At 38.1% G+C, this 72,089-nt stretch overlaps 4 protein-coding genes across 8 annotated transcripts in view; 3 read left to right on the plus strand and 1 right to left on the minus strand.

The window, feature by feature from the left end:
- Positions 1-8,139, minus strand: part of LOC115418642 (uncharacterized) — a 16,835-nt gene extending 8,696 nt beyond the window's left edge. The window contains exons 1-4 of the mRNA XM_030133212.1: positions 7,396-8,139; positions 4,530-4,642; positions 4,210-4,309; positions 1,396-2,558 (exon numbers count right to left, since the gene is read on the minus strand). Coding sequence (XP_029989072.1) covers positions 1,396-2,558; positions 4,210-4,309; positions 4,530-4,642; positions 7,396-7,666 — 1,647 coding nt within the window. The 5' untranslated portion in view covers positions 7,667-8,139. The remainder of the gene's footprint in view (positions 1-1,395; positions 2,559-4,209; positions 4,310-4,529; positions 4,643-7,395) is intronic.
- A 10,100-nt stretch (positions 8,140-18,239) lies between these two features.
- On the plus strand, positions 18,240-28,290 carry LOC115424805 (flocculation protein FLO11-like). 5 transcript variants are annotated; one of them, XM_030142441.1, is made up of 6 exons: positions 18,241-18,664; positions 21,318-21,475; positions 21,938-22,031; positions 22,174-24,629; positions 24,738-24,869; positions 25,365-28,290. In XM_030142441.1, the coding sequence occupies exons 1-6, from the start codon at positions 18,394-18,396 to the stop codon at positions 27,081-27,083; spliced, it is 4,830 nt and encodes a 1,609-aa protein (XP_029998301.1). In that variant the 5' UTR covers positions 18,241-18,393; the 3' UTR covers positions 27,084-28,290. The 5 variants fall into 5 exon arrangements, with proteins under 5 accessions (XP_029998321.1, XP_029998301.1, XP_029998099.1 ...); XM_030142461.1 differs by lacking the exon at positions 24,738-24,869 and having other exon boundaries at positions 18,240-18,664; positions 25,475-25,614; XM_030142239.1 differs by having other exon boundaries at positions 22,174-24,869.
- Positions 28,291-35,235: 6,945 nt separating this feature from the next.
- LOC115425291 (prostaglandin D2 receptor 2-like) lies at positions 35,236-46,135 on the plus strand. Its single transcript, XM_030142769.1, has 2 exons — positions 35,236-35,369; positions 43,352-46,135. The coding sequence occupies exons 1-2, from the start codon at positions 35,362-35,364 to the stop codon at positions 44,718-44,720; spliced, it is 1,377 nt and encodes a 458-aa protein (XP_029998629.1). The 5' UTR covers positions 35,236-35,361; the 3' UTR covers positions 44,721-46,135.
- A 17,033-nt stretch (positions 46,136-63,168) lies between these two features.
- The window catches only part of cabp2a (calcium binding protein 2a), a 36,870-nt gene continuing 27,949 nt past the window's right edge, over positions 63,169-72,089 (plus strand). The window contains exons 1-2 of the mRNA XM_030136090.1: positions 63,169-63,320; positions 63,732-63,914. Of these exons, the coding sequence (XP_029991950.1) occupies positions 63,261-63,320; positions 63,732-63,914 (243 nt within the window). The 5' untranslated portion in view covers positions 63,169-63,260. The remainder of the gene's footprint in view (positions 63,321-63,731; positions 63,915-72,089) is intronic.

Raw genomic sequence — 72,089 nt, forward strand, 5'->3', positions numbered from 1 at the left:
CAAAAAAGGATTTTTGCCAGTAGATTGAGTTGAATGACACATACAGTTTGGACATACAGCCCATAACAGGCATGACACAGTGGCTAACTGCAACAAATGAGAACAAAGATGCAGGCATATTATTTGTTTTATTTTGAAACTGTAATATAAGCAAAACCCAAATGCAGCTCAGCTTTTCAACAGAACTCAAAGTGAGTGGATCCTTCAGTAAGTATATATGATGGAAAATAATAATAATTAAAAGAAAAATTAATTGATACAACTCAGACCTCTCAAACACTAAAAACACCCCAACTGACATTCTATTGTCTTTCTGCAGTCCACACCAAGAACTCTAATGATAACATTATGAACTTCTATTAATGAACACATGTCAATAACTTGGAACAGACTTTAATATTAATGTCTGGATGTGTGCATGTCAGCGTGGTGTCAAAGTTAGACACCGGCTTTGATAAACCATATAAGAATTTCAAACCACATATAATTCAGTTGAGGTTGGGGGACAAAAGCTAAAGCAACGTTAGGTTTTTATCAATATAACTCTTAGGTTCATTAGCTCCTTAGTTATGTAACCTGTAATGGTTGAATCCATGATAGATAGATAGATAGATAGATAGATAGATAGATGGATAGATGGATAGATAGATAGATAGATAGATAGATAGATAGATAGATAGATAGATAGATAGATAGATAGATAGATAGATAGATAGATAGATAGATAGATACTTTATTGATCCCAAACTGGGAAATTGTAGGTGATGATGAACCATGAAACAACAGTGGATAGAAATGAGCTCAAATCTGTATTTCTTTTCAAAGATTTTGCTGAATATTCTGTAGGAATGTGTGATAATGTGAAAGGAAACCGGTCTACTGTCACCAATTCCACTTGATTTATTTGCTCAGTTCTGGAATTTTGTTCCAATTGTTTTCTTATTCTTAATATCCTTATTAATGAGAATAAATAAATACATAAATAAAAGCCAAATCATGTGAAATGCAGTTCTAATATGATGACCCTAACACTTATAATTATGTTATGTATATTGATTGGGTGTCAGTGTTCAAATCATTCATCATATCCCTCTGAAACTGATTTCTAAGTTATCATTTTGTTTGGACTCTTTCATCCAGTTGACTTTATAGTTACCATTATCATTATAGTTCTTACTGTGTATAGCCTTTTTCACTGAATTAAAAAAGAAAATACTTAATCAAAAACATTAACACTTGAAATCAACAAAACAGCATTGTTATTGATAATTTCTGATTTTTGGCTGCAATCTGAGTTAAAGTAACAATGTATGTCTCAAAACATACATTTATATCATTATTATCCACATGAATAGAACATTTCCTGGCTCTGTTTTCCCACTCTAACTAATTTCATAGATCTGACATATGTTTGCGCTGATGTGATTTCAGATGATCTAGGCGTTTGAATCTAAGGCCACAGACAGCACAACAATATGGTCTTTCTCCTGTGTGTGTACGCTGGTGGACTTTCAATATGTCAGCACGTGTAAAGCTCTTGTCGCACATGCTGCACTGGTGGGGTTTTTCTTGTGTGTGAATTCTCCGGTGCAGCTTCAGATTCCACAGTCGACTGAACTTGTTCCCACATACGGTGCAACTGTAAGGTTTGTCACCTGTTTGGCCACATTTATGTGTCTTGAGCTCAGAAAAGGAAGGGAAACCTTTACCACACTGGCTGCAAAGTTGGAGCCCCTGCCCAGTGTGGATCCTCTGATGGACTTTAAGGCTACAGGCTTGAGCGAAGGTCTTTCCACACTGGTTACAAGAATGCAGGTGCCCTTGTCCAGAGCTTTTGTGTATTTGTTTGTGTGTCTTAAGGGAGGCGGAATCAGGGAAGGAGGCAGAACAGAGGTTACAGGTGTGTCTCCTTCCTCCTTTCCCCATGGACTGAAGCTGCAATCTGTCCCCTAGATGTGTAGTATCAGAGATTGCATTAGAGGGTTCGTACATATTCTCTGTTCCGACTAAAGACGGACCTTCAGTACGAATGCCCTGACCCCGGAGGCTCATTCTGTTGCCTGAATCAACTGGAACATGTTCAGGGTACAAGACACTTGAATCCTGTAGATACCCCTCCTCATTGATCAATAAACAGCCAAACTCTCCATTGACATCTATGTTAGTCCTTGAGGGTGAACCTGCAGATAACTCTGTCACACTCCTATTCCGGTGGGGGCCTGTTTGGTAATCTTGGTGCTCAGCTCCCTCAGGTGCCTTTACATCCTCGTTGTAGTGGCTCATGTAAATCAGATTTTCACCCAGATGGGGTGGCGACCCTTGTATCTCGTCCAAGTCACCCATGTCTATCATGCCAGCACCGTCATAGCTGGTCTTGTCAAAATCATCCAACTCTTCCATGCCACACCTGTTCTGAAAGAGCGGTTCAGTTACATCACCTGTGTTACCATCTTGGCCTGGCTGTGGCCTCTGGTCAAAGCCAGTTTCCCAGTTTATCTGGCACTTGGGGATCTTCTGGTCACTCAACCGTTTGCTGGACCCTGGAACACCTGATGAGTCTATTTTTGATCATGAGGGGGAAAAAAGATTTTCAAATCAATCACAGCAGTATGCTAACCAGAATTAGAACAGTGTCTCTGTGGATCTACTGTATCTGCAAACTGGTGACAAAAAAAAAAGAGAGAAAACACATGCCCAACAGAACAGCTGGTGGCTGGCCCTTGGCACTGACTCTACCAGTCTCTGAAGTCTAATGGAGGAATGAACACCTTAACGTCATTCCTCCAAAATATATTCTGTCTTTAATGGCACTACATTTGATGTTTATTGTCACATCATTTTTGAACATTTCTTACCAGTTTCCTTTTGTTAGTAAAATTTAATATACAGATATGACACGATTTACAAATACTGTGCAAAAGTCTTCAGCCAACATCAGATTTCTTGGTTTGGTAAAGTTATAATGACCACATATGCATTTCTCAGTCTCTGTATTAAGGTGCAATCTAGATACAGTATATGAAATATGTACAGGAAAAAAAAACAAGTGGTGCCAGGCACAACAAACCCCGCCCCTAGCACGTACTTTGCTTATTATAAGTAAAGGGGAAGATTTATTTAAAAAAATCATAAAAAATTTGAACTTTGACCTAATTTTCCCAGAATGTAATGAGATCTATTCCAGGTCCCTGACAATCTATAAACCCAATTTGATATGAATTGAGCCAGTAGTTTTGCTGCTGAAGTGTTAACAAACAAAGAAACAAACCAAAACCAAGACCCCTTGCCCCCCCCTTTAGGTACAAATTTCAGGAAAAAACTCCTATAAACCAAAGTGGTCGTATGTATTGTGACCTCCCTTTGCACTTAACATGTCTTTAACCCTTGTGTTCAGACAATATGAGATTTATTGCATTAATTCTATGATATTTTATACCAGGTTTTATTTAACACATGTCAAATATTTCTAATAGTGCTGCTTCTTGTCATGGGGACATGGGTCACACTAAATAATGACTTTAACCTTTACAACACATTTAGTTCAATTTTCTTGTGTGTCGTTTAAGGATGTGCACATATCTCCTGTATTTGCTTGTTGTGTGTTAAGAGAACAGAAAGAGAAATAAATATGTATGCTCGTATCAATTCTGCAAAAACAACAAAGCTAAAGTCAACCTAAGACTTTTGCACAGTACTGTACATAGCCCATCACAGATATATTCAACCTAGGTACAAAATCAAACCACAAACCATGTACTGCAGCAAAAAACTAAATTGTAACCAAATTATTATTATTTTTTTTTTGTTTTTTCTGGTATTCTATTAAGTTTTAAGAACATAACAACACTATACAACAACAAGTACATAAAGGCGTTTACCATACAATTCATAAAACTACGACCTTAAGAAAAAAGATTATTAATAATCATTCAAATTAAAAATAAAACAAATGACACATATTTTATGTGATAAATTACTGGACTACTGGGGCTGGGCTGTCTTTCCATGTTCAGTGTATTGAGTAGGCAGTAGATCCTCAGGTGCATTTAACACATTTGACCAATGCCATTTTGCTGCTAATTCAACAAATCACTTCCTGGGCTCCTCTTTCTCTTTTCTCTTAAAATCCATTCATTCTGGAATAGACCACTCCCATCAGGTTTTTCCTTTAATCTGTCACCCATTTGTATACAACTGAAAACTACATACCATCCAAACTGACTTCCCATGTCTCACTGGTTTCAGCCGAAATCTGAAGGGCCTCTTCCTTGAGAAGTCTATCCAGCTTTTCACCATGTATACCTGGAGACTGACAGACAGGCAAAAAGAACACACAAACATCAGAGGTGTACTTCTGCCTCAAAGGTAGGTTATGAGGCAGGTACATCAACAGTTAGAGAAAAAATAATGACAAAAAAGAAAAGGTTGGAGCGCAGGTTAAAATGGTCACAGACTCTGCTTACTGTATTTTTTTTTATTTGGGGTCTATAACAATTGAAGCTCAAAGAATAAAATAAACTGTTCTCTACCTGGGGCTCCTTTGATGATACATCTTCCACTTTATGACCTGGTGTTTCTCCATCAGTGTCCTGGATATCATTTACTTCCTCTTGCATCTCATTTTCATGCTTCAGATGTTTCTCTGTAGACAAAATTAAATCATTCCCTTTAATTGTCTTTTACAATGGTTCACCTTTCAAAATACAAAGTAGAATGTGATTTTCTTTCAACTGCTTTGTAAAAATGATCATAGTTTTGCAAAAGGATATCCATAGGCTTTCATCATAACACTATTTTGTTCTATCCTCACTCCCTGTTTGTGACTCGACTGCCACAGCATGTTTAAGGATGTCTCATTTTGAGGAGCGAGGATCAAAGAGACCTGTCTGAGGAGCTATGACTGAGAATACAGTGGTATACTCTTTGTGCACATATTTTTAGGGATCACAACCATGACATGTACAAGAAGAAAAAAAAGGCATGACACATGACTGGATTATACAAACAACAGCAGGAGCAGGACTTTAAAAATTGAGGTTTTGCTTATTCAGAATTTGTATTAGTTATACAAAAGTGCTAAGTCAAACTTGGTGTATTAATAAAATGTATGACATCCCCATGTAATCTGCTTGGCACATTATACCACGTTGTGACTTGAATTAAAAGTTAGTTTAGATGAACATTGTTCTGTTCATCTGACAGAGATGATAATATACAGCAGTAACTGATAACTAACAGACAGATGATGCAGCTGTTCCACATGTCAACAATTACATTAAATGGTAACTCCAACATGAGGCTGTCAGACATGAAGAGAGGAGTTGAGGGATATATAAACGAGAAAATGCAAAGGTGGTGTGGTATGTTGAAATTATAGCCATTAGGGAATTAATAATAGTTGAAACAGGGAATTTTTGAAGTCAAAAGGCCTTTAATGTCCTATTTATTAAAGTGCAACATATTGTTGGGGGGAAAAAATCAAATTGTGATTATGTTGACAGACACTGCAATCATTTCAGTGATAATGGTCATTTTTATTTAGTGACAATGGTAAGTTTGGCATTTTCTTATATCTGAACAATATGGTTTCTAGTTGATAATAGCTCAGTAATAAAAACTACTCCCACCTTTTACTGTTAGTTTAATGTTACTTTCACGTTTATGGATTAATTACCTCGAGTTTGATGTTCAGTGATTCATATTTGTTAATTTGGATATTTGTTACTTTTCTTTCAGTTCATGTTCAATTATCCAGCTCCTGACAAAGCCAAAGATACACAGCCTGGCCAAAAAAGCCCCAACTTGGATTTAACTCAGAAAGTAGTTCAAACCGTTCCATTGGATAATTACCTCTGTGATGAATATCTGTCAGCTGCAACATATTCTTTAACTCTAACTGATGCAGTGAGTAGCTTCTCATTTCTTAAACAACCATCAGTTTGATAGAGAGCATAAAGATTGGACTGTGTTTCAATGGAAAAACATCATGTGGTCTGATGAGTCCAGACTGACCCTGTTCCAGATTGATGGGTGCATCAGAGTTAAAAGAGAGACAGATGAAGTGATTACCCATCATGCCTAGTGACTACAGTACAAGCCTATGGGGGCATGTGTTATGATCTGACGAATGCTTCAGTTGGTCAGGTCTAGGTTCAGTAATGTTATGTGTCCAAAAATGACAGAATGGGGATAATATTTATTGTTTGATGGACTATCTGCCTTCTCCAGCTTTGGACTATCACTATTATTGTGGCTTTTAAACATCTATTGGTCAGCCTTCACTCTGTAGAGTGAAAGTGTTTAATTTGTTATTTAATATATTATTATTATTATTATTATTATTATTATTATTATTATTATTACGGTGGCCGACAAGGGCCAAACACATTGCAATGGCCCAGTGCATCTCAGTAAAGAGAATATAGCTGCGAGTACAGAAACGATGCGAATTCACAAACTCAAACACAAGTCTAAACGAGGCACAAAAAGAGGAACGTGGTGCAAATGAAAAAATGCACTGTAAGAAACAAAAACAAATGCATAATCATCAAATGCTCTGCAAATAAAGAAGCGATGCAAACCAAGAAAATAGCTGCAAACGAAAAATGCTGCATAACCAGTCACTACAATGGAAGTGCTCCAAACCTGCAGCCACCCAGCATTTATAACAGACTAGTGTAAAACATAATCTAATAAAAGTCACATTACCGCACTATGCTGTAACTTTAATTTGTTCCCACTTTAGTTTGAAACACTTGGCCAGCTGTACTCTGTCTCTCTTCATCCTGCGTGTCTCTGCATTGAGTTGTTCTGCTGACAGCATTTTTCATTTGCAGATGTTTTCTTGGTTTGAATCGTTTTGTGCTTTGCATCGTTTCTCTATTTGCAAAGAATTTGATAATTATGCATGTGTTTTTGTGTCTTGCGGCACATTTTTTCATTTCCACCATGTTTCTCTTTTTGTACCTTGTTTAGACTTGTGTTTGAGTTTGTGAATTTGCATCATTTCTGTATTTGCAGCTGTTTTCTCTAACTGAGACGCATTGGGCCGGTGCAATGTGTTTGGCCCTTGTTGGCCACCATACAACTATAATACATAATTATATCATATGTGTATATATATATATACATATATACATATATATATATATATATATATATACATATATATATAAATATATACATATATATATACACTACATATGATTTAATACATTATTATTCAAAAATTATGTTTGCAAAAACACTGCAGCTCCTCCAATTTTCATACTGCACATTTTTGCACTCATTGCTTTTTCAGTAGAAGTTCTGATTCCATGACAGCTCTAATTGACTTGTATAGTTGTTCAGTTTCAATCGTGTACATTACTGAGGGTGAAGTAGCCCCGGACTCACCTGTCTGTGTGAAAGTCTCGGTCTCCTCAGTCGACAGCCCGACTCTGCCGCAGTCTGCACATCTGCCCCTGCGGTCTGTCTCTCTTTCTTTCCGTCTGCTCTCAGACCACTTCAGTCTCCTCTTCAGGGAGTCCACTTGCTCCCTGCATCGAGTTACTTCCTCTAAAAAACTGTCCTCCACCAGTCGCGTGATTTCATACATAGCAGCCTTGAAGACAGTCTCCATAACACCAGAGAGCTGGGACTGAAATGTTACGATAGCCTCAGCCATCCCGCCTGTGATGCGTTCAAATCTGGACAGCAATGTTTTTCAGTAAACCGACTGATGGCAAAGAGCCTGAAACATTAGACAGGTTCACTAAATGTCCGTCTATTTGCACTGAACCTCTTATTTAAGTCTGTTATAGACAAAGCTATAGTGATGTATCGTTTGAGTTAGATATAGCTTATTATTGCAAACACTACAATAAACTGCAGAGTTGCATGTTGATGTCAACGTTAGCTGCAGTAAACTAGCTCGCTATTACAACAAATGCCGTCCACTCCGTGATAAGCTACAGGTAGATATTACAACATTAGGTAAGTATACAGTCTATTCTAAAATAAAAGATATTTTAATGGTTCAAATAATTCAAACGAAGCTTAGCTGTGACCAAACGTTGCAAATATCCTGTTAAGCAAAAGCATTTCCTCAATTCCGTAAACAATCACACTTCCGAATTTCGGAGTACGGGTCGCGAGGAAGGACATTATTTTTCTTTATCTCTCGCGGGTTAGTTTTCATCTGGAAGGCGCATTACTGCCACCTGCTGTGTTGGAGTGCAGGCTGCTACTACTTCTTCTTTTGTTTTATAGGCGGTTGGCATCCAGTTTTATGTTACATTACCGCCACCTATTGCTCCGGAGTGTGGCTCAAGAGGTAGATGTACAAACTAACTCCCATCAAACCCTACCAAAAACCCCTGTGTCCTTTAAGAAAACTAACCATGCCCTCACCTGTGCTCTCTCACCCATACTTAATAATCCTTTTAATGTTAATTCCTGCACCCCTATTTCCCTCAGTGTTTCCTCATCATTTCTCTCTGTGTCTCATACCACCTACAGTTCAAAATCACATTCGCCACAAACTCCTCCTCCTGACATCCCTCACATACACCCATTTGGTGTTTTCCTACCAACTTCATTGTTTTGTTCAGTGCACAGTGCCCTATAACCTTGACCAAAGACCCAAACAGGCACTGGTGACCTAAACCGTCTGCTGATCTAAAATGTTTAATACCTGTTGATCCACTAATCTTGTCAATCCATGTAAACAACTGGTGTAAAATCCAGTTTGTCTTCTTCTCATGGTCATCAGATATGACCCATTTGGATGTTCAGAGGCTCCGTCATCTTCTACAACATTGATTCAAAAGTAAAACCCTTCAAGTTGGATCAATGACAGTGGATGGAAACACTGGATTTATGTTCAGTTAATGGCATATTTTGCTGAAAAAGTAACGTTTTCTTCAGTTTTCTCTGTTTCTGATATAATATCCCTCAACTTTAATCTGAGCTTTTAAGAACATCTATAGGATCAGTAAATTAAATACAGGAAAATACCTGATTTTGACTTTAAAAAATGCAAAATACAGAGGATAACATTATACTAATGGCGACATGCTACTTAAGAAAGCTTAAATAAAGGGAAATTTACTGATTTTATTTTTTAAAAAATTGGGAACTGACACAAATGTAACATTGGGTCTTTATGGGTTAATCTAGTCATTACAATTTCCTCTATCCTATGCCCACTACATACCCCATTAACCTTGACATTTTTTGAATTTGTTTAACAGCAAAAAGACAAAAAAGAGACCACACACACACACACATACACACACACACACACCATTCATCCATCCATCCATCCATTATCCACCACTTATCCAGGGTCGCGGGGGTAACAGTCTAAGCAGGGATGCCCGGACTTCCCTCTCCCCAGACACCTCCTCCAGCTCTTCCGGGGGGACCCCGAGGCGTTCCCAGGCCAGCCGAGAGACATAGTCTCTCCAACGTGTCCTAGACCTTCCCCAAGGCCTCCTCCCGGACATGCCCGGAACACCTCCCCAGGGAGGCATCCAGGAGGTATTCGAAACAGATGCCTGAGCCACCTCAGGTGGCCCCTCTCGATGTGGAGGAGCAGCGGCTCTACTCCGAGCTCCTCCCTGGTAGCTGAGCTCCTCACCCTATCCCTAAGGGTGCGTCCATATATATATATATATATATATATATATATATATATATATGTATATGCTGATTTCAGAGGAAATTGCAATGGTCTCTTAATTTTTTCCAGAGCTGTAGAGGCCTGCCTTTAATCTCAACTCTATCCCATCTTTCTTACCACACTTGCTTTGTTTTCTCCCATATTATGTACTTAACCTCTGCTTTACTGATACCTATTTGCATTTCATCATTTCTTTTCTCTAAAGTCCTCTTTACTAAATCATCTGCCCTCTGATTCCCTCTCACCCCTACATGTGATGGTACCTACATAAATTTTACCTGACCCCCATACTGTGATATACTTGTGACTGACTGTAGGACCTCATAAAGCACATCTTGGCGACTGTTCAAATGTAGAGATCTAAAACATGCAAGGTCTGATGATGAATCTGAGCAATTAACATCTTGTCTTGTTTTTTCCACCCAACGTAATGGAACCAACAATGCCAACATCTTCACTGTATAAACACCTAGATTATTAGATGTTCTTCTGTGAATTCCAATTTCTCTTGCTGGTGTTGCCACCCCAAACCCTGTCACGTCTGACTCTGGTATTTTAGCATCATCTATGTAAATCTGTGTGTAAGAAATCACCATATTCTTTTATTACATGATAATCAAATGCACACACCAGATCAGTTTCTCTGATTTCTTTCTTTTGAAACTGCAGCAAATACCAGTCTATCTCAGGCCACACTAGCATCCATGGAACCACCACTGGATAGACTACAGTAGTGCTTAGCTTCAAACTGAACACTTAGAGTGCATGGTCCAAAGTATTCACCCCTTCAAGCAACAAAAAAGTATTTCTCTACTACACTATACAAATGATCAACTTGTTTTGTTCAAATTATGGCATGGATTCCCTTATCCGAAGGGAAATGAAAACACATATTTTTAGACACAGCACTGTTTCATACTATTCCTCTGTTTCATCTCATATTCCAAAATGGTTTCATATCCTTCTAATCCCTTCTAAGATGGAAAATGACATACCCCAAAGGTTTCTCTGTTTCATAGTGGTCTCATATCCCAAAGGCAGCTTATTTATTTGAGCGCATTGAAGATTTTGCATTGTGTATTGTTGTAGATCAGTGGTACGACCTGATCACAATCAAGGGTACCAGAAAGGGTGCACATATAGATAAAAAATAATAATGCTCTATCAAAAAATCAGACAGGCCATTTTATTTGTCTGATATTGCTCTTTTAAAGTCCAAAATATTTTTGTATTATGGTGTCTACTAAAAATTTCGCAGACTTGTACCCCTGTCAAATCAGAAAGTATTCGGTGTACGGACACTCCAGCCTAATAGCCTCCATATTTAATGCCTACAAAGATATACAAATGTTTCAGTACTCAGGATAATCATGCATTGTTTATTGCATAGATGTCGTGTCCAAAGCATGCATGCTGAAAAATTCTATATATTGGCAGAAACAATAAAATTAGACCCACATATTTTGAATATGGTGTACGGACACTACTTGGTGTACGGACTCTACAAGATTGGAATGGAAATCTGGCTTACCACATGGTCGCTGTTAGATCTTTAACTAAGTCTTCCCAGTACAGGAGTAAATAAACATTTGTGAACAAGTTATAACAATATATCTTTAAGGCATATACACCGTATTATTGATGTAAGTATTGTTAATACTGATTTTAATACTGACCATAAGTCTTCTATTAGTTTATAAGACACCTATGATAGCTCTTCAGTTTTCATTCTCTATAACCACAGGCCTAGATAGGAATGTTTGCTCTCAGTCAGTTTCTCAATTCTGCATGTTTTCTAAGCTACTTTGTCTCTAACGATACCGCAAGATACAGCATAACCCAACTCCCTAAAACTTCCCAGGACAACTCTAAGGTCTTGCATTCTTTCTGTTTGTATCTTATTTTCTTTCTTCTGCTTAGCGACAGCGTCATACAGGGTGGGGGAGCAAAATTTACAATGAACATTTAGTTGTTTTTTCTCAGCAGGCACTACGTCAATTGTTTTGCCCATATGAGTAATCAGGAAAGCAAACATCAAAGAGTGTGTGATTTGCTGAATGCACTCGTCACACCAAAGGAGATTTCAAAAATAGTTGGAGTGTCCATAAAGACTGTTTATAATGGAAAGAAGAGAATGACTATGAGCAAAACTATTAGGAGAAAGTCTGGAAGATACTATTAAAGAAGAATGGGAGAAGTTGTCACCCGAATATTTGAGGAACACTTGCGCAAGTTTCAGGAAGCGTGTGAAGGCAGTTATTGAGAAAGAAGGAGGACACATGGAATAAAAACATTTTCTATGATGTAAATTTTCATGTGGCATATAAATTCTCATGACTTTCAATAAATTAATTGGTCATGCACTGTCTTTCAATCCCTGCCTCAAAATATTGTGAATTTTGCTTCCCCATCCTGTACATCATATTAACCAATCACATTTAAGCTTAGCGCAGGCTACTATAAGTTAGACTGACTCCCAGGACAGGTCAGAACCGACTTCTGAGAGAGGGCGAAGCTTCGTTTGTCAGTTTCTCACTTGTGCACAATAAAGGAAGGCCTGACTGACAACCAATCCATTCTCCACGAATTTCTTTGTCGTTTACGCCTCCACGACATTTTGGTGTCAGAAGTGGGATTCCTCGTTCGTTGTACACCATCGACAACCCGGTGGGTGGCCTCCTCGAAGTACAAAAACTTCGATCTCAACCATCGTAAATCGATGATGGAGAACCGAGTCATTTGACGGTGACACGACGCAGGAATTTCAACCAACAAAGTTAAGTAAAATTTTTATTTACTGATTAATGAGAGGTAGACGTCAAAGATGTGGACAATCCCAATTAAATTTAATTTACTAAGAAATTCTGATTGGACAGATACCGAACATTTTTGAAGTTCGGTTAGAGGAAAAAAAAAAAAAAAGGAGCACTCGATTTTCTACTTGTTTTTCCAAATTTTCTTGCTTGTTATTATATTTTTGATAATTTTTTGTTAAAACTCATGACATTATGAATCTTGTAGTCTGTCAGGGTCAACGCCGGCTGATTATCGTGGAGGCGTAAACGACAGTATATTGGTGCACGGCCACTACATGAATTTTGGTGAACAATGTGCCATTGAAAACATGCGGTTCGACATAAACATCCGTTTGCCACATTGTCACCAAATTTTCTGCAGCCAGGGAGCAGACCAAAATCTGTCTAGTTGTGCATATTTAGTCATAATAACACTTAAATAACAGGTTCCCATTTTATTATTACAATTAAAGGGCTGTAAAAGAAGGGTTTTCAGAACAAAATCGTTGATTGTCTTAATACTGAAAGTAAGAATTGATAATCAAACAGCTGTTCAACATAAATGATCAATAAATGAAAAGCAATGTGATGTGTGTATTTTGTAATAAAAAAAGACCCATGAGTTGTATAGTAATTATTTATTGTGTTACAAAACATTATGTACATTAATTTTGCTCTCTTATAACAATAAAATTGTGCACATGTTTTCACACTCATTGGGTCGCCATTTCATCAGTTTTTATCCAATTTTCTTCAAATTTGGAGGATTGCAAGATCTAGTAATAAGATGGCCAAAGAAACATTTTGGGAATGGTTTTGGGGGTATCTTTTTGCAATACTGATTAATAACTGATGCAAATATACTTGTACACCTTGATTGTGATCAGGCCAAGTAGTAAGTGGAATATAATAGGAGTGATGACAGGTTGGTACAGGAAAGATCATCTGATCTCAGATCTATAAACTCATTAACACACACTTTGAACACGGACTGAAAATATTCTATTAAAACACAAAATTACTTATTCTGTGATAACTCAAAGTTAGTGACAAACAAAAACTGAACTTAAAGAAATTATTTAGTAAAAATGTCTTCAGATAGAAATTATTTTCCAGTTCAGTATTTTTCAAACAGCACCGTCTGCTGGTGGGACACACATATTACATGTGAATTTACAATTGTCACTGAAATGTAATGAGTTCTAACACAGTTGTTTATGGCACAGATTCATGTCTGACACTGTGGGGCCTCAGTTTCTGACATTTTCCAAGGGACACTATTACACATGTTACACATGCTTGATTTGTCTTTATTTTTGATTTTGCACTTATTTTGCTCATGTGTGCTTTTGGGTGTTGTTGCTGTAAACCTGGAATTTCCCCTTGTGGGACTAATAAAGCCATATCTTATCTTATCTTATCTTATCTTATCTTATCTTATCAGATATGACCCTGGACGTTCAGAGGCTCTGTCGTGAAAGTGGAAACACTGTCATCTTCTTCAACATTGATTTACCAGTAAAACCCATGCAGTTTGATTAATGACAGTGGTTGGAGACAGTTATTTTATCTTCAGTTAATGATGGATTTTACTGAACAAGTCACTTTTTATTCAGTTTTTTTCTGTTTTGATATAATAATCTTTGAGTTTACTCTGAGATTTGATGAACATCTACATGATCAGTGAATTACATGTCGGAAAATAAATTATTTTTATTGAAAAAAATGCAAAATGCTGAGGATAATATTGTGATAAAATGGTGATAAATCATGTAGGAAAAGTTAAATAGAGAGAAAGATTTATTTGGGATCTGACACAAAAGTCACACTGGGTCTTTATGGGTTAAGTGACAGTTATCTACATACACAAATACTATAACTGAAGATTAGCCTATCAACAAAAACTTTCATTTGTTTCTGTTTCTGTTTCCTTTTTCTGTGTGACTCTATCTACCACAGCCAACACCTTGACATATATAATTGGTTGAGCAACCTCATATCTCACAGAAAACAAACCTGTTTCATCCACTTAAATGTCTCATGTATACTTTCTCTGTACAAAGGCCTTAAAATGACTGAAGCCTCTCACCTCTTTGTTTCACACCCTATAGACTGCTTTGCACTGTGTGTGTCTGGCTGACCTTCTGTGAGAATAAAACACACAAAAGACAATCCTGGCACTTAACAAAGCCCAGATCTGACTGAAACCTTCATATCTGCCACATAGTGACAGAAAGAAATGAACTGAGCTTCAAGTAGGCAGTCTTTTTCCGCCTTACTGCAGACAACATACAGAGACAGGATGCAAGGTAAGAACCCATGCCCAAGAAGTACATCCCCAAATATTGGCTCCCATTGTCTCTGGGCAGATAAATGCAATTATCTATTGCACCACTGAGACAAGTCCAAAAACATTCCACTGTGACAGACACTATAGGAGACACAACTCTATTAATCTGTCTAGTCTGACAACACAGTTTTGTGAGTATTATCTCTTCCTTCAGTAAAAACTGTTGTATGTCTTTGCACTCCTCATCTTCCTCTTCTCCACTGGACCGCCCCCTCCACATTCACCCACTCCTCAGCCACACCTGAGAAGAAGAACCAGCCCATAGACCAGACCTCCCATGTCCAAATGACAGCTGCTCTTCCATCTCAGTTCCACCATCTCACAGGTTTCCTTGCTTACACAGTACTTGATTTACATTGACATTAAAGACAAGACCAGGTAAACTGCTGTGCTCAAGAACTTACAGTTAAAATGATAGGCTAAACAATATTTCCTTATCTCATGGACTGTGGAGAGTGCCATTACAGTTTGTGTCTACATTATGTCAGGCTGCCCTGTGTGTTATTCTGCAGAACAAATAAAATCAAAAAGCAATGACAACAATCTATAAACATGATGAACATATGTTCACCAATACTGGGAAATGTTTTGTGTCTTTTATGTTCTATGGCTAAATGTTTATGAAACTGAATTATTTCTTTATTGTATTTCTGTGTTGCTTTAACCCAAAGCGCTAATACTTTACTTCTGTTTTTTTCAGAATAACATAAATACTGAATTTCACTTTAGACAGAATACTACTTAGCAAATACAAGCTACTGTACTGTAAAAAAAAAAAAAAAGATTTGAAGTTCTATGAAGAGAAAACACAGCATAAATAAAAGTATAGTGCAAAAACAAAAAAGTTTTGTTACAATGAGATTTTCCATTTCCATTTTCTACTTCTCAGCTGTTTTTTAATCCAGAGGACAATTACTGCAGATAGTATGCTGTCATTTTTTTCCCACTGAATTATAAAAAATTGCTTGCAAATATAAGTTCAAATACCTGAAATGTGAAGACAAAATGGACAAGATAAGTACGGTCCAGGATAAGGATAGTCCTAAATTGTTTGAAGGATTCAAGAACCATTTATAATAAAACAGTGAATACTATTCAGGCATGTATTTAGTCACCACCTTTATGAAATGATGTATATTTTAAAGGACATTTTCAGGTTAAAACAACATGATATTTCATCTTTCAACTTGTTTTTAAAAAAAATATGTTGTCAACAGTGTTGGGAGTAACGCGTTACAAAAGTAATGCATTACAATAACAGATTACTTTTTGCTGTAACACAGTAGTGTATGGCATTACTAATCAATTTTCAGAAACATTTTACGTGGTACATGTTCAGTAGTGTTTTTTGCGTTCCTTTTTTCATTAAAACGTTCCTTTTTGATGAACCCTATAGTTAGGGTGGCTCAGGCTGCTCTTAGTTATGCTGCTATAGGTTTAGACTGCTGGGAGACTCATCTGGATACACTGAGCTCTTCTCTGCTCCTCCTCCTCTCTGACCTCCTCTCTGCTCCTCTTTCTCCCTGACCTTTTCTCTCCTAATTTTCTCTTCTATTTACGCCCCAGTGAATACATATTACTGACATGACTTCTTCCCCGGAGTCTCTGTGCTTTATCGCCTTACAGGTTTTCCCAGGATCATTGCAGGTTTTCCCTGGATCATCTCTGGACCTGCTGCTATGGTCCTGCCTCTCTCCTGCCTTCATCGTCATCGCTCACTTATCCATATGTTATGATAGTGTTTATTATATAGTTCAATAGATGGTAGAGGTTTCTATTATTTGTACTAACTGTTGTAACAGTAGTATATCCACTGTTAGTACTTGTATTTGTAGTAGTACTATTAACAGTCATGGACCTTTGTTCTGGTTTCTAGTAATTATAGTAACACCAGCTGATCTACTTTTGACAGTTCGAGTTCAGTTATCTGTGCATCAACTGCATCCATTTGTCTCCCCGTACTTCCCCCCTTCTACCCCTCTATCACAGTCTCTCTCTATCTCTATCGCTCTCTCTTTTTCTCCTCCTTTACCCTCTATCTCTAACCCCAACTGGTCAAGGCAGATGGCCATCCTCCGGGAGTCTGGATCTGCTCGAGGTTTCTGCCTGTTAAAAGGAAGTTTTTCCTTGCCACTGTCACCAGTCACAAGTGTTTGCTCCTGGAGGATTCTGTTGGGTTTCTGTAAATTAAGTTAGAGTCTGGTTTCGACCAACTCAATATGTAAAGTGTCATGAGATAACTTTTGTTATGATTTGGCGCTATATAAATAAAATTTGATTGATTGATTGCATTACAATATACTTTTAGCCCATAATATAATTTCTCAAATGAAAAAAACAAACAAAGCAAAAAACAGCAAGACTGTGAGAACTTAAGGAATCCAAAATGTGGCAGGAAAGTTCTATTTCCTGTTTGTGGTCAGCCAATGGGTGGAGATGGCAGAAGACAATACCTTCTGAAGACAGGATTCTTCTGGGTTTCTGTAAATTGGCTTGACAGTCCGGTTTCGACCAGCTCAAGTTTCATGAGATAACTTTTGTTATGATTTGGCGCTATATAAATAAAAACTGATTGACTGATTAATTGTTTGACTAAGATAGAATTCTTTATCGATTGCAGATTCTTCTACCGGGGTCCCTAGCACCACACGCCCTGTTTGAACAAGTAAAATGCAAAAAATGCAAGCATTCCTGCAGGCTTTGAACATCATAGACTGCAGTGTTATTTACTGAGCTATTCGTTCACATGTACTTTGTGGTGCAAATTTATGCATCCCAAGGCTCTCCTATCTCTTGGGGGGTTCTTTTATCTTACTTATAGTTAAATACTTAGAAGGCAGACACCAGATTTTCTTCATTTCAGGTCTGGAAACCACATTCGGAAAAGAGACAACATTCTTTTGGAATAAACCACATACATTGCAGTTGTTTATTCTGTTTTATTCAGAAAAAACAAATTTATTCAGATCAGCAAGGTTAAAATTCAACAGATGCAGTTCAGGATCTGCAGAATTTTTGAGAAGCATTATCACACCGGACGGAATAGCATCAAATACCTGTGCATATTCCCTTGGTGGTACAGGGATGCCAAACTTTCAGAGAGTAAAATACCCTATGAATTGAAAAGTTGTGTATCTAAAAAAATGCCATGAGCAAAAAAGTTTTCCAAAAATAAAGATCTGTGTTGTATAATATATCTCTGTTTTTTCAGATGTAGTTTCTGTGAGGTGAGAAATTATGTTTCCAAAATAAGGACCTGTGGCTTCAGTGGTTTTAACTGGACAAAGTTCGTAGAATACATCCGCATTCGCACAAATTGGAATTGAAGTTGCACTTCCTATTCTGCAGGGGGCAGCATATGGTCTTTAGTGTGCAGCTCACCGGAAATCACTGGACGAAGAAGAAGCAGCCCGCCACCCCACCCCCACTTCGTGCGTCACAACTACACAACAGCGACCAGGTTTCCCGTCTGAAGAAGCCATGTTGACTGTGCTCCAAAAGCTACGTTTTAATTAATCACACAGTAAATATACTGTGGAACATAAGTGTATCTAGAAATACGGGTGAAAAGTAAATATACCACGATGGCAGCGGACGATTTCCAGTCGAAGTACGCCTCTCTCATGGAGACTATGATCAAGAGTGCGGTGGCAGAGACCACCAAACTTTTCGAAACTATGGTCGATGAACTGAAGGCAGAGATATCCACAATCAGGAAAGAGAACGAGCACTTAAAAATAAGATGCAACCAGATTGAGAATGACAAAAGCCAACCGAATGATGGCACTGGGGACACGGAGAGTCTTCCCCGGACACCCAGCTCATCTGAGAAACGTGACTCGGCGGTTCAATGTGGTGAGTTAAGAAAACAGTCCGTTGGATAATATCAAATAGGAGCTAAAACTAGCTAGATTATTTTCTGATAACGATTTGTTAAGTACGTGGACCCGTCCCTTTGACTGTACTGTGTTCTGTGGGTCGTGTAGAGCCGTGCCGTGCCGAGCAAATCTGACGTCTTAAGTGTGGGACCCAAAAGAAGAGGGAAACCATACCATGCTAACTTGTCTTCTAGTAGAGGTTAGCCGTGTTCCGTAGCCGCACACGTCCGCGCTGAATTAACATTCGTCTTAAAAAAAAAAAATAATAATAATAATAATAATCCAACATTTCCTGAAAATTGCGCGTTTGGGGGTTGCGAATTTTAATATTTCTTAATTAGTTGTGTTGTTTGGTGACCGGAAGTAGTGATTCATCTGTTTTATAAAACCTTTACATGATAATCATCACACGAAAAGCAAAATATGTGGGGTGTTTCCTTTTTCATGGAGAGTACATGTTTTTGGCAGTGTTGCTGGCTAACTTTGCATTGATGCATGTAACGTTTCCGCCCATAAAAAATGTAAGGACTCTCAAGCATTAACCTTGAAGAAAATAATGACTAATAATTAATAAACCTGGATCACTGAACTATCAGTTGGTGGGATTTCATTATTCATTTCTTTAAATCTCTCGGGCCATTTTCTTTCAAAGTCAGAAGTTTGACTTGAGAGGCATAATATTAGCTGTTAGACACTGAAGGTGTCTTAGGCAGTAAACTGTAAGAGACACCACAACATTGTCATTTTAGAGTATGTAGACATACCAGGAATTTCATCCATCCAGCTGAGATTATTTTCCAACCCGTTTCATGAACAATATTCACCTGAATCTTTTCAAATTTGACACTCATGTTCTTTACCATTAAGAGAGGTGCAGTGCACAGTTTCATGGTTGAATTTCAATTTTTGGATTTTTACAAATTATTGAAAATTTCAATTTAGAAAATTTGTCCAATCAATTTGTTTGACACTATTCACCCGATTCTTTTAAAATTTCACGCCATGTTTTTTCATGTGCCTTTCTTCCACTTTTTGCATAAAAAAAAAAAATTAGAAAGTTTTGGAAAAGATTGAAAGTTAAGGCTCAAAATTAATCCCTGGGTAGGCAGGGTTTCAGTTGGCAGGAGGGGCAAAGTGTTTTGTGACTGAGCAGGGTTATTAGTAAGCTTTGCTTACTTTTTCACATGTTTTACTTATTTTTCTAGCCACCAGGATAAGAAAGACCAGTTAACATATTAAAAGATTTTATACTTTTGTCTGGATGATTAATGAATATATCGATTTTTGTATAGTGGTAATTGTTGTGGGCTCCTTAATCATTTCGACCCGCTCAAACTTAGCAGTAATTCCTTTGAGTTTTTTCTGTCAGATATGTCCTCCCAGTTGATGTTAAAATGTCCCATAATAATGATCTCTTTCTTTAGGTTATATTCTTTTAGTAATTTCTCAAATTTATCATAGAAGATGTTTAGAGCCCGACCGATATGGGATTTTTGGGGCCGATACCGATATTGGGGGGCTAAAAAAAAGCCGATATCCAATATATCAGCCGGTATCTGATATTGGCTGATATATGAAATGAGAACACTGATCTACACAGGATATAATAATCTTATATTAGATAATTGTGGACAGGTGGATAAACAGTTGCATAAATCTTTATCTCACAAATAGAATTTACACAACTTTCAAATGCAAACTATGCAATCACAAAAATAATTAGAGCAAAAAATATTACTTTCCACACAATTATGTTTCACTCACAAATTTTGATGTGTCTGCCTCACGGCACTACAACTTCCCATGTGGACTAAGGACTAAACTGAGCATGTGCACAGGGAATTGGGTGAGTCCTAAGTTGTTCCTAATTGGAGCAATTGCAAGAGTTACAACTGACCCGTGTTACAACTTTCCCCAGTCTCTCCTACACTGTTAACACCCAGGCCTGCCGGCAGAATGAAACTGTGTGGGAGACAGGAAGTGCACGGACATGGGTGTGTGTGGGGGGGTGAATACCTCATAAGACGGTGGGGGATAGCGGTCCATCCTCGTCAGAGTACACGGTAGTGGTCCGTGACTTTCGCCGGGGTGGGGGGGCGGAGCAGGGGGGGATAAGCAGTCCATCCTTGTGAGAGTGTCAGAGCGTGCACGCGCGTGTGGGGGTGGGGGAGCTCCGTGATTGTGTGTGTGGGGTGATAGCATCATTGTCCGAGCAGGAGTGAAAGTGAAACTAACTCGCTTTAAAGTTCCTCTTATTCTCTGGGCAGCACACACACAGGAGCAGCGAGTGACAGAATCTCCGCGCAGCAAATAAAGTTAATATGTCGGCTACATATTGGCCGATGTTGATTAATTGGTGATGTGGTATAATTGGCCCGATTAATCCCCCAGCGGATTAATCGCTCGGGCTCTAGAAGATATAATCAGATTATCTTTAAGAAGATACAAACAACATTTTAAAAGACATCAAATAATTCTTTCTAATATTTGTTTTACATTCACATCTGTAACCAAAAAATACTACTTCAACATTTTTTTAAACATTAAATCACAGTACAGTACTTCGGTTTTGCCACTAGCTGTTCAAGGTGCAATAACCACAAGTTTTATTTTTTTGCATGTTTTTACAGAGCTTGTTCCTCTACAAGATAGTATAGTAGATAACTGTGAGCTGTTGGGTTCCTCATCATCTGACCTGGAGAAGATGCACTCCATTCTGCAAAAGAAGCACCATGGTGAAACCAGCGAGGAGGAAAACTGTCAGGTAGCACTTAGAGTTGTCAAAGAGGCAAGTATGTATGTTTGTGACAGAAATTGATTGTAGTGTTAATTACTGATTATCTTGTCTAAAGATCGGTATAGTCTGCTGATCTGGCATTTTTAGAAGATTGGATCGGATTTAGTCATTTGAGGGATCCAGTTTTAACATGAATTTTCAGTGTCATTTCGCTTAACGGCTGCCGTAAATAAAAACGAAACATCATGGAACATGTTTGTTGTGTAGGAATACTTTTCTCTGGAAAGCAACGAAAGTCAGGCAGCAACTTGCAAGATGTGTAAACTTAAAATACACTCCCCGAAGGGGGGCAGTACACCCATTACCCCAACCCTAACCAAATTTAATATTAAAAAGTATTGGTATGGGCAAAACTAATCATAAAAAAAATTGGATCTGAAGCAAAAAAAAATCCAGATTGGGACATCACTAGTGTTCATGATTTCTAAAAAATTGTATGTCACCCCTCTGCAGGAATTTTGTGGTGATTCTTGTTCTTTGATGGAGGAGGAGGAGGAGGATACTGATCTCACTGTGGTCTGCAGGCAAGTCCAAGGTAATAATGCAGGTAAGTAGTTAAAAGTGACTTTAACATCATGAATACAATTTTAATTCTATCATAACAGAAACAACACAAAATAATGGCTTTTGTTTTTTTAAACACTTCCATTGAACAGTGTTTAATAATAAAATGTTACTACTGTGCTTAGGTTCACTACTACCATCTGCTTGTGAAACTGAAGGACCTCTCATAAAGGAAGTCATGTCACTGCGTGACCCTTTGGCGCTCAAGCTTTGCCATTTGGAAAACGATGAAACATTACAAACGAATACAGAGTCCTGTCAACCAGAGCATTTGTCAGTCATCCAACGACTTATAACACAAGATGCAAAGTCAGAAACCCTTCATAATTTATCAGAAAGGGAAATAGAGGGAGGTCTCACTATATCTACAGAAAAACATTTGGAGGATTATCAGGAGAAGTTAGTAGTTGAACCCCCTCAAAAAGAGCCACTGGTATCAGTCTACCAGGAAAGTCAAAGAGAAGCTGATGTGTCGGTTAATAATTGTGCCAGTATTACTTTGCAACAATGTGCAGATGTACACCAAGATGTGGACCAGTTGGAAGTGCCCACAACTTTCAAAAATGTAAATTGTGAGGAATTAGAAAGTGGCTTAACAGAAGGTGCATCTAGTTCCCAACCTGAAAAGTCCTCAATTCAGAAAAGAGGCAGGCTTCCCAGAAGAGCAAAACAAAGAAAATCCCAGCAGCAGCCGCTTAAAGATATTCAGTCTCCATCTATCGGTGATCACATGGACCAGAATGAAGTGAATACTCCTGCTTCTGCAACAGAGAATTCTTGCCCAGTTGACACAGCAAATACTGGACCAAATCCAGCACCTTATGTGCAGCCCAAGGATACTATATCCATCATCAATCAATCTCTCCACAAAAGGAAAAAGACTGAATTGAAAGATCTCGAAAGCAGTAATGTTGGTACTCTGCCAGTTTGTTCTAGAAAAGAACACCTCCCTGAATCTAAACGACATTTGGTAGAAATGGAAGGTGATGTCGTCCCAGCCAATGAAAGTTTACCTGCAAATAAAATACAACACATTCAAACACCCAAGTTATCTCAAGCGCCATCGCTTCGGCCAAGAGGACGCCGGACCTCTGTGACTCTTGAGGATGCAATGCTGTTAGTTGAAGCTATGTATCAGTCACGTCGGGAAAATGCAGGTTCTTGCTCATCAACAATGACACAGTCTCAAGCGCAGGGTGTTCCTTGTGTGCCTGCCTTGCAAACAGTTGATGAGGTCCCTGCCCTCAGGGAGACACCACTCCCTCCGCAAGTGGAAGTGGAATGTAGTCTGCCTATAATAGAACAGTCACAACCATCAGAAGAAACCGTCAGTGCCGCTTGTTTAACTTCACATGCTACACAAACCAGTGAAAGCAAGGCTCCCATCAAGGTTGAGAGTCACCAGCGTGACGTCTCTGCTTCCAGGGATAATTTACCTACAGAACCGCTATCAACTTTGGTATCTCAAGCAAGAGCGCAGACAAGTCGGCAAATCTTTGCCCCTCCTGTATCAACGTCAGCAATAAGTACAACAGAAAACAATCCAGCTCCTCACAATATATTTGTATCCTCATTAAAGGCACATGCCCTGTCTTCAGCACAGCTTTCTGCTGTTGTGTCAGCAGTTGTATCTGCACAGAAGACTCATTCACCTCCATCATCTACAGTTGCTGCTGTACCCCATGGACCACCTCTCCTCTCTTCTGTTCCTCAGAAAACAATCATTATCACAGCTACAAAACCACCGCCTGTTGTTTTGGCACAGACAGCTGTCACCTCAACAGTCAATCAGTCAATGATTCGACCACCACAGAAAATAATTATAATACCAAGACAAATATCACCTGTGGTATCACAGAAACAGCAGACACTTGTTTTGACTGCAAAGCCACCTGAACCAGTTCCTACTGTTTTGTTGTCATCACCACTTTTAGTTTCATCATCACAACAGTCAAGTATTTCTACAAATACACTTAACACCTCAGAACTACATGTTACAGTTCCACCACCACAGATACATTCTTTGTCTCATCAGTTAAACACTGTAGATGCAGGCACAGTTTCGAATAAAGTTTGCACAATGTCTCAAAATAGACATAATGTTTCTGACAACTTGGATTCACAAAAACCAACTGAATCAGTTTCTGAAACAGCAGAGGCATCCACAGAACCCTCTGCCTCTCTAGAAACATTTGCTCCACCAAAGTCTGAAGAAGCATTATCAGTGGCAGACATTCCACTCCCTAGCAAACAGAAAAAACCTGCAGTGGTCAGATTAACTAGACTGCCATTTACAATATCAACTGAAGAAACAGTCCTAGTTTCAAGACTCTTATCAAATGAATTGTCTAAAACATTTATCCCTACACAAGAACCAAGCAGTTCAGAAGAGACACTTTTACCACAGGACAAATCAAGAAATAGTAGAGAACAAACCAGCTCTCCTTCAGACATGCCAGAGTCCTCAGAAATCTGTCCATACTTGGATGTGTCACAGATTTCAGAAGATGCAAGTGATTCTCTAAAGCCCACGAATTCAGCCTCTACACAGCCCCCAGTGTCAGAACCAGCAGCGATCGGTGTAAGTGAGCTATCAACTACATCATCCTGTCAGTTTTCACTGGAAGACAGTATAAATAGTGATGGTGCACAAGATTGTGTGCTACAAAATGACTCTATTGTACAACAGAACCAGTCAGCAGGCCTCATAAAGCTATCCCCCATCACGCCCAAGGATGCATCAGATCCTCATTTACAGATGACAAAATCCCAGTTCCTGGCACAGTTGGAGATTTCACCTATAGGTCAAGCTCCAAAAGAGGTAATTTCAATTTTCAGGGTTTTTTTTTGTTTTTTTTTTTGTATCGTTTAAGTGAATAATTAGCACCAATATGTCTTACAATCTATTGGTATGGACAGAGCTTTGGAATGATAGTAGCTATTGACTGCCATCTTCTTAATCAAATTACTGATTTTGTGGTGAAATGGTTACTTTTGGATGTTCAGCTGTTGTCCAATTTCTGCTATAGTCAAAGATGGTAAATTTTAGATGTTGTGTAATCTTTTTTGGGTAAACTAGCTGTCAGTAATAAACTCCAAAATGTCAGTATTGTATCTGCCTTTAAGAATGAGGCAACTTTTCCTTTGTCATATTAAACTATACAGTTACATTGGTACTATGAACATTGTAACAGTATTGATGCCTGTCACCTACACATGGTTAGAGTTTCTTAATTTTTTAAGTAATATGCATAGTACTAGGATGACTGAAGTATCCTTTTCTGTTTTTTTTTTTCTTTTTTTTTTTTCTCTATAGGTCTCCTCTAACTCCTCTGAAGATATTAGTGCTGGCAATGGGAGGAATTTGCAGAAAAATTGTCTTGTGGCTCGACTCAGAAGTCACCTCAAAGCCCACTTACAAGCTAGGAGATCTGAAGCAGAAACACCAGTAGAAATAGAGACTACAAGTATAGCCCCCCAAAAAACAAAACTAGACAATAATGACCCAAATGATAAAGATCAGGGTAGTGTACATGTTAATCCTGAAGAAATTGATGACTCCAAATCTATTCCTCTAGGGAGATCTGGACCTTGTGAAAATGAACCAATAACTGGAGGCTCTGAATTATCTGCAAATAAAGTTAGTCTTGAAAAGGATATCAGAAAACTTGCTCTTGGTCTTAGACTATGTAGTTCAACCCGAGAAACTGCTAACCGTAAAAAGAATGATAGTACTTCTAGAGGTCCAAATTCTTCATCTAGAATTAAAACCACTGAATCTGCTAGTGTTAGTCCAAGCAAGTCAGGTTTCAGTAAAAGTGGAACCACTTGTCTGTTTTCAAGCATTAGTTCCACTCCTCTCACTCGTAGGAGGTCTACAGTCTCTAAAGATGTTCCTGATGCAAAACAGGTTAAGAGGAAATTAAATGCTGTCAGTCCTGGGAGATATAGTACATCTATTTCTAAAAAAACAAATATTAAAACTGGTTCTCCAAGTGCTAGGTGGCCAAGACTCAATCAAGATGTCACCAATCCTAAAAAATCTGGGGAATCTGCTCTTTCCAAAAAACCCAGACTAATTAAAGATGATACAGTCTGTAAAAATACGCTGAAAATAGTAAACACTAGGAAGTTGGCTAAGTCTCAACAGTCTAAGTCTAAACAGTCATTGCAGATTGGCGGTAAAAGACGCCAGTTAACAGAAAACCAGGCAGGCTGTAAGGGTGTGAAAAAAGTAATAGTTAAAGGTATATGGACCCCTCCATTACTGCCAGCCAGTGAAGCATCACCCACAGGAGAAGCCAAGTCAAAAAAAGAGACAAAGTGCCAGAATCAACAAATAATATATCCCCCAAGTCCTACTCTCTACCCTATACCTGTCAGAGCACCTCCCATCATATCACCATTGCAGCCGTTATCAGTCATCGGTGGCCGTCTGCTCAGGAACCAATGTGGGGCATGTGGCAGAGTCTTCAGTACCAGTGCAGCCCTAGAGAACCACGTTGGTCTTCACACCCGTAGTCGGCCTTTTTCTTGCAAGCTCTGTGGAAAGTCCTTTCTGGACTCTAAGGGTCTTAAACGGCATGACAGGGTGCACCGCAATGGAAGGATTCATGTCTGCCCAAAGTGTGGGAAAGGGTTTGTTTATACTTTCTGCCTCACTAAACACCTCCAAATGGTTCATGGCAAGGTTAGACCTTTTAACTGCAAGGTTTGTAAAAAGGGATTCTTCACAGAACGAGACCTGGAAGGCCACATACGGATTCATACTGGAGAGAAACCATTCCATTGCAACCTCTGTGAAAGAAAATTCCCACGAAGAGCAGACCTCAATGTGCATTTGAGATGGCACAATGGCGAGAAGAGACACTGGTGTCCATTCTGTGGGAAAGGATTTTTAGACTTTAACAACCTGAAGAGACATAAGTATATTCACACAGGGGAGAAACCACATTCTTGTCCACAGTGTGCTAAGCGCTTCACACAGTCAAGTCACCTGAAAAAACATTTAAGGAATGTACATAAAATTCAATGAAAAATGGATGTCTAAAGATGTCCTATTTGCAGAGAACAAGCAATTTCATAGTAAGATGTTTAAATTCTTAGAATATGAGAATTCATATGTTTGATTTGGGACTGTTTTGTCTTTTCATACACAACATAAATTGTGAACTGAAATTACTTTGCTTTATCCACAAAAGATTTCTTTAACCTCACCTTTACCGAACTTATCAGGACTCCAAATGGACTATGGATTTTTTAAAATCTTTTTTTTCTTTGGAAAAGTAATGAGTTGTTTTTGTGAAATTAGTGCAAAAGGATGCCATGTGCAGCTCCTTGTGAAAACCTGAAAATGTGATTAAACATTGTTCTGCTAGTGGAAACGGTTGGTTAAAAACTGTACATTTTCTATATGTTCATAGTGTATTTTGTACATTTGGGAGACAAATGTCTTTTTTGAGTCTGGAAAAAACTATTTGATTCTTCAGGGCTTTAAAAGATTATGTTGATATGGAGATGGCTATAGTTTATGTAGAAAATACAGGAAAAAATTGGAAGGTTACCTTGCGAACATAAAATAAGTCTAGAAAGTCCCTGCACTCAGATGCTGTTTAACTCAGATACTGTTAAAAGTGACAGTTTTTCATGCAGTTTAGGTTAATAAGACTAGATTGATGTTTTAGAGAAGGCCCTTTTTCTTTTTTTGATTGTTTTATGTCAAGTACTGACTGATTTCTTTAACGGCAATATTTAATTTATTATATTGTTTGTCTCATATTAGACAGACTTCAATGCTGATTTTTTTTTTTATTTTATTGGCACCTGAGTTGGTATTTGCTTAGAAGGCCACAAAATGTCTAGATTTTACTTTTTAATACAGTCGAAGTACTGTACTGTTGGTTCATTCTCCAACACCCTGATACACTGGGGCTGAATTAAACCATCTGAATATTTCAGACTTTTTTTTTTTTTCTCTGCCACTCTGGAGCTTGAGTTGATATATTCTTCAGCTTAAGCAGACTTTCCAGTTTCTAATGTCACACAGTTTTTTTTTAAAGAAATTCATTGTATGTTTCCAGATTTATTCCCTTTTTTCTGTTGAGTCTCCAAACACTGAAGAGGACGAGTGCCTGTCAGTTATTACACACGTTGTTTAGCATTACTGTCTATTGCTTGTAAATATGTGGAGAATTTCCATTTCACACCTGATTTAACCTAAAATAAAAATTTCATTCTGTTAATGTGTTTTCCTTTTTATTCCTTTTGTTGGCACTGTTTTGGCAAGTCTTTGGGTAATTTTTTTTTGTTTAGCTGGTCTTGAAGTCCTGCTACTGATCCATTCTACATGTCTAACATAAAACCCCATTTTAAGGAAGTATGCATATTAGCTTGGTGCCTGTAAATCTTGAGGAAAGTCCCTTTGTACCCATCTCACAAAGAGAATTACTCTGAATAAGTCATTATTTAGAGTTATTCGTTACTGTTCCACAAGTACGCTTTTGTAATGCTCATGTTCCTTCATTAGGACATGGTATATCTTAAAAGCACTTTGCATGCCACTGGACATTTTTGTTACATAAAATGCGGTGTAGTTTATTTACATCAGGTGTCTCCAACATGTCTCTTGCAAGCTAATTTCCACCCAATCAAAATTCTAAGTGTCCTGCCCCCCTCCCAAGATGAAATTGTCAACTAGCTGTCAGTCAAACTTTAACACTGGTTTTTCTGTCTGTCACTGGAAAGGGGTGGAGCAGGATGAGCCAGGTGCCAGGCAGGTAGTAAGAGTGGGCGATACTGGGAATTTTTGTATCGATTTGATACCAAGTAAATACAGGGTTAGTATTGCCGATAGTGATACTTTTTACTTGAAATTTCATGATTATTGGATAATTTTGTGATTTTGCCTTTAGTTAGTTGATTATGATAAAACAGGACAGAAAATTTTGGGCAAATAAATATGTTTTTTTTTTAAATTTACTCACTACACTATAAAACAATGTAAGTATAAAAATAATAACAGTTCTGTTTGCACAGACAGACAGACGAGGAGAGAAGCTGCGTCATGAACCCTGTGAGGAAATTCAAGAAATTTGCTGGACGTACTGTATAGAAGAGGAACTGCAACAAAAGTATCGATCTCATGACACTAGCATCGATGTGATACCGATACTCACCTTGGTATTAATACTATCGATATTTAGATTAATACGACCAGCCCTAGCAGGTAATGGGTTTAGGTGAAATGTGCATGTGAAACAAAAGCGTGTGTCTGATCTGAGGCACGAACTTGGCATCTGGTCAAAGATGCAATCAGGGGCGGTTTCGGAGATGAGTGGACCGGGCAATCACACAGGACAGCATTTCATGAGGGGAGCCGCACCACAAGCTATTTTATATATACATATACATATATATATATATATATATATATATATACATACATATATATATATATATATATATATATATATATATATATATATATATATATATATATATATATACAGGGTGGGGAAGCAAAATTTACAATATTTTGAGGCAGGGATTGAAAGACAGTGTATGACCAATTACTTTATTGAAAGTCATGAGAATTTATTTGCCACAAGAAACTTTACATAATAGAAAATGTTTTTATTCTATGTGTCCTCCTTCTTTCTCAATAACTGCCTTCACACGCTTCCTGAAACTTGCGCAAGTGTTCCTCAAATATTCGGGTGACAACTTCTCCCATTCTTCTTTAATAGTATCTTCCAGACTTTCTCGTAATAGTTTTGCTCATAGTCATTCTCTTCTTTACATTATAAACAGTCTTTATGGACACGCCAACTATTTTTGAAATCTCCTTTGGTGTGACGAGTGCATTCAGCAAATCACACACTCTTTGACGTTGGCTTTCCTGATTACTCATATGGGCAAAAGTTTCTGAAAAGGTATGGATAATAGTGTTAGGTATGATTATGACATCAATATATGTTTGGTTTCAAAACAACTGACGTAGTGCCTGCTGAGAAAAAACAACTAAATGTTCATTGTAAATTTTGCTTCCCCACCCTATATATATATATATATATATATATATATATATATATATATATATATATATATATATACATATATATATACATATATATATACATATATATATATATATATATATATATATATATATATATATAGACACACACACACACACACACACACACACACACACACTCATATCACAAAGCATAGTACAAGTTGCTCCCAAAGTTGCTGTCATCTTAGTAGGGGACACAACTATGCATCTGCACATACAGGCCTGTTTAAACAAGCAGCTGTCAGGTTCTTCATTATTACAGTGACTTTCAGCAGTTATGACAGATCTGCTAATTTCAATTTCTAGGTTTGTTAAACAGGTGCATCTCAATAAGAATATCATAAAATATATATTTCTTTCAGTAATTCAATTTAAAAAGTGAAACATCTTTATAGATTCATCACATACAGACTGATATATTTCAAGTGTGTATTTCTTTTCATTTTGATGATTAGAATTTATAGATAATGAAAACCCAAATTCAGTATCTCAGAAAATTAGAATATTACTTAAGACTGGACACAAACAAAAGAAAGGCAGGAAATGTGAGCATGAATCCAAGTTCAAGTCCAACTTCTGAAGGTGCAGCTTCAGTTGTAACACGCTTTGAGACTCAGGTGCATAATGTTATCCCATTTATACTTAAGAGAATGCTTTCCTGTAAGATTTGCTCTGTGGGAGTCTGAGAGTCTTAGAACAATGTAAGTGGAGTTGACACCACTGGACAACTTCACTTGCAAACTCAGAGTGATGTCTGTGACTGTGATTGTCTGTTATCGAGTAGGGTGATGGTCAGAGTTGCATTAGTATGTTGTCTGGTTCTCAAGGTGAGGCTGTAAAAACAAGAGAGAAAAGCATGGATAAAGGAACTGTAATCATTTCTCTGAGGATAACACTTGATGTAGGTGAGCTTAGAATATGTGAAACCCCCCCTCTCCCCAGTCTCTCTCTCTCTCTCTCTCTCTCTCTCTCTCTTTTTCTCTTCCCTTACCCTCTCTCTTTTACCCCAGCTGGTCAAGGTAGACGGCCATCTTCCAGGAGTCAGGGTCTGCTCCAGGTTTCTGCCTGTTAAAAGGAAGTTTTTCCTCACCACTGTCACCAGTCACAAGTGTTTGCTCCTGGAGGATTCTGCTGGGTTTCTGTTGGTTTGGCTTGTGAGTCTGGTTTCGACCAGCTCTATTTGTAAAGTGTCATGAGATAACTTTTGTTATGTTTTGGCACCATATAAATAAAATTGGATTGGGTTGGATTGAAATCAGAAACTAATTTCATATTCTGTGTTTGTGGAGTCAATATTTAAACAAGTGATAATCTGAATATACTTACTCTTAACATTTAGTCGTGAATTCATTAAATTACTGAATGGGATAACTTAAACAGGATTTACTGTGAGGCAATGAATTCCATTTCTGAAATAAGGTGAAAACACAATGTTCTACTATAGTATAGCAGTATATAGATTTATTTTCATCTGTGTAACAGTTTCAAGATGTGGAAAATAAAAGATCAAAGATCAAACATTGGGTCTTCATCCATTTTGCCAGACAAGGCACCACACATTTATATCTCAGTGGGATGTTCCTGATAGACTAGACACCACTAGATGGTGATGTTGTAGCGCAGAGACTACATAGCATTTACATCGCCCTCATTAAAAACATACAGTTTACGAATTAATTTGCTTTTCCACATGGAGCTATCAATAACATTTTACGCCAGCCACATATTATATCAACTATATGTGCTCTGTGATTTAATATATTTTATGAAAACTTTTAACAGAAGAATTGTCTGATGGCTATCAAAATTAATTTAGAATTTATAAGTGTAATGTTCACATATTCCCCATCTTAAGGTTCTATTAATGTGAAACATAAGTAGCTGCTTGTGGACATCTACTGAATACTGTGCAACCTGAGTGAAGTCCCTTGAAACTCTCCACAAAGTGATAGATGAAGGCAATGGTACTCTGACCTGGGAACAAAGGTAAATCGATGAACTGCAATCTTTGAAGGACAAGTTGAAATTATTTAAAGCGGGAATACTGATGGTGAAAATGTGCGTTGAAGGAGGAGCTGAAATAGTGCAATTACACCCGCTGTGATGCAGCCTGCTACAGTTCTTCTAAACATTTACTTGATTTTTTTTTTTTTTACCATCATAAGCTAAAATAAAGCAGTCCTACAGAAAGTGACATTCCTTACTTTCAAATAGACATATTTTAAAAAAAGACCAGATGGAATGTGTTGCGATTGCCATGAAGGGATTGGTTAGAGGTACAACTCTGGTAGACATGTTTTGGAGAAATGCTGTGTACTTGGTAATATAACCATGGGTTCCAAATTAGTTACTGTCTCATCACCCCACCACCATATCACACCACATGCATGTGCAACCACAATGCAAATATGTAAATACTATTTAAATTTTAATTTAAAAAAATTAATTATCCATTTCTACAGATATTTCTATAAATACCAAATTTCTCATTTTCTTTTATATTTCATTTCTCACTTGTTTGTGTTTTTTTTTTCTGAGAGTCTTTTTCTTTGCACTTGTTTGTTTTGTGTTGCTGCTGTTAACAGTGAAATGTTCCCATATCTATCTATCTATCTATCTATCTATCTATCTATCTATCTATCTATCTATCTATCTATCTATCTATCTATCTATCTATCTATCTATCTATCTATCTATCTATCTATCTATCTATCTATCTATCTATCTAGTTTCTTTAAAAATATGGTCTTCAAACATCATCAGCAAATTCTGACTCAATAAATAGATAAATTAATTCATTAATGAATATTAACTCTGATTCCAAGTGGTTTATAGCTCTAGTCTGAATCTTGACATTCAGGACAGTTGCAGTTTCTGCTATTTTTTGTGTGTTTTCAATGCTCGTAATTAGTTCATTGAAGGAGCTTAAAAAGGCAAATGGGCTGATAACCATTTCATTTTGTGGACAGTACAGGACTACTATGTCAACATAAACATAATGTATACCCATCAGTCAGTAAGAAGGTTTATCCTCATGCACAAAGAGGGGTATGTGCAGAGGGGGGAGGGACAAATGGCAGTTGAGTTTGATAGACATATCACCGTTCAAGCATTTCGATTGTATGTTTTAAATGACTGGATGGTGTTTTTTCAGTCCTGTCTGTTCCAAAGGTGACTAAATTTTTGTATTTTTGTGTAACAGCATTTAATGAATTGGTTGTAATTGGGATGTGAAGGGGATTTTAAGCAATGTAATAAAAAAAATGCTCTCGCACCCTACCTTTAAGTACCTGGGTGTTCACCTCAACAATAAAATGGACTGGACTGACAACACAGAAGGGCCAGAGTTGCCTCCACTTGCTGAGGAGACTGAGGTCCTTCAGAGTGAGCGGAGTTCTACTCTGGACATTCTTTGATACTGTGGTGGCCTCTGCAGAACACTTCGCCATCGTATGCTGGGGAGCGGGCAGTACAGACAGAGACAGGAAGAGACTCAATAAACTGATAAAGAGAGCCGGCTCTGTCCTAGGCTGCTTGCTGGATTCCATTGAGGAGGTGGCAGACAGACGGATGATAGCAAAGCTGACATCCATCATGGATAACCTGCGGAAGTCAATCACAATCTCCTTTGTTTTCCCGCTGTTAAGGAGCATGTGGTTCTGCTCACACCAGTCCACAAAGTGAGTGATGACTCCTTTGTATTCCTGTTCATTCCCTTCAGACACACAGCCAACAATGGTGGTGTCGTCAGAGAACTTCTGCATTTGACAGGTGTGTGGAGTTGTGTGTGAAGTTGAATCTATATGATCTATATTGAATCTATCTATATCTATGTGAATAGGAATGAGAGTACTGTTCCATGGGGGGAAATGTTGAAATTTGACTTTTTTTTTTTTGGAAACCATGAATGCTCCAGACCGAAGAGTAGAGGATTCATTTTGCTTCTTTTTTTTTTTTTTTTTTTTTTTTTCATTTTGCTTCTAAATACATGCAGAATTTCACATCAGGAGTGGGAGGAGACATTTTGATGTTTTTGAATGTGAGAGATGAAACAACCATAAAGCTATTATACTGTATCTGGAGTTTAATTCACATCATGAGGAACATCCAGTGGTGCAATCCACTTTAGTCTCCTTTGTGGTGTTTATGTTTTGTTTGCTGGTTTTGCTCTCTCTCCCCCTTCCCTTTGTTATCTCATCCCTGCAGGTGTGTATGAGGAAGTGTGGTTACACTCTATGTGCTGCTGACATGCAATACTTGTGTGCAATCATTGTCTCCCATGCATATAAGCCCTGCTCCAAAGCAGACTCACCAGTTTCTCACTTTCTTGTTCTCCAACTATCTGTTTTTGGATCTTTGCTGTGCCATTCCATCTGTGTTCCCCTGACAATACTGCAGCCTTTTGTCCTCAACCAACATTTACTTCTAGTAAAGACACCAAGTTTTTGCCAAACTCAGTCTGCCTCAGCCACTACTTTAAGGGTCCAACTCTAAATTCAGGCCCTAACATTGTTTACCTTAACCAGTAGCCTCTGTCTTGCCCTTCCTTGTTCATCTACCTGTACTCAGTTAAAGGCATGGAGACCAATGTACAGGAGTCAGGCTATGAGCTAGTCATAATCTGCAGACCCCACATTTAGTAGATTTAACTCAATTTTATCTGGTTTATTAGTGGCTTCAAAATCAAAATATATTCTTGTGAAATATTTAGCCTAATTACAACAGTTTCAGTCTATTTCTCTTGTGAAATGAATTTAATGTCAGCATTGTAATTTTTAATTAACTAATGGAATTTCTCATGGCTATACAACAAGACAGCTGAAATAGTCAAACAGAAGATGTCTGTGTGAATTCAAACCACCGCGTCGATGCATGTGGACAAATGTGTGGTGTCAAAAAAAAAAAAAAAAACAGTTCACATATTATATTTCAGCCCAAACACTCATATCTTTGTTTCTGTTATGTTAATTAGGCCTCAATTTTCCTGCTATTTTGTTATCTCTTGTCAGATTTACATTCATGTTCACACACTCACATAATGATAAGTAGAATGGGTGGAGCAAAGGGAGGTATGTGTGTGTGGGCAAGGATTCAGTGGGTGTTTCCACAACAGGAGAGTATAACAACGTGACAGAACTGGAGTGATGAGTGTTTGAAACGACGACAAAGACAAACAACATAGCAGGATTTGAAATCAAAGACTTCAACTTTCTCTCTGCTCTGTGAATGCACACAAATGTCTCGGTGAGTAATATCTAAACCTTTAACCACAATTTATCTGAAGGTTGATTCATTTAAAGTAGTTCATATTTAATCAAAAGCTTCTGAACTTGAAAATAGCCAAGGGAGGATGTTATCATCATACTGGCATCTCACAACATATCCTTCTTCTTTCCTTTGTGAAGCCATTGTTAATATTCATGATTATGATTATTATGAATGTAATTTGTTGTTAAAACATGGAGATGTTGTGTCTCTCGTGTGAAATTTGCACACAGACACACACACACACTAAGTTGACATGAGAGTATCACTGCGAATGAAATCTTTTTTTTTTTTTTTTTTCATGATAAGACAAGAAAAAACAGTCATAAAATTGCTGAAATGTTCTTCCAAAATGTGTACTTGTGTTCTTCTGCACTTTATGTAAAATGTATTTATTTACATTTTATTTGGCAGGGACTGTATATTTAACCATTGTCACATTTAAAACTATGTACCTGATGCAATGTATATAGGAATTGTAGCAACTGTAGCTCATTTGCATGCTGTGTCCTTGGTTAAGCTTTTACGAAACAACAGTATAGCAAATAAACAACTAGAAGAGCACTTGGAGAGCACAGACCTCCACCAAGACAGATGCCGCCCCCCCCCCCCCCCCCCCCATCACCACCAAAATTTAATCATTTGTTCCTTGTGACAGAATCAACATTTCCTGAAAATTTCATCCAAATCCATCCATAACTTTTTGAGTTATCTTGCCAACAGACAGACGAACAAACAAAAAATCCCCCCTCCCCCAATCACTACCAAAATTTAATCATTTGTTCCTTTTGTCAGTATCAACATTTCCCGAAAATCCTTCCGTAACTTTTTGAGTTATCTTGCTAACAGACAAACAGACAGACAAACAGACAGACAGATAGACAAACCCTGATGAAAACATAACCTCCACTGTTTCACTTGGCGGAGGTAAAAAACAGTATGACAAAACATTAAAATCAACAAAGACCCAATATTTGATAAGATACATACATGATGACAAAGGTCTCAAAACACTCAAACAGCACTCCAAGTTAAGAAAACAAAATTAAGTATATAAAAAAACAAAACAAAGAAAACAAGAGCTTGATGGCAGACAAACACTGAATGTGATTCAATGTTCACAGATTTGTTTTAGTCCTTTACCTGAGGAAGACGACTGACCAGAAGACTGTTTTGCATTTAAATACTTTAAATATGTTTAACATGACATTCAGTAATATTATAATATGATACTCATGTATGTCATTGTATGAACAGAGAGACAGATTTTAAAATTGAATTTTTTTTTTCATAGATTTTACTTGTATTGCAACATGGAGGTCAAGTACCTGTCCATTTGTGATATATCATGCTAGCAGAATGGTATATACATATATGAGAAGTTTTATGATTTAAACATCCACTCTTTTCATTAGAAGGGTATGGTCAATAAACATTTATTAGACTTCTTTTTTTAAAGGGAACATCGTTAGTTTCTAATATATTTTAAACAGGGCTCAAATGTAACCCTAACCCAAAAACACATCACCAGTGGAAGAGTTGGAACAACGTATTCTCTTGTTCCACATTACATACTGAAAATATGAAAATAATAAATAAATAAATACATACATACATACATACATACATGATAATAATAATGAATTTCTCCTATATCATCATAAATTTTTCAGTATATATCTAGTTTTTAGTCTATGGCACGGACCAAAATAAAATATGCTCTAATAGCAGCTTAACAGTAAATCCTAGGAAATTCTACAATGTTGTTTTTTTTAATATATATATTTCTTATGCTGTTTTACCAGATTTTAATTTGTCTTTGTTTTTATGATGGTTGTATTTTGTTGTTCTTATCCCCCTTTTCACCCTGTGTTATCACTGTTTTTCTTATTTATTTCCTTGTTTTGTGATTCGTGTACGGCACTTTTGCCAGCTGTAAAGTTCTTAAAGTGCTTTATACATAAAGTTGGTATGGTATGGTCCAATAGTTGAATTTACTGCACATTCATTAGACCAACACTGATCCAATCACCATGAAAAAAACTTCTGTTTAGATTTTAACTCCAGTATTGAGTGTGATGCAATAAATCCATATTATGCACACACTGAGTCTAAACATGCACTTAAGTCAGGACAAAGAGCTACGTGTTTAAAAGCAATGCGACCAAGTGTGTCATTATGAGCTTTGTTCATCTTTACTCTGTCATCAGTTTTTCCAAGATACCTGAACTTCCCAGAGTTTGCCTTTAAGGCGGGAAGCAGTGAAGTCAGTGTTGTGTCATGGCTGTATTTACTCATCTGTCTATAGTCATGTGGAGACATGGGGCTAGATTTGCTTCATGGAGCAGTCAGCATCATCAAGCATGATGTAAATATACACTGCCCAACCAAAAAAAGTTTCACATGCAATATTTGACTACACCACCTTTGGTTTTTATTGCAGGAGACATTCACTGTGACATCTTTTTTGCCACATAATGCTGAAGTAGTGTCACAATAAGGTTCATAATATATTTTCTGTCCATAGTTGCATTATTATTTTATTTTTGATGATGAAGAATCGGACTGCTGCATCAAGTCTTCATCACATCCCAAATTAGAGTCTGGACTTTGGTTAATCCATGTGTCAAAATGATGTCACAAGCCTGATGATACTGATCAATCCTGGCATTGTCCAGTCTTTTTGACGTTAAAGACATGAGAGGCTACTTACTGCATCAGTTAGAGTTAAATAAATAGCCTGGCCAAAAAAAAGTAACTGCCTGGACTAAGCAAATAGTTCAGATCCGGTAAGTGCTGCAGCGGTTAATGATGTTTCAGCTGTAACAAGTTATTTAACTCTAACTGATGTCGTAAGTAGCCTCTCAAGTCTCCAATGTCTAAAAAATTGGACAATGCCAGGACTGATCAGGTTCATCAGGCTTGTGACAGAATGGTTCAGGGAGAATGAGACATCATTTTCACATATGGATTGGCCTCCATAAGGTCTAGACTCTAATTTGGGATGTGATGAAGACTTGATGCAGCGGTCTGATTCTTTATCAACAATAATGAAAAATTAATGCAACAATAGATAGACAAAATATTCTGAACCTTATTGTGACACTACATAAGCATCATGTGGCAAAAAGGATGTCACAGTGAATGTCTCCTGTAATTAAAACCAAAGATGGTGCAGTCAAATATTGCAAATGTGACTTTTTTTGTGTATAAGACATATGGTTGTGTGTATTTCACCTTAATTGTCAGTTTTTCTACTTGTTAAAAAATTTGCAGCTACCAAGCTACCATTTTCAGACATCGATTTATTGGACCACACACACTGTTACAATGTAATGACAGTGATTACATTTCATTAAGAAAGATCAGTAAACAAACCAAAGTACAGTCTTAATTTAGACCCGCAGATACATTATCACATGTTATAACCACTCAAACAGCACTTGTTTTTTCTTTGAAGCTCTCATTTAACATATCACACAGTCTTGCATTTGTACCAACAAAATTTGCTGCATATGTGTGATTCTGTCCTGCCACCATGCAGCAGGTCTTGCAGGCTCAAGAGTGAGCATGAAACGCAGACACCGTCAACTGGGCCAGTTCCTAATGCTTACAAGAAAGCTGACTCAATGACAGAAACACAGTCACCATTCCTGGCTTACCATTTGAACATACAGTGGTTGGATTGCATAATTTGTACACTGGTATGTGGTTAGACGACAGGAGCAGGCTTTGACTCACTGACTCAAATCAACACCTTAAAACCCACATGTTCTCACTCATTCAGAGAAAAAGGAACATAAGACTACTGCTGTATTACTGTGCTCTAGAGGGCACACCTACCAGTTGCTATGTGAAGCAGATTCACTGTTGTCAATGGCACGCGTAGCCCAAGGAGGTCATTACTTCAGCGCATTGTAATGTGTCTTAAAAGCTACAGGGTGTGTTTAGAAAAAAGCAGAAGATACTGTTTGAGTCATAACACATAAGCACATTCATTATCTATAATTATGTTTCTGATAGTTTTCATTTTTCCATTGATAGTTTAAATGGATTATGTGCAGTTTTACCGTTTCCTGGACAGCTAAAGTACATTAGTAATTGAGTAAAGATTAAAAAAAAAAAAAAAGTGATTATGTTTGATTTAGTCATAATATATGACAGAAGGGATAGTGTTCTGTGGTAATTTGTCAGAGGGTTTTAGCAAGCATGGGCACATCTGCCTTCAGTATCATCATCATGACCAGTATTATTGTAAAAATCATTAATTTTCTACTGTGGAAGAAAGTGACGAGCATAGGAAATGAGGTGTGCATCAACAGAGTGTAGTAGTTCTATGACAAGATGTAACATGTTTCGCTGACTGTGATTTATATCAGCACCTTATCAGCTATAGCTTAGTAAGAGTGGAGCTGTCGTCACACTTGGGTGAAATTCTGGATGCCACATTGTCACTACGGCAGCTACACAAGTGAATGGGGCATACTGTAAAGTGATTTATATTTTTTTAATTGATTTATTTCGAATATGGAAATGATACAAGCTTCCTGATTGCTACCAATTGACTTCTTTGCACTACACAATACAGATATGAAAGTTCAAAGAAGCAAAAAACAACAATACACAAAAAAGAAAAAAGAGTCATTTTTGAAAAGGAGTGAGAAGAAGCATAGCTTATTAGCTCTCACCCCTTTGTCTAAACCAGCAAAAAAAAAAAAAAAAAAAAAAAAAAAAAAAAAATATATATATATATATATATATATATATATATATATATATATATATATATATATATATACAGACATATACCTTATATTGCCAAAAGTATTTGCTCACCTGTCTTGACTCGCATATGAATTTAAGTGACATCCCATTCCTAGTCTATGGGGTTCAATATGACGTGGGTCCACCCTTTGCAGCTATAACAGCTTCAACTCTTCTGGGAAGGCTGTCCACAAGGTTTAGGAGTGGGTTCATGGGAATTTTTGACCATTCTTCCAGAAGCGCGTTTGTGAGGCCACACACTGATGTTGGACGAGAAGGCCTGGCTCTCAGTCTCCGCTCTAATTCATCCCAAAGGTGTTCTATCGGGTTGAGGTCAGGACTCTGTGCAGACCAGTCAAGTTCATCCACATCAGACTCTGTCATCCATGTCTTTATGGACCTTGCTTTGTGCACTGGTGCACAGTCATGTTGGAAGAGGAAGGGGCCAGCTCCAAACTGTTCCCACAAAGTTGGGAGCATGGAATTGTCCAAAATGTCTTGGTGTGCTGAAGCATTCACAGTTCCTTTCACTGGAACTAAGGGGCCAAGCCCAGCTCCTGAAAAAACCCCCCACACCATAATCCCCCCTCCACCAAACTTTACTCTTGGCGCAATGCGGTCCAACAAGTATCGTTCTCCTGGCGACCGCCAAACCCAGACTCGTCCATCAGATTGCTAGATGGAGAAGCACAATTCGTCACTCCAGAGAACGCGCCTCCACTGCTCTAGAGTCCAGTGGCGGCGTGCTTTACACCACTGCATCTGGCGCTTTGCATTGCACTTGGTGATGTATGGCTTGGATGCAGCTGCTCAGCCATGGAAACCCATTCCATGAAGCTCTCTGTGTACTGTTCTTGAGCTAATCTGAAGGGCACATGAAGTTTGGAGGTCTGTAGTGATTGACCCTGCAGAAAGTTGGCGACCTCTTCGCACTATGCATCTCAGCATCCACTGACCCCGCTCTGTCAGTTTACGTGGCCTACCACTTCATAGCTGAGTTGCTGTCGTTCCCAAACACTTCCACTTCCTCATAATACAGCTGACAGTTGACTGTGGAATATTTAGGAGCGAGGAAATTTCACGACTGGATTTGTTGCACAGGTGGCATCCTATCACAGTTCCACGCTGGAATTCACTGAGCTCCTGAGAGCGACCCATTCTTTCACAAATGTTTGTAAAAGCAGTCTGCATGCCTAGGTGGTTGATTTTATACACCTGTAGTCATGGAAGTGATTGGAACACCTGATTCTGATTATTTGGATGGGTGAACAAATACTTTTGGCAATATAGTGTACATACCCATGCACATACAAATACATATATACACTGACACATACAGGGTGGGGAAGCAAAATTTACAATATTTTGAGGCAGGGATTGAAAGACAGTGTATGACCAATTAGTTTATTGAAAGTCATGAGAATTTATTTGCCACAAGAAAATTTACATCATAGAAAATGTTTTTATTCTATGTGTCCTCCTTCTTTCTCAATAACTGCCTTCACACGCTTCCTGAAACTTGCGCAAGTGTTCCTCAAATATTCAGGTGACAACTTCTCCCATTCTTCTTTAATAGTATCTTCCAGACTTTCTCCTAATAGTTTTGCTCATAGTCATTCTCTTCTTTCCATTATAAACAGTCTTTATGGACACTCCAGCTATTTTTGAAATCTCCTTTGGTGTGACGAGTGCATTCAGCAAATCACACACTCTTTGACATTTGCTTTCCTGATTACTCATATGGGCAAAATGTCTGAAACGGTATGGATAATAGTGTTAGGTATGATTATGACATCATATGTTTGGTTTCAAAACAACTGACGTAGTGCCTGCTGAGAAAAAACAACTAAATGTTCATTGTAAATTTTGCTTCCTCACCCTGTACATACACATACATTCATGGCTTCTCTGCCTCTAATCCCTATGCCATATCAGTGAATAAATGACAATAGTCAGTAATGATAATCATCAATTGTAACTGCTAAACAAAATATTTTTGTACATTGCCACCCACACTGGTGTATGAATGTTTGGTGGTGGTCGGAGGGACCGTAGGCGCAAATTGGCAGCCACGCTTCTGTCAGCCTGTCCTAGGGCAGCTGTGGCTACAAATGTAGTTTACCACCACCAGAGTGTGAATGTGAGAGCGAATGAATAATGGGTTAATAATATAAAGCACTTTGGGTGTCTAGAAAGGTGGTATATAAATCCAATCCATAATTATTATTATTATTATTATTATTATTATTATTATTATTATTATTATTATTATTATTATTATTTTCTTAAACTGGTTAATGTTTGGACTTTGCTTTTGATTTTCAGTGTACTTCAGTGGTTTTCTGGTATCAATACATGATATTTTATTTATTTATTTATTTTTTGTTTCCTACTTTCTGACATTTTTCTTTCATTTTATTATCAAAACAAAGCATTTAAGCTTTATTTTGTCACTGCTGTCCTTTATGGCTGAACCCTTCAGCTGTCCTGTTCAATGACAGATCTGTGTGTATGGTAGAATGTGTCTAATGTCTAATGTCCTGCTGTGACCCATGTCTGCAAACTGAAAACTGACCCTTGGGGATAAATAAAGTGATCTGAATCTGAATCAGAATTTAAGGATAACATATCAACTGCTTGTATTTTGCATCACTGTGTGCATTTCCTACCTAAATGCTTGAAACAATAAAATAAAGAACATGAAAATGGTGAAACCATTAGTACATATCACACATGAAAAGAATAGCAAGTTGAAAAGTACATGATGGAAACCTACATATAGACTAAAATTCTATGATTTAGTGCATATTATATTCATTAAGTTTTGTTTTGACTTAATGTTGTGAAAGTGCAATCTGAGTTTTTAATTTTTATTCAACAAGACAAAAACAGTGTACAAGATGTAAAAAGATAAAAAGGATGCAAAATGAATGACATTTTAGGTGACATCCGATGAAAACTATGTAAAAAGGTACCAAGACTCTGGACTTTTATCCTTGATCAGTACAAAACTGAAATTAGTTAGACTATTATTTTCCTCTTTCTAGTACCTCTACCTTTACAAGAGTCTTTTTTCAAATTAGCATCTGTAATGACATATGCATTTTGCTACTTCTGTGTACCCCTCTGCCATATGCCCATTTTCAGTTTATTTAGTAATTTTCTTCATGTGACTGTTTCTTTTATATATATTTCAGAACCCCAGCATCCAACAGCAGTGACGTCTCAGAGGAAAACCCAGTATGCCCTCTACTGCAGATCATGATAGACCACAAGCGCGACAATGACACAAATGTCAATACAGCACTGGTTTTCATTCACGGTGTGGTCTCCTGCCTTGGGATTTTGGAGAATGCCCTGATCCTCTGGGTGGTGGGCTTCCGTCTGCAGCGCCGCACTGTAGCGTCAGTGTGGGTTCTCAACTTGGCCATGTCTGACTTCCTGGCAACTCTGACATTGCCTCTCTTCACTGTCTACCTTTACTTCAACCAAAGCTGGGAGCTACACACCCCACTTTGCAAAATACAAACTTCCATTTTCTTCATCAATATGTTTGTATCGGCCTTCCTGCTGGCAGCCATTTCTCTGGACCGCTGCCTTTTGGTGGCCAAGCCAGTGTGGAGCCAGAATCGTAGATCGGTAGCTGGTGCATGGAAAGTGTGTGCATTAGGTTGGCTGTGGGCAGCAGTTAATACCTTTCCTTACTTCCTATTCCGCACAGTGACAGAGAGACAGGATACAAGGAAATTGTGCTATCATAATTTTGCAATGTATTTAACCTCTCAAAATATGTTGGAGAGAGACTGCAGAATAAGGCAAGAATCAACAGCTATCTCCAAACTTTTTCTGGCGTTCCTGATACCCCTGGTGGTAATTGCAGGGAGTTACATCCTAATTGGTTTTATCCTGAGAAACAGAAGAAGAAGAAGGAAACAGAGCGTCAACAGGCTAACGGATGTCCTTGTGTCAAAAAATGAGGCGGTATCAAAAACTGCAAACAAACCAACAACAAAAAGCACCTCCATCTCACTGAAGTCTTTAGCCTCTGGTCCAACTCTGTCCCTGACACCAACCTCCTCGTCTCTCCCTACCTCACCCAATCAAAGCTTCACCAAGATGGTGACATTTGTCATCACTGTGTTTGTATTATGCTGGGCCCCCTACCACATCTTCTGTATAATCGAAGTGACGGCCCACTACTGGAGAGAGAATGCGAACCTGGTGGAGATAGGCCTGCCTCTAGCCACCACCCTTGCATTCTTGAACCCAGTGTTGAACCCCATCCTGTATGCCTTCAGCTGCCCAGACTTCTCCATTAGGATACGACAGAGTCTCGGAGCAGTGTTTGAAGGACTGGTGGAAGAAGGAAGACTAACGGTACCGGGGAAGAGTATCAGGGCTCACATGAAGCATAAGAGCAGTCGAGACATGTCAAATGCAACACCAGGGTTGCCGAAGAGGCCAAGTTTGCCTTGCATTGCATCAGATAGCCAACCGCCGTTCATCGCCTCCCTTGATGAAAACTCTGAGCATACTGGACAAAAATCAAGTGATGAGGCCAAATAGAGCTGAGAGCCAAATTTATGCATTTATTTAAGTTTTTCTATTGTTATGTTTCATGGATTAAAATTGGATTTTATTAAATTAAATTTGATATTGTATTTTCTATATTTCTAATATAATCTGGATGTTGAGTCATTTTATTATAGTGATATGAAAATGTTATCACAGCAACATGCTGGATACACAGGAAATTTGCTTGAGTAAGATTTGAAAAAATTGAAGAAAATTATACTCTACTCAGATAACATTTGGTCCCTTTCTAAAAAGAGTAAAAGTTACTCTTTTGGTTCCAAACTCAATATAGAGCCAAATTTTACTGTTTTTGAGGAAAATACTTTTGACTCTGGAAAAAATGCTGAGTAATTTTTCCTGTGTAGTATTTTGGATAGTATATATAATATATATTTTTGTTTTGTTTTTCATGTGTGTATTATGTCATGTATGTCCCTACTTTTTATGATGATCTTTTTTTGTTTCACAGTATTAAAATATTTTGCACTAGACTGAATGGCTTTATCCTGAATTGTATCTTTTTTTTAATGTAAAATTAAAATCCATGTAGTATAAACAGGAGATATTTGCTAGGTCGGGTTAGTATAGTTTTCTCTCACTTTGCTTACATTTTCCTTACATAGCAGTCATTTTGTAGAACGTACTCCTATTCCTATTCCTTATAAAACCATCCGATGTCATTCATCTCATTTGACTCAATATCTTTTACTTCGGTGAAAGGTGTTTCTCCTCACGAGACTGTGAATATGAATATAAAAGAAAGTCCAAGAAAGCCCCAACATTTCCAAGGAATCACAATAAAGAGGAAAGAAATGACAAATATGGTCTTGCTGCAGCATGTCATTGAGTACACTCATTCTGCTGTGTTTTTTTGGGGAAATACAATAAACAAATAGTTTTGTATATTCAGGCTTCTTGGAATAAAGGAGGGAAAACTCCTGCCTCTGGCATTTAGGTAAATAGAACTGAAACATGTGTACACATCTAAGTGGCTTAAGTCATCACATTGTCCAATCAGATGACAAAATCCCCTCTCTGAAGTCACATTAGACAAGAATACAATCTAAATACTGTATGTTCTTTTTTTTTTTTTTTTTTTTAACAGTGTTATCATTTCCAGTTCCTAAAAAAGGGGGTGAGGTATTTCTATCTATATTTCTATTTCTTTTATTTTTAGTCTATCTAACTGCTGGAGGATGTATGGATAAGTGTCATAATAGATTGTCCTCAAGAAGCAGAGAAGTGAGACAAGGGGCATCATGCAATTTTTGTTCTTATCTTAGGTTTCTCTCACTTTTTTAGTGAAATGTGCTCCTATAAGCTGCCACAACAGATTCAGCAATTGTTTGTAACTTCAGAAAACTGTGTATAATCATGTCATCTCTGTCACCTGCTGTGTCATGTGAGTAGAAATCTGATAGTATTTATGTATATATTTATTTAAATATGAATTGTCATTCTGAATAAATGATAGATACTATATCTCATTGTGCACCTTGTTTCCAACCCATTACATTAACACAAACTAAAAAAAAAAAGAGAGAAATAATAAAAGTGGTGACATATGATTACAAGGGGGAAATGTCACAGTGTCAACGTTGCTTCAAAGTACTGAAATATATCATTACAGTGAAAAACATTAATTGTGAATTATGTTTGTGTTCCTAATAAGAAAGAAATGGTGAATTCAGCAAGTTCTTCAAAATTATTCATATGAGGAATTTGTAAGTTAGTGTGAGTGGTTCTTGTCTGGTTCTTGTAGGCCGGTGAATTTTGCTTGTTACATTACTCTATCTCAGATGATGTGTGGTGAGTGTGGCTGCTATAAAATGTTTAGCCAGCAGAGGGCACTATAACACTGATTACATAACCAGACATGACATTATAAGGTAGGATTATGCTTTTCAGGTCCTGTAATCCAGGAGCATGATAAATCCAAACTGCAGAGCGTCTGACCACCTTTCTGAGTGATTGGATTTGACCATATCCAATATCTATTTTGATTGACTGTCTCATTGTTGTTTCTGTAACCACTCGCTTCCATCACACTCGGCTGGACACACAAAAACAGGCTGAGGTGTAAAGTAGGCCACAGCAGCGTGGGATTACCATGGAGGTAGTTGTAATTTGGAGATAATATTAGAGAGTAAAGATCCAGAATATGAAGACTGAGCAGGATTAAACCTAACGGGTCAGAGTGACATACAAAGTTCCTCTTTCCTCTCAGTCATTCACTTACACCAGATAATCCTCCTGCTCTCTGTCATTCCCTATGAGGCTGTCTGTTTGCTCTGCACTCTATCATTCCATTCATCAATCCACAGCATTGTGGATTTGCACCAGTGTCCTCTATGTAGTCATGAGGTAAACATGCATAAAACTCATCTCTGTGTGGTAACATTAAATAAAATGCATATGCTCTGCACATTTTATTTGTTACAAAAGGAGTACATAAAAAATGTTGGTAAAGGATTCATAATACAAACCAATCGAAAAGCCTACAACTCTGATCTGACTATACTTTTTACTGGCAATTAAACTGATGCAGAAAAGGAAGATGACAGAAAAAAGCACTGAGCACATTGTCCACATAAGATGCTCAAAGTAACAGAGCGTGAGAGATTATATGAGAAAAAAAGAGAGGGTGGGGTTATGGTATTGCTTTAAAGGGATTTAATGCACAGCTACAGCACTTACAGCTGACAGATGCTGACTACAAACTGAATTGGAGTCGTATCACTGTTCACTATTATGATAATTATAGTAATAATATAAAAAGTTTTATTCTTACCTTTTGGCTCCAAAAACGGCTTCAGGTTTTTAAATTAGTTCTTCTTCACACTGTACAGTTGTGGTATCTCCGACAATTACTTTTCTCATTGTTCTTCTTCTGATTTCTGAGTCACATCAAAAGAGTGGACTGGGTTAGTACACTCCCTGTTTCTGACAGTTTTGAAAGGGCACTAAAAGTGCCAGATATTTTTCTGCAACCAGTTCCATCCCTGTGATTCAGTACAACTTTCTCACTGTTATATAAAATTGTAATTTATATTTTGGCAAACCTTATTCATGATGCAAATTATGCAGCCCTGCATTCTCAGACTCAAATGAGACTAGTTTTCAAATTCCCAAATGAGAATTAGTCTGGGGTCTCTCATTTCATTTTTGAGTTTCAATGGACCTTATTAAACCATACACATCAGTTTGCAGTTGCTGTATTGGTCGGTTGTGGTGAAGAAGGAGCTGAGCCGAAAGGCGAAGTGCTCGATTTACCGGTCAATCTACATTCCTACCCTCACCTATGGTCATGAGCTTTACATCTTGACCGAAAGGACAAGATCCCGGATACAAGCGGTCGAAATTAATTTCCTCCGTAGGGTGGCTGGGCGCACCCTTAGGGATAGGGTGAGGAGCTCAGTCACCAGAGAGGAGCTCAGAGTAGAGCCGCTGCTCCTCCACATTGAGAGGGGCCAGCTGAGGTGGCTTGGGCATCTGTTTTGGATTCCTCCTGGACGCCTCCCTGGGGAGGTGTTCCGGGCATGTCCCGCCGGGAAGAGGCCTAGGACATGACCTAGTACTAGACCTAGGACACGTTGGAGAGACTATGTCTCTCGGGTGGCCTGGGAATGCCTCAGGGTCCCCCCGGAAGGGCTGGAGGAGGTGTCTGGGGAGAGGGAAGTCTGGGCATCCCTGCTTAGACTGTTGCCCCTGTGACCTGGCCCCGGATAAGCAGAAGACAATGGGTGGATGGACATCAGTTTGCTCTGGATTCACCCACACATGTTTACAAGCAATTGAAGTAACTGCACATGAGGCATTAAACCACCTGTTAAACACAACAATATCTGTTACACAATACAGACAGCGCATTTTAATATAGAGCTGGCCTGAAGTGGAGTGATTTAACTGCAACTACATTTAATGCTGCAGAATTCATGAAACACATTTTGAGCTTTGAAAAGTCAGAAGTAATTTGCAGTATGATGAATACAGAGCAGTGGAGAATGGCTCTACTACTGACCTAGCTGACTGAGTGATTTAAAAACTGCCAGAGTGATGCCAGAATTTGTAGGTACACAGCTGAAAAACAAAAACTAAATAATTTAAAGTTCCACACTGATGTTTCACTGGACCACCTTTAGCTTTCATTTGCTATGGTATCGTTTCAATAATCTTGTGTAAATTCACAGCATTTATGTCTATCCAGAGTTGTATTAATTTCGGAATGATGTCTCATGCTTTCTGAACACGTGTTCTGATGAATCCTGGAATTGTCATCCAGACAGCTGTTTAGTCCCAATCTCTTGAGTTCTTAATAATAATAATGGATTGGATTTCTGTAGCGCTTTTCTAGACACCCAAAGTGCTTAATATTATTGACCCATTATTCATTCGTTCTCACATACTCACTCTTGTTGCATTATGTGTGAAAATGCTCATACTTTTTACTGTTAAACACAGCCACGAGTTGTATTGCGGATCTTTCATGATTTAATTTCACAAAACATTTAAGTGATCTTTGATATCAGTCATTTGAGAGTTTTTTCTCCACCACATTTCTGGTTCACAACTAGACTCATACTCGTACTCATCGTCTTCTGCTTACCTGTGTCCAGGTTGCAGGGGCAGCAGCCTCAGCAGAGAAGCCCAGACAGCCCTCTCATCAGCCACTTCCACCAGCTCTTCTGGGGGAATCCCGTGGCATTCCCAGGTCATCCAGGTCACGCTGTTGTTGCCCATGTGAGAATTTGAAGTCCCCCAGTAGGACAATGGAGTCCACTTTCTGGGTGCTTTCCAGCACCCATCCAAAGGACTCCAAAAACGGCAGGTAGTTTGAACTGTTGTTCGGTGCATAAGCACTGACAACAGTCAGAACCCATTCCCCGACCCGAAGGTGCAGGTAAACAACCCTTTTGTCGGGTAAACTCCAAGATGCAGGCAGAGAGCCTGGGGGCTATCAAAAAGCCCATTCCTGCCCTCCGCCTCTCACCTGGAGCAACTTCAGCAAAAGAGAGTGTCCACCCTCTCTCAAGGACTTGGGTTCCAGAGCTGACGCTATGTGTCAAGGTCAGACCAACTATATCTAGCCAGTAACACTCAACCTCCTCCACAAGCTCCTGCCAGAGAGGTAACGTTCCATGTCCCAAAACCAGTTTCCATAACTGAGGATCTGACCACCATGGCCGCTGCCTTGGTCTGCTGTCCAATCCACAGGTCATCGGACCCTTCTGCTTCCCCCTGCAGGTGGTGGGCCTACAGTTCTGGCCAGGCCCAGCTGGACCCCATGGGCAAAGGCCTGGCCACCAGGTGCTTGCTAACTGGCCCCAACCCCAGACCTGACACCAGGGCGGAGCTCCGATAACCCTCCGGTACATGTTCTCCTGTTGTTTCTTAACATGAAGGGTCTTCTGAGCTACTCTTCATCTGACCCTTCACCTAGGACCCATTTGCCATGGGAGACCCTACCAGGGACAAAAACCCTGACAACATAGCTCCTAGGGTCATTAGGGCGCTCAAACTTGTCCACCATGGTAAGGTGACAGTTCAAGGAGGTGTCACAACTAGATTTCCAGGTTATAATAATGCATTGGATGGTTTTTACCATACTTTTAGTATTTTAAGAAGGGCCAGTAATTTTGATCTAAAACACAGTTGCATCTTTTCCACAACCACAGGGTAAATCTTCAGACATGGTTGTTTAAGAAATGTGAAGCTACTCGCTGCATCAGTTTGGGTTAAATAATTTGTTGCAGCTGAAACATATTCATCACTGCAGTAATTATCCAGTGGAAGGACCTGAACTATTGGCTTAGTTAAATCCAGGTGGGGAGTTTTCATTTGTAGGCTACAGGATGTTGCATTTATGAACACTTTTAATTACATTCAAGTAAATTATGGCTTTAAATAGGGATAAAAACTGTGGTGTAATATTTCTAGTTGATCATGGGCAGTTTTGGTGGTGATCCACAACAGCAGAAAATGCTTTAAGTGTTCTCTGTCCAAAAATATCTTTCATTGCTGTGATACTGAGAATTTTACTGGAATTTTGCCCTGAACTAGTGGCATCAACCATAGGCTGAGAACAGGATCAAAAGTGGTTAACCATTTTTGGTTTTAAAGATTTAATTTTGGCATATGCCTTTATTTATTAGATGAGATACAGAGAGGCAGGGAATTAGGGGACTGAGAGAAGGGGAATTACAAGCAGCAAATGGCCTCAGGTCAGCTGTGATATATGGGATACTCTATCTGGAAGGCAACCCGCAAATGGTTAAAATTTAATCTTCATTTTAACTGGAAAGTCAAAGTCACATTTTTAAATCTTTCCAGAAGACAACCCTGCTTAAATGTTAAAACTTAACTTTTTTTGTTTGTTTTTATTTATTTACTTTTTAAGCTTATCTTTTATTCATTTTTGTCATGTTAGTTGACAGATTAGCAGGCAATGTGAAGGCTCTGTCTAGTGGAAAACAAAAGTGGAGCAGGATATAGAATAAATAATAACAATAATAATAAAAAAGAGGGAATTTCTAATGTATTTCCAGATAAGGGTAGAATTAGGGTCGGAGTCTGTGATTCATTTAACCCTGTGCAGCAAGATGGAAATATAGATAAGAGAGCAAAGAAGGGTTAAGCTGCAATACAAGCCTCAATATCAGGAGCCACCACCACCAGCAGTAAGCTACCGGGCCGGGAACCACCACCACCAGCGGCCAGCTAACGGGCCGGGAGCCACCACCACTAGCGGCCAGCTAACGGGCCAGGAGCCACCACCATCGGCGGTAAGCTACCGGGCCAGGAGACACCACCAGCGGCCAGCTGCTGAGCCAGGAGCCACCACCACCAGCGGTAAGCTACCAGGCCAGGAGCTACCACCACCAGCGGTAAGCTACCAGGCCAGGAGCCACCACCACCAGCGGCTAGCTAACGGGCCAGGAGCCACCACCACCAGAGGCCAGCTACCAGGCCAGGAGCCATTACCACCAGCGGTAAGCTACCAGGCCAGGAGCCATCACCACCAGCGGCTAGCTAACGGGCCAGGAGCCACCACCACCAGAGGCCAGCTACCAGGCCAGGAGCCATTACCACCAGCGGTAAGCTACCAGGCCAGGAGCCATCACCACCAGCGGCTAGCTAACGGGCCAGGAGCCACCACCACCAGAGGCCAGCTACCAGGCCAGGAGCCACCACCACCAGAGGCCAGCTACCAGGCCAGGAGCCACCACCACCAGCGGTAAGCTACCAGGCCAGGAGCCACCACTACCAGCGGCTAGCTAACGGGCCAGGAGCCACCACCACCAGAGGCCAGCTAACAGGCCAGGAGCCACCACCACCAGCGGCTAGCTACCGGGCCAGGAGCCACCACTACCAGCGGTAAGCTACCAGGCCAGGCCAGGAGCCAAGCTAAGGCAGGAGACATGGCAACGAAAAAGCTTGCAGAAGACATGGAAGAAGTGAAGAAGTCTTTGAACTTTATGTCTGAGGAGCTAAGCAAGGTGGCAAAACAACAGACGGGACTACTGGATTTAATTGAGGAAATGCGGAAATTGAAGGCGGTGATTAGGGAAAAAGACAAGAAAATAGACGAACTGGAAAGAAGAGTTGAAGATCTGGAGCAGAGCATAAGGATGGATGAGCTAATGATAACAGGACTAAAGACTAACCATCGCACTTATGCAAGCATCACAGCCGGTGACAAGAACGGTGAGGATGCATCAAACACTGAATTACACTCTCTGGAGGAACAAGTTATTAAGTTTTTAAACAGCAAAGACATTCCTTTACACCGTAAAGATATAGCTGTTTGTCACACCTTACCCCAAAAACAGAGCAAGAGGCCAAACATTATTATTCGTTTGGTGAGCAGAAAACAGAAGATTGAAGTGCTCAAGCATGCAAAAAAACTTAAGGGCACAGGGGTGTACATAAACGAAAATTTAACAAAGAGAAATGCTGCAATTGCAAGACAAGCAAGAATCTTGAAAAAGGAAAAAAAAATCCAAGACACATGGGTAAGAAACTGTAAGGTAATGATAAGACTGAATGGTACTCCTGAACGGGCCAAAGTTATTGTTATTAGAGACATAACTGAGCTTGATCAGTATAAATGAAGATGAAGAACAAAGTACAGAGGTGGACCAGTGGAGATATGTCATATCAGATTTTGTTGTGATGGAGCTATGAGGTCAGATTCTGTTGAGGACTGAAATATGAGAATGTGTGAATACACTGAATTTAAGTCTTTTGACTTTCAAGATCACAAACCCTATGTCTTAGAGAATGATATTGACCCAGAGACCCACTTCTACCACAGCATTAAAACAACATGTGAATATTATTCAGAAGACAAGTATAAGTCTAAAATTAAGGGTTTTTCGGTGATTCACTTTAATAGCAGGAGTCTATATAGCAATCTTGATAAAATTAAAGATTATTTGCAAAAATTACAGCATAAATTTAGTGTAATAGCAATTTCAGAGACTTGGCTGAGTGATGAGAAAGAGTTACTAGATGAGTTAGAAGGATATGAGATGTTTTGGCAAAACAGAGCCAATAAAAGAGGAGGGGGCGTGGCCCTATTTGTGTTAAATGATTTGAAATGTAAGATAAATGGTGATTTGACAATTGCTATAGACAATCTGATGGAATGTGTAACGGTTGAAATTAAGATGGAAAAACACAAAAACATATTTCTTAGTTGTATTTACAGGACACCAGGGTCATGTATTGAGAAATTCAATAAGGAGATTACTAATTTATATGAAAAAAAATGTGATAAGGTGATTTTGGTTTGTGGTGACTTTAACATTGATCTATTGAAATGGAATGAACATGCAAAAACAGCAGAATTTGTAAACACTATGTTTAGTTTGAGTTTTCACCCTGTAATTACAAAACCAAGTAGAATCACATTGGAAAGCGCAACATTGATTGATAATATTTTTACAAACATTATTGATGGTGAAATAACGAGTGGTCTATTTCTGACTGACATAAGTGATCATTTGCCAGTTTTTCTAGAACTGGAAATGAACAACAAATTATCTTTAACCAACTATAAGCAAAAACCTTGTTTGGTAAGAACAAAGTCACCAGAAGCAATTATGGCCTTAAAGGAGGAATTAATAAATTATGACTGGCATGAAGTTTATGTAGATGATGTTAATGAATCATATAATGCTTTCCTAGACATATTTCTGACATTGTACAATAGACATTGTCCTGTGAAAGAATATAGACAAGATCTTAAAAAGAATAAGAAACCATGGTTAACTAAGGGATTGGAAAGGGCTTGTAAGAAGAAAAACAGTCTTTATAGGGAATTCCTGAAGCACAGAACGAAAGAAAAAGAGAATAAATATAAAAGATACAAAAATAGATTGACAGCAATTATAAGAACACATAAAAAAGCCTATTATGATAAGTTGTTAGAAATACACAAAAATGATATTAAAGGTACTTGGAAAGTGTTAAATGATATGATTAAAAAAAGTAATAAAAAGAATTTTGCTACATATGTTGTTAAAAATGGTGACACTGTGGTGGAAAATACAGAGGACATCGTGAATATATTTAATGATTTTTTTGTTAATGTCGGTCCTAATTTGGCAAAAGATATTACCAAGTGGGAAAAGGATGATAAAACCTTTAATTTTGCTATTGAAAACAATAATTCAATGTTTCTTGGTGGAGTTTGTGAAAGTGAAGTGTTGGAAGTGGTCAGGAAATCTAAAAATAAAAAATCTACTGATAGAAATTCCATTGATATGTCACTCATAAAACAAGTGATAAACAGTATCCTTCAACCATTCACGTATATATGTAACAAATCATTTCAAACAGGTACTTTTCCAGAAAATATGAAAATAGCTAAAGTGATTCCGATTTATAAAAATGGTGATAAGCACATGGTGTCAAATTATAGACCGGTGTCACTGTTACCACAGTTTTCTAAAATTCCTGAGAAACTGTTTGTAAAGAGGTTAGATGACTACATAGACAAATATAGGATATTAAATGATCATCAGTATGGATTTAGGAAAAACCGATCAACATCTTTAGCAGTAATGGAATTTGCAGAAAATATAGCAACAGCGGTGGATCAGAAACAACATACTGTTGGTGTTTTTATTGATTTAAGGAAAGCATTTGACACAATTGATCACTCAATATTACTCCGGAAATGTGAAATGTATGGTATAAGAGGTGTGACGCAAAACTGGTTAAAAAGTTATTTACAAAATAGGTCTCAGTATGTATCAATTGGAAATACAAATTCACAACTTAGAAACGTAACATGTGGGGTCCCACAAGGTTCAGTTCTGGGACCCAAGTTATTTATACTTTATCTAAATGATATCTTTATGGCATCTAGTAAGTTAAAATTTACAATATTTGCAGATGATACTAATTTGCTTTATTCGGGAGTAAATATGAAACAAATATTAGAAATTGTGGAAAAGGAATTGAGCAAGTTAAAAAAATGGTTTGATGTAAATAAGTTATCACTTAATGAAGATAAAACAAAATTTATGGTTTTTGGTGGTGCTAGGGGAAGTGATGATATAAAACTGAAAATTAATGAAATTGAAATTGAAAGGGTGTATGAAACAAAATTTTTGGGAGTGATTATTGACCATAAACTCTGTTGGAAACCACAAATAGAATATATCAAACGCAAAATGTCCAAAGCTGTTGCGATTCTTTATAAAACTCGAGACTTGTTAAGCAAAAAATGTTTGCATATGTTGTATTGTTCACTTGTAATGCCATATATGTCATATTGTGTGGAAATATGGGGCAATGTGTATAAGACTAATTTAGACCCAATAATTAAACTCCAAAAAAAAGCTATTAGAGTCATAAACAAAGCTGGTTATCTCCAATCAAGTAATCCACTTTTTGTAGAATCTGGTTTGCTAAAATTTCTTGACATTGTATATTTAAAAACAATGGAATTTATGTTTCACGTTAAAAGTAAAAACCTTCCTTTTTGTATTCAGAAAATCTTTAAGTTAAGAAAAGGACATTATAATTTAAGAGGGATGTTTGTGTTTGAAAAGTGTAAAGTAAGAACAAACGTTAAATATCACAGTGTTTCAGTTATTGGTGTCAAGCTATGGAACGAATTGAAGGATGAAGTGAAATTGTGTAGCTCACTGTTGAGTTTCAAAAAGAATTTAATTGGTCAAATTATGAAGGGCTATGAGAGTAATATGTTTACAAAATAACTTATTACACTGAATGTAGTATAATTTAAGTTTAAGTATTTTTCTGTTGCAACTTAAGGTGTGGACATGGACTAAGGGTGTAAATAGGAGAAGCAGAAATAAGCCTCCGGCTTCAGCTTCTTCCTTTTTCAGTTACAAAATGTGTTAATTTTATGCTTGTTTGTTTCTTTTTTAATATGTAGGTGTTTTGTTTTGTTGTCTTTTTTATATGTGTGTGTTTTGTATCTTGTATTTAACTGAAATAAACATTCATTCATTCATTCATTCAATTAATCGAATTCATTCTTAAGAATGGGAATAGAACATTTTTTTGAAAGACAAGACTTGAATAAGACTGGTTCAGGCGAAGGAAAAGGCATCATTTCTGATATAAAGCATGTTCTATCTCTTAACGTACAAAAAAATGCCTCATTAAAAATGCTGCTGGATGACCACCTCTCTTACCCTGTTCTCACAGTCCACTGTGGATGAGCGATTATACAGTGGTCGACAAGTATGAGAGTCAACCACATCACAGGACTCACTGTGCTCACTGGTGGGGTCCTCCCCTTTCTTATGGTTGAGATGTCATTGAGACATGCAACAGTTTTACAAATCTGCTCACGTTCATCTCCAGACCCTGGTCTTGGGAAGGTGCATGTGTAGCAGGAGGTAAATTGTCCATCGGCAGCTCCTGTACCAGGTCCGCCCCGGTTTGCGCTAGCTTCCGCATTCCAATCATTTAGATGGAGTATATAGATGCGGGCGGACAGGGCACAGGTAAGCTGCCGTTTTGTCTGTTTTTACCCCTGCTCCTGATGTGACTGGTGCTGCGTTAGGCTGGGTAGGTGTTGCTGAACTGTATTCTGTTTGTCCTTAGGTTCGCTATTTTATCATTGTTTATCCTTGTTTTTATAGACACCAGCCTGGGTCGCTGTGGCGGATGCCTGTGGGTCACACATACCTGTCGCTTTGTTTTCCTTAGGTATAAATTTTTACTCTTTTTTTTTTTGGTTAGCGACAGTAGAGAAACTTTGACCATTAACACTATGTGTGTTTTCTTTTAGGAGTCCGGCCATTGCTGTTTTTATTTGGGTCTCGTTATTATGATTTGGGTCTAGCGTTTCCGTGTTGGTTTTTGTTTTGATTGTTTGGGCTACGTTTATGTATTATGTTCCGGTGATTTATGTAGTTGGTTGCTCACCGAGCAGTGCCCTTTTTTTGTGTGTGTGTGTGGAACCTTTTTTTTTTCCTTTGTATGGATTTTAACTTGTGTTCCTTTTGCTGCAGGTTCTGGTCTGAGCGCGGTTGCCCAAGCCGGTGGAGGGTCCGGTGTTAGAGTTCTTCACTGCCGCCCCATCACTCCCTGTGTGTGGTATTTTGCGCGTCCTCACTCACTTTTGCATGCTTTTGTTATCCTTGTAGTTTTCTTGTTTTGTGTGTTGCACGGAGCGTGTAGTGAATACTCTGCCCCCATTTAATTCTGCCTCTCGCCGTGCGCACCCGCGGCCAACCAGTCCCTAGCATTTTACATTATTGGAACCTTTCATTGTGTTGTGTTCTTTTTATGGTTTTATTCTTTTTTTTTTTTTTTTTTTTTTACCATTTTTAGGGTTTAGTTTTTAATAAAGGTCGTTTTGTTTAATGATGTAAACTTTTATAAATAAATTTATGAATGATCATTTTTCTCGTCTCAGGCTTTCTTTGACCACTCCATGCAGCTTTATTAATTTAAAATATTTACGTGGGCTTGTATTCCCCTTATTCTCGGTTACACATGCATTGGTCCAGTCTCTCACAACAATCCACTGATTGTACCTGATGATAACAAGACTATGGAAATGGTAATGTCACAAAATTCATTGTGAAAAGCAAAACCTACAGTATACTAAATCTGTAGTCTCTATAGGCTCTAGTCTGTGGCACAGAGTCCTTGAATACGCAGGGGTCAGGTACTGATCTAGGCCATATCTCATTCCTCATCCATGCAGTACGTATATGTAACCTGCGTGCTTATTTTTCGTCTGCGTAGTTTCTCTGTTGTGTCCCACGTGATGGAAGAAGGAGGTGGCGCAGGTCTCACTTAAGGCGGATTTATTCTGAACATACAGAAAATACAGTTTGTGGTGGATCAGTCACAGCTGGTAGCGCTGTTCGGTCTTCGCCTGAGCATCCCTCATCGGCTGACTAAGTTCACAGTAAAATTATACAATTCACATATGAATAACGAAATATCCTGTACCTGAACACACAGAAAATACAGTTTGTAGTGGATCAGTCACACCTGGTAGCACTGCTTGGTCTCCGCTATAAAAGAGTTAGCATAATTAGCTTTAGCACATTACAAACGTTGCTGAAACGTATAATCCAGAAATATCAACTTCAACAAAATTACTTAAAAGCGATCACTATGCCATATTATATATGCTGAAATAACTCCTCTCCAATTACAATAGGAATTTCTAATTGATAACTTTTGTTCATATGGAGGACCGAGCATACAAACCTACCCTGAGCATCCCTCATCGGCTGACTAACTTCCGTTTCCGCCAGCCAGAAGGAGAAGCCCCTGAACCAATGACCACCCATACAACTGATGTGTGGAGGGCAAGTGGAAGCAGAACTCTGTTACATATACTGTACATCTCAGACATACTGTAATGCTGTATTATTTTTGCCTTGAACTTTGACCCGCTTGCTGTCACCTACTGGACTATAATAGCTTCACACACGTAGAGGGTTGTAGAAAGGAATAATCAGAAAATCATGCTGTCCTGCCCACTGCCAACTGAGACCGGATGTAGTAGGATATTCTGGTATTTTTTGGCACGCAGCATTTGACACACTTATGTACTGAGACGTGCTAAATCTTTTTTCCTGGCATGCTAAATAATATAGTAATGTCAGACGCAGGGTAATTCTCATTTGAAAATTGGTCTAGTGATACTAGACTAATACCTCACTGTAATAATGGTCAAGTCTGCATTTTAGCAATTTAACACAAAGCTTTAGCATGCATACCTACAGTTAATCTGTTATTATAAAGCTCCTGGGTGTATCCTGTTGAAGTATTTTACTTTTCATCCAAATACAGCAGTACCCACTTTTTTTTTAATGTAAGCAGTGTGCCAGGTGAGAAGGATAGGCAAAAAATCAGCTTTTGCTTCTAGCCTATTCCTTTTTTTTGGTTTTTATGTTTATTGTGGTTGTTGTACTGTGTGGGGCGATAAATGCACAAACCAAAAATAAACCATTCATTCATTAGACGTCCATGCATATAACTGGTTCATGTCATTTACTTACTTGATCTTGTACATTTTATTGAAGATTAAGGGCCACATCAAGGAATCAGAAGTGGAGCCATTATTTTAATTAATCTATATAAGCCTGTTTATTATCCTTAACTTAACCCATAAAGAGCATCTACTGGCGACCAAAATCATCTACTGATGTTAAATGTTTAATACCTGTTGATCAGTTAATCCTATCAATACATGTAAATAATTGGTATAAAATGCAGTTTATCATCTTTTCATGGTCATCAGATATGACCTATCTGGACGCTCAGAGGCTCTGTAGTGAACATGGAAACACCATCATCTTCCACAACATTGAATCATCGGTAAAATCCATAGAGTTTGATAAATGACAGTGCATGGACACACTTGCTGTATGTTTAATTAATGATATATTTTGTTGAAAAAGTCACTTTTTCTTCAGTTTTCTCTGTTTCTGATATTGTAACAATCAACTTTAATCTGAGCTTTTATGAACATTTACATGGTCAATAAATTAAATAATGAAAAATACCTGATTTTCACTGAAAAAAGGCTAAATACAGAGGATAATATTATAATAAATGGTGATAAATTGCTTAAGAAAAGTTAAATGGAGAGAAAAATTAATTCTGGAACTGCCATAAAAGTAGCACTGGGTTTTTATAGGTTAAGGTAAACTATTCTATCAAAAGGTGTGGTCACTCATTCATGAGTCATTTTGAGCAGCACTGTTTTCACACCACCCAAGTAAAGGAAATATAAAGTCAAATCTAACAAAAACAAGGTAGCATAAAAAAATAAGCCTAATGCTCATTCTTTTTTTTTTTAACCCTTACAGACCTAGAACTATTTTTGGGTTGACTTCCAAATGATTTTTTCCCCCATATTTAAAATTCCTAAGTGATTTGTCAACATTTATTAAAATATTATCCTCTGCATTTTGCCATTTTCAGAGAAAATCAGGTATTTTCCTATATTTAATTTACTAATCATATAGATGTTCAAGCTTAGAACAAATGCAAAGGTTATTATATCACAATTTTAACTGAACATATAAACAGTTGTACTGTCATTTGTCAAACTACATGCATTTTACTGGTGAATCAATGTTGCAGACGATGACGGTGTTTCCATGTTCACAATAGAGTCTCTGAACATCCAAATGGGTCATATCTGATGACAATAAAAGGCTAAGAAACTGCATTTTACCTGAAATATGTTTAGATCTTAGAGGGTTATTGTTTTAAAATCTTGCAGAGGTGTTCATTTTCATTGCTAGATACTGTGCCAACCAGCAAATGTGAGTTGCTAAGCCTGACAGTCGATGCTGACATTAACTGTCAGATATTAGCTTGAGTGTGACAAGAACAATAGGTAAAAATCTAAAAATCTGAACCTCTTCTTGAGCAGCCAGAATGAGACCTTCAATAACAGCCTTGAATTTTCATGTTACTTGCAAGAGTCAAGACTCAAACTCCCATGTGACAATCCTACGAACTCCTCACTCAGCCACAGAATAGTTGTATTAACAGAGCCTTTCATCGCCTTTGTAGCTGAATATCCAGTTGTCATCTGGCCTCTTACTCCTTTAAATTTACATTTACATTTATGCATTTGGCAGACGCTGTTTTCCAAAGCAACTTATGGGGGAAGATCAAGCTCTCTCTCTGTCTCTACTTTATTTGTAAAGCACTTTAAAACAACCACAGTGGACCAAAGTGCTGCACAAAAGAAAAAAAATAAAACCCAAAATAAAAGAGTAAAATATAAGAATAGATTAAAGACATTTAAGACAAGGCAAATTAGAGTCCTGGTGTAAAACACAGAGGTGCAGGAGAAAAAATAAAGGTGAGATATGACAAACACCATCCACAAAGTATTCTTGAGCTAAACACTGAACCCCAAGTTCCCACTTTACCAAACACAAACTCATTTGGTCATCATCATATGACCAACACATTCAAATGGAAATTAAGTAAATAGCATAAAAAGTATAACTTTGACATGAACTTTAACATGAACCACAAGATGTGTATTATAATAATTTGCAGACATTCTTTTATTTCAGAAGCATTTTGGCTGTGATTAATATGATTAATATTATGTTTAAAGTGATACTAATTGCACTAAGCATGTGTTACGAGCTGTACAGAATTGTACGACTGTGATTTTTCAAAGCTGGTGATAATATACAGGGTGGGGAAGCAAAATTTACAATATTTTGAGGCAGGGATTGAAAGACAGTGTATGACCAATTAGTTTATTGAAAGTCATGAGAATTTAAATCTTCAAATCATATTTTACTGCATTTCTAACGGTCTTGTTGTCTACCTCAAGTTCAATTGCCATTTTTCTCATGGATTTGGTTGGATCCTTTAGGATTTTGGATTTGAGACCTTTAATAAAAGCTTTGGTAAGTTTTTTGTTGCTTCCTCCACTTCCAGACTTTCTCGTAATAGTTTTGCCCATAATCATTCTCTTCTTTACATTATAAACAGTCTTTATGGACGCTCCAACTATTTTTGAAATCTCCTTTGGTGTGACGAGTGCATTCAGCAAATCACACACTCTTTGGCGTTTGCTTTCCTGATTACTCATATGGGCAAAAGTTTCTGAAAAGGTATGGATAAGGATGGAGACTCAGAACAAGGGTATAGTTACAGTATAGTAACTACAGTAATAGTAATATAAAGTTGGCCCCTTATGTACCAGTAGTGTCAAATATATTATTTCAGCAGCTTTACCTTGAAACAAAAAGATATGTTTCAAACATAAGGGAAAATGAAGGTCATCAGGTTATTCAGTCACTGTCTAACTGTTGAACTGTAGTTTTTTATTTCAGCTATTAACTATAAACAATATTTGCACATTCAAATGTTTCACCAGTGTGACAGTGCAAATGATAGATTTTTTTTTTTTTTTTTTTGCAAAATACCTTTTATTACATAGTACTCGCTTTATTTTACTTTTTTTTTTTTCAATGATTAGAGTTAAGTTTATTCCTTTATTTAGTCTAGTTTAGTTGCTATTTCAGTTGTGTGACAGGAACTTGCAAAGTAGGAATTTCATCACTCAGTGTAACCACTGTGTTTCTGCTGTGTGTATCACAATACACCTCTTGAATCTTGAAGGTTTAAGGAATTTTATGTGGGTATTTCATAGAGTTAATTCATGGTTATCACTTTGATAAAAACAAAGTGTGGCATTATTGCATATCTGTTACCTAGCTAGTACCCAACTACAACCATGTAGTAACCCAGCTGTAGTGTACAGTGTGACCAAAACCCTCTGAGAATCTTTGGTTCTAAATGTGGGTTTGAGTTATTTGTGCATTGTCTCATACCAAAGAGGACCATGGTGCAAAGTAAGTTCAACCATACAAGCACTGTGTCCATGTATCTGCACAGGCCCATATGGTGAATGCAATAAACAATGAGATGCCACATAAAGTGCAGAGGATTGAGGACAAGCCTACATCAGCAGGAGCAGACGAGATCAGAGGGAGAGAGAGGGGAAATAAATGCGGGATTATTGGAGATGTCACATACATGGACAGAAAGCTGTGTCAAGCTCGAAAAAGACAAGATTTGAACATCACTGTCACTGACACACTTCTACAACAGGTTGATACGGTTCAGTTGTTGATTTGATTTCTCTGTTTATCTGCTGACAAAAGCCAGGTTGCACAATGGGGATAAAACATAGTGATAGTGGGAATAAATCATATTCATAAACATTTAGTGTTAAAAAGTAAAAACTGGATCCGACCACCTACACCTGTGTGCACCTTGAAGAATTAATATGTGTAATTGCAATATTTACAGGGAGTAACCAAATAGAGAGGTGGGTGTAAAGCTGGCAGATGAAACATGAGTGATGGATGTAAACACAGGAGGAGGGATCAAAGAGACGGCGAGCGAGGGATGAGAGAAGGAGGAGCAACAACCAGTGTCAGATGCTCCAGAGACAGATAAAGAGGAGGAGTGGACAAGAGCGTAGCAGAAAAAGAGGACATTTGGGTGAATGCAATTTGGGCTACAAAGATGACTGAAGAAAAAAGCATACCGTCCATGGAGGTGCAAGAGGGCAAGTTACTGAAGAAGGTCAGTTGATGCTTGGATGGAAATATGACTGACTGTCCTACCGCAGTTTGACCTGAAAACACTGAGTACACTGTGGTAACACATGCTCGTTAGGCCTGGCTCAGTTAAGTTATTTGTTTTACAACTTTGAAAATGAGTTTAGCCTTTTTTACATCTTAATGTAATATTAATATAGAATGTGTATTATAGCAGTATAAGACATGTTATGAGCTGGTATACAGGTGTGTGTTTCTCATGGCTCCTCTTTTCATTAGTTTTCTTTCTCACAGTTTGTGAGATTGATCTTGTCATGTCTAAATTCTCAAATACTTCACGATTGGCTGTTGTTTAGTAATCTCTGCTCCATGAAAATCATCTCTCATATAAGTGTCCCTCTCCCTAACTTACTGTTTAACTTTTGTGTTCTTACAGGGTTCCATCAAGAAGAAAATAGACTCGTTTAGGCGATGGAGTTCAGCAAGTATGAAGAGGCCGCCGAAGCCCAAAGCCAAGACCCTGAGTCTGTCCTCTCCAGTGGGAGACCCCGATGACCTCTGGATGCAAGAGGCCAATGGGAGGAAACTGCGACCAATCGTGGACTCTGTCTTTGGACAGGTAGGGTGCTGTGAAGTGAGCATAGTGAGAGATCATGCCTATGTAGTGGGGTTTTTTTTGTTTTTTTTTTTGTCTTCAGTTGACTGTAACAGTTCATTTAACTGTTCATCAACAAATGACTGAACCAACAATGTTTTCCTGAGAACAGTTAGTTTCTGCAGTGTGATCCTTAGCAGATTGTTTTTTGATTGTGTTAATTGTTGTGCGTCATTTGGCACAATTTCCATAGTTACCTTCCAGCATATTGTAATTCAAGTGGTCTGAGAAGAAACAAGGATTCTGCTCTTTTTCTGGACTTAAGCTTGTTAAAATCAGTCTTTTCAGACAGGCAGGGCAGTAAATATTTCCTCAGACATGACTCTCCTCCTATACTCTGTGGCTCAACACAAAAATTTGTGAAAAGTAGCTTCACGTTTCCACAGTGATGTAATGACATCCTATCATTGTCTTTATATTAAGTCTTTTGATTCAGAGACAGCTGCAGAAGGAAGGCTTCTATACTCAGATTTTTTTGTTTGTTTTTAATTTGCTTTACCTTGATTTAATCTCCTGCAACTATACTTCTTTAATTACTTTGAAACATATCTTTTATTATTATTATTATTATTATTATTATTATTATTATTATTATTATTATAAAGAGACACAGGACCCATTAATAAATCAAATAACACCACAGTAAGCAAGTATTTGCAGATCACAGATATCACAAGCACTCAGGAAATTACAACTGTGACCTTATGCTCTTGTAGACAGGGAAAAACAATCAACAGTTGATGACTGGATAATTTTTCCATTTCCAGTTAAGAACATTTTAAGGATAAGGGTATGTCTGGTGAGTATAGATTGTATAATTAGTTTCTCACAGGCTCAACTGAACAGATCAGTGGTTTTACAGTGTAGTGCAAAGGCTTTGACTGATACAGGCCAAAGACAAGAGGGAAACACAAGGAAAACACAAGTTGCAATGCCGCAAATGACATGTTACTAAGGTTGCATTTTGGACTCTAGTAAGGCAAAAATAATGATTCAGGGCACAGGGGCTGCAGAAATTTAATGCACTTTTCAAGAGCCCAGGTAAAGAAGGAGGCTCTGGAACAGTCTTTTCCACTATTTTTGTGTTACTATCCTTCAGTTGGTCGAGTTGACATGAGTCATCTATATGCCTGACAACAGATGGAGTGAGTGATGAGAAACTAACCGATGATGAGGGCTGAGTTGTAATGGAAGGCTTTACTGTCATAAAGAGAGAAGAATTTGATTGGGATGTAAAAGGGAGATTAGGGCTTAAATGAGTACAAGGACAAGACTCTTGGTGAGACAGAAGCCACTTTTACACAGAGATCCCGGAAAAAGGCGAGATAGTGATCCCACCGTTTTTCCACCACTGACTGATTTCCACAGCCAAGCCAAAGGAGTAACAGAGGTGAGACAAGCTGGACTTCTACACAGCGGACCTGCATTCCGGAGTCAAAGGGGCGGTGACACAGTGCAGCGTATAGTGTGACATATCACTTCTGTGTTGCTAACCTCTCCAGAATCGGCCTGTCTTTCACCATTCCTTTTTTTTTTCCCGCTTTAAATTGTCTTGTCCAGTATCATAACAGCAGAATGGTGGTCTGGCTGCCTTGTTGTGCTGAACAAATTTGCTTTGCCAAGGGAAACTTCATTAAATATATGAGACTCCCCTTGCCACTGCCGCACTCCCACTGCCTTTATTTTGGATTATTTTGAAACCAAGGTTATTATCGTTAACGAAAACGAACGAAATGACGAAAACTAAAATAGAAATAACATTTTCGTTAACTGAAATAAATAAAAACTCTAATTAAAAGAAAAAAACGATAACTAACTGAAACTGTATTGTGAGCTTACAAAACTAACTAAAACGTATACAAATTATGGATACAATTCCCTTCGTTTTCGTCTCTGTCAATGTCGGATTGATATGAAATTAATTTATTTCGCTCCAGCAGTTTGAGCTGGTGACACCATACGACACTTCACAGTCTGTCATGTGTGGTCACTGGTGGTTTCCAGTCGTCTTCTGGTCCCCACTCTACCTGGAACATACAGACTAAAGCTGGGATAAAGCAGCACAGTCCTGTCTGGGGTTTACTGTAGTGATGCATGGGATACATGGGTCGGGTTTTTTTTTTTTTTTTTTTTTGGCGTACCGTGTGTGTGCGCGTGAGTGACAGAGACAGAGCAGAGCTAAAGGACAGAGTCAAACAGGACTAGCATCCAGGTTAAAACTGGAGAGTTTATCACCATGAAAAGGCCTTCCAAGCCCTGAACTGCACAGTTTAGAAGAGGAGAAAAGAGGAGGATGAAAACTAATCCAATTACAGAGGTATGGAACCTGTTAGAATGTTAAAAAACGTTTGATGTTACTAGCAACAGCTAGCTGAACTGAACTGAAGCAAAGTTAGCTAATAATGGAACTGGAGATGATTAAGATATGAGATATCTGCTAAGGTGTGGTTTACTGATGAGGAACTGGGTTATATATGTTTATAAGTGGTTTATATATGTTTCTGTCTGCTTTAACTGCTGGTTAGCTGGTTTATATATGTTTCTATCTGCTTTAACTGCTGGTTAGCTGGTTTATATATGTTTCTATCTGCTTTAACTGCTGGTTAGCTGGTTATATATGTTTCTATCTGCTTTAACTGCTGGTTAGCTGGTTATTAGGGCTGCACGATTTTGGAAAAAAAAAAAATCCCGATTTTTTCCTCTAAAAACTCGATTTTCGATTTTGATTTCGATTTTTGGGTAAAACTACAAAAGACAACAGAAGTCAGCATGCCATTTTCGTGAGCAGCCAACAATGCAAGGCACTGCTCTAACCTCAAATCTGTGATGGGATCACGTGATGAACCCACAGAAGTTTTATTCTTAATTAAATCTTTATTGAATGAAGTAGAGTATACAAACAATGTATACAACAAGAAAATAACAGAAGTTTGTCAGGGGGAATACACTATATAATACAATGTCCAAATCAGAGCAAATACTTATGTTTTTTATAGCCTTTTTGTTTCCACATTTATCTAACAGCTTTAAATAAAGTTCAACATCTTTCAAAAAATAAATAATATTTGGTTTTGCGTAACAGAACTTACATTTGTGAATGAAAAATTTAGCAAGTAAGAGGACTAAATTATAAATAAATAAATAAATATATATATATATATATATATATATATATATATTTTTTTTTTTTTTTTTTTTTTTTTTTTTTTTTTTTTTTTTTTTCCTGGGTATCTGGGCCCACAGAAGTGATACCAATGTAAGTCAGTGACAGGCATCAGTCGTGCGTGCGTGCGTGCGTGTGTGCGTGGACCACGTTAATATGAGTGATCCACATGCGGTTCTATTTAAACTGGGGGATCCGTGCGTGGAATAGACCGACCCAGGACACGCTGGAGGGATTCTGTCTGTGGAGCTGGTGGATGTGTGTGGGCACAGGGCTGTGTGGGCTCCTCTGCTGAGGCTGATGACCTCGAGACTCGGACCCGGTTCGGAAGAAGACAGTACGGTACGGATCCGGGACAACGGAAGATGAGTGATCCACATGCAGTTCTATTTCAGTTGCGGGATCCGTGCGTGAAGCCACGGCTTACATTGCTATAAGTACTGCGGCCTCAATAACACATTTAAAGTCCGGTCATTACACAGACTTCTGTGACAGACCGCTGTCACTGATAGGAGGAGGAGCCTACGGGAGCCCGCAAGCGCGCGGCCCGCAGGCACGAGAGAGATGAAATCGATTTTACGATTTCCCTTTTTTAAAAATCGTACTAATTAAAAAATCCGATTTCGATTTAAAATCGATTAATCGTGCAGCCCTACTGGTTATATATGTTTCTGTCTGCTTTAACTGCTGGTTAGCTGGTTTATAATATGTTTCTATCTGCTTTAACTGCTGGTTAGCTGGTTTATATATGTTTCTATCTGCTTTAACTGCTGGTTAGCTGGTTTATATATGTTTCTATCTGCTTTAACTGCTGGTTAGCTGGTTTATATATGTTTCTATCTGCTTTAACTGCTGGTTAGCTGGTTTATATATGTTTCTATCTGCTTTAACTGCTGGTTAGCTGGTTTATATATGTTTCTATCTGCTTTAACTGCTGGCTGCTTTGTGCATCTCCTCGCATGCTTTGCACATCTTCGCATTGTTTCACGTAAGTGACGTTGTGTATGGATTGCACCCCACCTCAACCTGCTATAGGGAATTTATACATTGTATGGTACATTGTGTCTCTGCTCAGTCCATGAGCCGCCCTAACCCGACCCCCAAATAAAGTGTCCAGGGTAGCCCATATCCACGCCTCACTAATTTCTTTGAATAGGATGATGAGGAAGATAAAATATATGAAATAACTAAAACTAATACTAAAACTAAACTGAACTAAACTAAAACTAAGCATTCAGAAAAAAAAACGATAACTAATAAAAACTATCAAACCTGCTCTAAAAACTAATTAAAACTAACTGAATAAGAGAAAAAAAAAGTCAAAACTAATTAAAACTAAACTATAATTAAAAATCCAAAACTATTATAACCTTGGTTGAGACACATTTTGATGCTGAACCTGACAGGAAGGAACAGGGGGAAGGAGAAGAAAGCGGAGAGAGAGAAGGAGAGAGTGGGGTGGGGGTGGGGGTGGCGTAGACCCTCACAAGAAAATATCAACGGTACTAACAATAACAACCGTGGTGAATGATTATAGTAATTATAACGATAATAGTATTTCACCATTCCACAAATGTTAGCATGGATAGAGTCTGGTGCCCGCGCCTTGTGGATATCGGCATCTCTCCATTTCAACGTCTTTCTGATCGCATTGATATGTTTCTTTCCGGTACATGGCCCACTCTTATTTTTAAATCCCCCACATGCACATGCACAAGCACATGCAGTACCTCATCAAAATGTCACACCTTGGTTGCGGAATGAGAGGTTTGCTTTTACATAGCGTTCTGGAATCATGATTCCACCTTTATCACTGCTCTGTTACTACCTCTAGAGGCGTTACAGAGCCACGATCAAGGTGGGACCAAATGATCCCACCATTTCGTTTTCACGGACGTCGTTCGGGAATAAAGGTGAAATATAGGGCTGCTCGATTATAGGAAAAAAAAATAATCACGATTAGTTTAGCAATAATTGAAATCACGATTATTAAAAACGATTATTTTTTAACCTTAAAGTTGTTTATTTTTTTCCCGCAAAACAATGTAAAATATACTCTTTAAACATAAATAAAGCTTTTAACCACTAAAACAAAGTATGTTCACTTCTGTATGAAACAAAAAAATCTTTGAATGCAAATAAGTGTACTGTAAATTCAAGTGTGTTTCCTTTTGTAAATAAATAGTGCACTGGAATTAAACTGCTATAGACTTGCCATACAACTGTAGCAATAAAAAAAAAAAAAAACTCACGTAAAGTGCAAATTATAAATTCAAGTATGTTCAATGTAGTATGAAACATAGTAAATTCAGTGGCGTGCCGTGAGGTTTCAGTTCAGGCCTTCTGTACACATCAGCCATCTAGAATACGTACGTTAGGGTTACACGGGTTAGGGTTAGGTTAATACGGGAGTTGCAGCATAAAGAGATTCGGAGACTGAAGACTGCATTGCGGACAAAGTTGTTTTTATGTGTTTTAGTTTTTCATAAGATTATGATAAAGGTGGCGGTGGTTAAACTTTAGATGGTTCAAAGGTTTGTTGTGTTAGCGGTGGGTGCGGACACAACTACGAAACACTTTTTGCACGTGATGTGTTTTTGCTCTTCGTCTTCTTCATCAAACCCAAAGTGATTCCATACAGTTGAATTTGACTTGCCTTTTTTGTTTACCAAGCACTTCCGCTGTGATTCTCCTGCCGTTTTTCCAGACCGCTAGGTACAACTTTCCTCTTGGGGTGGACCTGCCGGCTAGCTGGCAGCGGTAGCTTAGAGGGGGGCGGGGCAGAGCAGCTCATAGTAGCTTGCGTGCGCGTGAATTAAAACGACTCAAAATTAATAATCGTTTTTTCTCGATTACATAATTTTTGTAATCGTTGCGTGTAATAATCGAAATCGTAATTGAATTTCGATTAATTGCACAGCCCTAGTGAAATATTCCCATAACAGAGGTGCAGTGTAAAAGGGGCTGGAGATTTTCTACTTCTATTGAAAATCTAAATAGTTTGAGGGAAAGAATCTGCACAGTCAAATCCAACCTCAGATTTTTTAACCATATGCAGCACATCAGACTATAAAACGGATTATTCTGCTCAGTTAATGCTTCTATAATAAGACGAAAAATGAACGTCTCATAGTGATTATACTTGCACGCGCTAATATTACATGATTATTCTAACTTTGACAGGTGTCAAGTAAACTATATTCCAACTTCAGGCTTTTTACTGAATGAAGCATTTTCTGATTCATAAAGTATGCGATACGAGATATGCTAATATGCTCAATATATCCGCATATGGAAAATTAATCAAATTTTCACTTTTTAATGCAAATGCAATACAAATCAACAGGTGTCAACAATGTCAGAGTTAGCCTTTCTCTACAAGATGTAGGATCTATCTTTCTATCTATCTATCTATCTATCTATCTATCTATCTATCTATCTATCTATCTGTCTGTCTGTCTGTCTGTCTGTCTGTCTGTCTGTCTGTCTGTCTGTCTGTCTGTCTGTCTGTGTAATATTCCTAATGCTGTCAGTTACAGTTTAAGAACTTGCTGCAGCTGAAATATTTCATTGATAAGCACTTTATAGTTCTTTTCTACCTTTTTACACTTTATTTTTTATTATCAAGTCAGCGCAGTATTCACCATACCTTTTTCTGAAGTTTAACATCCTTACCTAGCAAGTATCTAATACGTGTTACATAGTACATATAGAACCAAATTTTCAATGTAGCTGCAGCCATGGGTTTATTTAGACTAAGCCGTTTCTCAATATGCGTTTCTGTCTGTACTTCCATTCTCATGTTCTTGTGAAACGTAATCAGTTGCGGCCCAAGCACCGTTCAATTTCAAAGTTCGCATACACCAAGAACACATGGAATATATGGATGTTGTTCTTGTCTGCTAACTTAAACCAAGGATGCACTGTTTAGTGACTCGTGTAGACTTGGCTGGCAATTATCCCAAGATGCACCTCATGCTATTCTCAAATTGTACGGCAGTTCCTGTGAAAACTTAATTCAGAAATGTTTAATTGACCAGATGACTGTAATGAGATGATATGATACAATGTTGGAACATGTGCCGGAGACAGAAAAGAGAGAAATACATTTTTATTATCATAACATGGGATTCAGTGAAATGTATTACAGTTTTGAAAAATATACAAAATGTATAAATGACATGTAAATAGTAGTACAAATGTATTGAAATCAAATCGAGTGACATTGTGGTGATTTGAGGGAATTACGTTAGGAAGCCGATGGCAGAAATACATCAGAGACAGGGAGGAAAGTTCACAAGTACACAGCCGTTCCGATTACAGAGAGACTTGCGTTCTTTGGAAGTCCGTTCTTACCAAGACCGTGCTCGCCGAGTTCTGTTGACTCCCGCTGACTGCATTCTTGATATTGAGCAACAGCTTGAGTCATTTATGCTAATACCTGTGGTGTTCTCACACATGAAATCCTCCATCTGTCTGTCTGCATGTTCTCTAAAATTTCAGGTATTTCTAATTATCTTATCGTAAGTGTCCCACAGTGAGACATTATGACACGCATGAGTCTGGATTGACCAATCTGTGGTCTGCATGGTTTTAAAACATGTTTAGTAAGGTTTCTTCCCACATTTTTTAGACCCTAGGTGAAGGTGATACCAGAAATAATGTCTGTCACCTGGTGGTTCATGCTGTAACATAATGGAAAGATTGAAAAAGCTGAAGCGAGAGGTAGACTAAGTTTAGGGTGAGATAGAGCCTGTGAAATAATCTTTTATTTTAGAAGTGTTGGAGGTATGTTGAAATGATGACATTTGGAAACAATAATGTCTGCATTTGCTGCCTGATTGGGTCTTAGCAGTCTTTCTCCTCTTCACTGGGTCCCTTTGGCATGAAAATAATATGTCAGTCCTATCTACCAGCTGTTGATTCAACTTAAATACTGGATTAAAGGCAAGTCTATTGTCGGTGTCTGTGTTAGC

The sequence above is a fragment of the Sphaeramia orbicularis genome, chromosome 1 (genome assembly GCF_902148855.1).
Source record: "Sphaeramia orbicularis chromosome 1, fSphaOr1.1, whole genome shotgun sequence".
NCBI classification, from domain to species: domain Eukaryota; kingdom Metazoa; phylum Chordata; class Actinopteri; order Kurtiformes; family Apogonidae; genus Sphaeramia; species Sphaeramia orbicularis.

Bases quoted from the DNA above. Each gene is read 5' to 3' on its own strand.
- LOC115424805 (XM_030142239.1), top strand. From the start codon at position 18,394: ATGGCAGCGGACGATTTCCAGTCGAAGTACGCCTCTCTCATGGAGACT. The intron at 18,665-21,317 runs GTGAGTTAAGAA...ATGTTTTTACAG, and splicing joins TGACTCGGCGGTTCAATGTG to AGCTTGTTCCTCTACAAGAT. The intron at 21,476-21,937 runs GCAAGTATGTAT...ACCCCTCTGCAG, and splicing joins CACTTAGAGTTGTCAAAGAG to GAATTTTGTGGTGATTCTTG.